The 64,970-nt window shown below is 34.5% G+C and overlaps 6 protein-coding genes and 1 long non-coding RNA gene across 8 annotated transcripts; 2 read left to right on the top strand and 5 right to left on the bottom strand.

The window, feature by feature from the left end:
• Positions 1-8,225: 8,225 nt before the first annotated feature.
• LOC113738584 (uncharacterized) lies at positions 8,226-8,549 on the bottom strand. The gene is made up of 2 exons (XR_003460173.2): positions 8,417-8,549; positions 8,226-8,306 (listed from the first exon to the last, which is right to left on the bottom strand). It is a non-coding gene; the product is annotated as an uncharacterized lncRNA (long non-coding RNA).
• Positions 8,550-8,776: 227 nt separating this feature from the next.
• On the top strand, positions 8,777-12,894 carry LOC113738583 (galactinol--sucrose galactosyltransferase-like). The gene is made up of 4 exons (XM_027265827.2): positions 8,777-10,296; positions 10,846-11,023; positions 11,495-11,862; positions 12,096-12,894. The coding sequence occupies exons 1-4, from the start codon at positions 9,076-9,078 to the stop codon at positions 12,663-12,665; spliced, it is 2,337 nt and encodes a 778-aa protein (XP_027121628.1). The 5' UTR covers positions 8,777-9,075; the 3' UTR covers positions 12,666-12,894.
• Positions 12,895-15,004: 2,110 nt separating this feature from the next.
• Positions 15,005-17,761, bottom strand: LOC113738981 (F-box/kelch-repeat protein At3g06240-like). Its single transcript, XM_027266239.2, has 2 exons — positions 16,503-17,761; positions 15,005-15,373 (listed from the first exon to the last, which is right to left on the bottom strand). The coding sequence occupies exon 1, from the start codon at positions 17,743-17,745 to the stop codon at positions 16,525-16,527; it is 1,221 nt and encodes a 406-aa protein (XP_027122040.2). The 5' UTR covers positions 17,746-17,761; the 3' UTR covers positions 15,005-15,373; positions 16,503-16,524.
• A 1,035-nt stretch (positions 17,762-18,796) lies between these two features.
• On the bottom strand, positions 18,797-21,573 carry LOC113738980 (1,4-dihydroxy-2-naphthoyl-CoA thioesterase 1-like). Its single transcript, XM_027266238.2, has 3 exons — positions 21,342-21,573; positions 20,970-21,161; positions 18,797-19,119 (listed from the first exon to the last, which is right to left on the bottom strand). The coding sequence occupies exons 1-3, from the start codon at positions 21,507-21,509 to the stop codon at positions 18,976-18,978; spliced, it is 504 nt and encodes a 167-aa protein (XP_027122039.2). The 5' UTR covers positions 21,510-21,573; the 3' UTR covers positions 18,797-18,975.
• Positions 21,574-24,608: 3,035 nt separating this feature from the next.
• Positions 24,609-34,666, bottom strand: LOC113740753 (1,4-dihydroxy-2-naphthoyl-CoA thioesterase 1-like). The gene is made up of 4 exons (XM_072044817.1): positions 34,610-34,666; positions 28,019-28,135; positions 27,660-27,851; positions 24,609-24,752 (listed from the first exon to the last, which is right to left on the bottom strand). The coding sequence occupies exons 1-4, from the start codon at positions 34,664-34,666 to the stop codon at positions 24,609-24,611; spliced, it is 510 nt and encodes a 169-aa protein (XP_071900918.1).
• Positions 34,667-41,723: 7,057 nt separating this feature from the next.
• On the top strand, positions 41,724-44,396 carry LOC113738680 (disease resistance protein RPP8-like). Its single transcript, XM_027265920.2, has one exon. It carries the CDS (start codon positions 41,724-41,726, stop codon positions 44,394-44,396), a length of 2,673 nt encoding a protein of 890 aa, XP_027121721.1.
• Positions 44,397-45,702: 1,306 nt separating this feature from the next.
• On the bottom strand, positions 45,703-48,175 carry LOC113738563 (uncharacterized). Of its 2 annotated transcripts, XM_072046030.1 has the most exons (4): positions 47,631-48,175; positions 46,791-46,919; positions 46,396-46,686; positions 45,703-46,253 (listed from the first exon to the last, which is right to left on the bottom strand). In XM_072046030.1, the coding sequence occupies exons 3-4, from the start codon at positions 46,477-46,479 to the stop codon at positions 45,975-45,977; spliced, it is 363 nt and encodes a 120-aa protein (XP_071902131.1). In that variant the 5' UTR covers positions 46,480-46,686; positions 46,791-46,919; positions 47,631-48,175; the 3' UTR covers positions 45,703-45,974. The 2 variants fall into 2 exon arrangements, with proteins under 2 accessions (XP_071902131.1, XP_027121603.1); XM_027265802.2 differs by having other exon boundaries at positions 46,396-46,919; positions 47,827-48,175.
• Between the last annotated feature and the right edge of the window lie 16,795 nt (positions 48,176-64,970).

Raw genomic sequence — 64,970 nt, 5'->3', positions numbered from 1 at the left:
ACTTACAGGTTATGGCTAAGCAATCTAGGATGGCTACAAAACTAACTCAGGTTACGGAGACAATACAGAAGAAGCCTGCACATCAGATGTTTGATAGCAGCAACAACAAAACTACTCCCCAAGGCTCTAGGAGGATTACCCCCACTGAGTTCCAGTACAGGAAGGATCACAGTTTATGTTTCAAATGTGGAGAGAAGTTCTCCCCTGGGCATGTTTGCAGGAATAAGGGAATTCATTTGCTGCTAGCAGATGAGGGCGAGGCTCAAGTAGAGGAAGGGATGAAGGGTCAGGTGGTGAGGAGGTGCAGGTCCATGCCATTACCACAGCAAAGCCATTATGGTTAGCAAGGGTCTCTAGCAGTTATAATGGGGATGAGAAGGCCAAGGAACTACTGACTGCACTAGCGGTAGACAAATCTAGTGTGCACGATTACACATACCATCAAGGGATTATCAGGTATATGGGAAGAATGTATATTGGGAGTAACTCAGAATTAAGGGCTCAGCTCATCAATTGCATGCATGATTCTGCAATTGGAGGGCACTCGGGGAACCAAGGAACATACCAGAGAATGAAGAACTATTTCTACTGGCCGGGCATGAAAAAGGATGTGGAATCTTACGTACAGGCTTGTGACATTTGCAAGAGGAGTAAAGGGGAGCATTGCTCCTACCCAGGGTTGTTGCAGCCATTGTCAATTCCTGAGCAAGCATGGCAGGAAATTTCTATGGATTTTATTGAAGGACTACCCAAATCATATGGTCATAATGTCATTTTTGTGGTGGTAGACAGATTTACAAAATATGCTCACTTCACCTCCATGACTTCTCACTACACTGCTAAGAGTGTGGCTCAGGTATTCTTCGACCAAATATTCAGGTTACATGGGCTGCCTAATGGGATTGTATCTGATAGAGACAAAGTGTTCACTAGTATATTCTGGCAAGAGCTTTTTAAGCAAGTAGGGACTGAACTTAGTTTCTCTTCTTCCTATCACCCTCAGTCTGATGGACAAACTGAGAGGGTGAATAGGTGTCTAGAGACTTACTTAAGAGCTATGTGCTTGCAGCAACCAGGCCATTGGAAAAGGTGTTTACCTGCAGCTGAATGGTGGTACAACACTAACTTCCACTCCAGTTTGCAGATGACTCCGTTCCAAGCTTTATATGGCTACAAACCATCCCAATTGAGTTTGCACTCAAGTGACACTCCAGTTGCTGCTGTGGAGGATTGGATAAAGGAAAGGGTAAACTGGAATACATTGCTCAGGGAAAATTTATTGCAGGCTCAGAACCGAATGAAGCAGTTTGCAGACAAACACAGAATAGATAGGTCCTTTGCTGAGGGTGATTGGGTGTATCTCAAGCTGCAGCCGTATAGGCAGACTACGGTAGCACTAAGGAGGAACTTGAAGCTGGCAGCCAAGTATTATGGCCCATATCAGGTGGAAAAGAAGATTGGGTCAGTTGCTTATAGGCTCAAGCTTCCACAGGGTGCTGCTATTCACCCTGTTTTCCATGTTTCACTCTTGAAACCAACGTCTAAGGGAGCTCCTATCAGCAATGAATTGCCACAAATATCGGAGGAAGGGCTCTACACTACTGCCCCCACTGCGGTTCTAGACAGAAGAATGATAGACAGGGCTGGTCAGCAGGTGGAGCAGGTCTTAATTTGTTGGAAGAACATGAATGAGGAGGATGCTACCTGGGAGGACTTGACTGTTATACAAAGCCAATTTCCATCCTTCAATCCTAGAGACTAGGATTGTTTGAAGGGAGGGCAACTGTAATGACCGAGCTGGAGTCTAGTTATTTGACGTTAGGAAGTTAGTTGTAGAAGATATTCCAAATAACAGATTGCATGTGTCGGTTAATTGATCGAGCATGTGAGTCCTTTCATATTGCATGCGTTAGTTATATTGTTAGAATACCAGAAACTAGTATAAAGCAGAGGAGGAAGAGAAGGGATGTAGTTTTTGGATGTAACAATTCTCATTTCCCGTCTATACTATCTTAGTCTTCCCCTGCTCTCTCTTCTCATTTCCCCTGTATCTGCATTTCTCTCAATTTCTGTCTTGAATCCGTCCCTTGTTGGGCAGGTCCAGTACACATAATCGAGTTGATCTTGAGTTTTTGAACAATTCTTTGAGCTCGAACTCGATTTTCATTTCTGCTGCTCGCTCGAGTTCGAACAGTGCCTCCTTATTATTGAGTTGAGTTCGAGCACCACGATACTTGATTTAGACTCGATTTGTCTCTAGTCACAAGAGTGGATGGCAGCACTTGAGGCAGGAGAATGGGGAAAATTTTGACATTAAATGTCAAATTGTCAATATCACTATTTGACTATTTCAACTTCTCTTCATACGAACCCAAGGAGATGAAATATTGCAATCAAAGAGTTCTTGAACGTGGCATCTTTCCATCAGCTGTGTGTGATTTTGTTCTTGATACGTATATAAGAAGTGGGATCCTTGAATCTAAGGGCAAATTAACTGACTAAAGGCCCCAAAGGTAGGGAAAATATATAATGGAAAGCAACTGATGGTGGGATGAGAGCCACTATTGTCTCCCCATATATGCATGTTGTCCTTCTACCAACGTTATTAATCTGAAGGAAAAAAAACGGAGAAAACCTGTTTCACGTGTAAATGGGGTCAACAATCTTTGAGACCGGCATTAGATACAAACTTTGAGAGTTGCGAGGGTGAAATTTGCCTGTGCTGACTCTTAGGGGGGTGAGTTGTAATAAAAAATTACTTTTTATGTGGTAAATTATAATTCTTGTAAGATCCAAATTTAAATTTGTATTCCTTTACATTCACTATTGTGACAGAAAGAATAGGGAAGGGACTCCTGTAATTGCAGTTGGCCCATACAATTAATAGTTTAAATATGGTGAATTTGAAATTGAATGGATGAAGTAATGATGAGGCATATTTTTGAACGAGTGAAAAGATTATTACAATTTCATATGTTGTTGCTTTAGTGTCTAAATGATAGGATATAACTGGTATCTGTAATTGCGAAAACTCGAATTCATAGAAGTGGGGCATAAGGTAAAATTTTTCTACCATGCATGTTTGAATTCCATCTTTCCATGAACCAAATTACTCCGACACCTTTTTTTGTTTTGAAGGAATTACTTCTACACTTTTGATTCACAATCTGTCCCATAATTCAAGGAGAACTTTAGTTAAACATAGACCTTTACTCAAGCCTCGAATGTGCCTCTACTTTATATCCTTTTAGGAATTAGTGAGAAGCAAGATTTTCTTGAATGTCCCAAGCTTTGTACGGTTGACCATCTCTTGGACACACTTTTTTCTTTGTTTGGATGATTCCTCATGCCAGGGCCGACAAACAAATCATGAAAGAGATTGAAAAATACAGTGCTACAAGATAAAGCGGTTGTATGTACAGAAAGATTTTGTCTGATGCCACAAAGAGGGCTCCAATAGGGATGAATTTGTAAGAATTGTTTGGGTGATTTTGGTCATGTCGACTTAAAAAAAAAATTTGTACATTGCATGTGAAGTTAAGGTTTGTGATTTGTTGTGCCATTCGAATTTTTAGAGATCAAAGTGTCTTCTATAACGCACAAAATTGAGGTATGAATTGTGAAATTGAATTGTTAAAAAAGCACGACTAAGAGGCACTTGAAATTGGTATTTTGAGAAAAGTGCAATTTTCTAATTTGAAAGAAAAGTAAAATTATGTCAGAGCCGGTACTAGATTAATTTTTCTTTCAATTTTTATTTTTTTTATTATTAATAAAATTCGGGGTTGACATCCCTCCCCCGAAAAAAAAAATGCTACTCATTATCTGCATAACCTATTAATTCTATTGATTTTTCGCTTGAAAAACGTTCCCCTATGTTCATTTCCGTGTTTGTGTACTCCTTTTATTTTATATTATACTTGTTTGTTTTTTGTTCTTTTAGCTCTTTACCATGTTGCTGTTTTAGCTCCTTTTCACCGTCTTCATAGCAGTAAACAGAGAAAAATATTCGTTGTCTGCCAACTTTGAGTCTTTAATCAGGTTGGTGAAGTAGCACGAAACGTCCAGAACAGGAATGAAAGCTCGAGAAAGAACCAAAATGTATGGCCGGAGAGAACAAACAAAAGAGTTGGAAGACGTCTCCAGAGGTCCCATTGATAATGAGTTCACTGTTCAAGATAGTCAGCAATTTGTTTTGGAGCCAATTAATTTTTGGCATGGCCAAGAAGTGATAAGACAAAAAGCATACAGCATTGTTTTTTTTTTTTTTTTCGTGTCTTCCTTCTTTGAGATGTTTCCATATTCCAAGAAAGATAAAATAAAAGTAACCCGAAGCCTCAAGATTATGGCTAAAAAGATAGTAATATAAAAGTAACCAGAAGCCTCACGAAAGTAACCAGCAACCAGTTTGGCCCTCTCAAAATAGGCTAAAGCAGGAGTAAGGAGTAAAAGCAGGAATAAGTGCAGGATAGATAAATAAAATCTATATCTATATGTATTGAGGAAGGGGTTTTTATCAGAAATCTTCTCAATGACTTCTAAACTTCTCATTCTTTTTTTTCTAATTTTTGTATTTATTTTAATACATAAAAAGTAGTGGATTATAATCAACCCTATCACCAATCAAATTTAAAATATAAAACATTCGTACTATCTACTTCATAAACTATTTATACTTTGTTATTTATACTTTAAATCCTTTTTACTCCTTAATTAAAAACAAATGCTCATTCGTATGCTATTTATGTTACATTTTTATAATTAAGAAATATTTATTCCCAAACTAACCCTATAACCACCCCTACAAATGAGATTTGCAAATTACAAATACGTTTCAAAAAATTCACAAATGTGCAACTACATGTAAAGTTGAGGGGGTAAAGTGCAACTAAATATAAAGTTAAGGGGCTTACTATATTTAACCCTAAAAAAATTCCTAAGAACGGAACAAGTACTGGGTTATAGATTTTTGTATTTATTTTAATACACAAAAAGTAGTGGGTTATAACCAACCCTATCACCAATCAAATTTAAAATTTAAAACATTTCCACTGTCTACTTCATAAACTGTTTATACTTTGTTATTTATACTTTAAATTCTTTTTACTCCTTAGTTAAAAACAAATGCTCATTCGTATGCTATTTTAATACAATGTTACATTTTTATAATTAAGAAATATTTATCCCCAAACTAACCCTATAACCACCCCTTCAAATAAGTTTTGCAAATTACAATCACGTTTCAAAAAAATCACAAATGTGCAACTAAAGGCAAAGTGCAACTAAATGTAAAGTTGATGGGGTAAAGTGCAACTAAATGTAAAGTTAAGGGGTTTACTATATTTAACCCTAGAAAAAATCTCAAGAACGGAACAAGTAGTGGGTTATATATTTTTGTATTATTTTAATACACAAAAAGTAGTGGGTTATAACCAACCCTATCACCAATCAAATTTAAAATTTAAAACATTCCCACTATCTACTTCATAAACCGTTTATACTTTGTTATTTATACTTTAAATTCTTTTCACTCATTAATTAAAGACAAATGCTCATTCGTATGCTATTTTAATACAATGTTACATTTTTATAATTAAGAAATATTTATCCCCAAACTAACCCTATAACTACCCCTACAAATGAGTTTTGCAAATTACAATCATGTTTCAAAAAAATCACAAATGTGTAACTAAATGTAAAGTTGAGGGGGTAAAGTGCAGTTAAATAAAGTTAAGGGGCTTACTATATTTAACCCTAAAAAAAATTCAAGAACGGAACAAGTAGTGAGTTATAGATTTTTGTCTAGATTTTTGTATTTATTTTAATACATAAAAAATAGTGGATTATAACCAACCCTATCACCAATCAAATTTAAAATTTAAAACATTCCCACTATCTACGTCATAAACCGTTTATACTTTGTTATTTATACTTTAAATCATTTTTGCTCCTTAATTAAAGACAAATGCTCATTTGTATGCTATTTTAATACAATGTTACATTTTTATAATTAAGAAATATCTATCCCCAAACTAACCCTATAATCACTCCTTCAAATGAGCTTTGCAAATTACAATTACGTTTCAAAAAAATCACAAATTTAGAGTTCCTGCATTTCCCCCACTTTCCCACTCCAATTAAGAGTCCTCCAATTTAAGAATTCCACTCCAATTAAAATTCCTCCAAAACATAGAATTCTCATTCAACTTTCTTGCGTGCTCACTCCAATTAAAAGAACTTTCTTGCGTTTTCCCCAATAACTTATTATCTCCTTCAATTTTTTTATGGTATCCACCTTAACCCTTAACATAATTTAACTATGGAACATGCCTGCCTACAAGTATTTTAACGACAGCTAAATTTCAAACCCGCAAGATTACAAAGGAGGAAACATTTGTTTAGAAAACGAAACGTACACCGCAACGATTCCACACAGCAGTTCGAAAAGTTTCAACAACTTTGCGTTGATAAAAGAGAAATCTCACATCAAATTCAACTTAATTTGTTTGCGACTTATTTTGGATTCTTGGATTTCGATAACTATGTATAGTATTTGATATTGTCATAATGACAGTTTCTGTACCTTTAGGCCAAAAGAGTTAATGTTTCTTATCACAAAAAGATAGTCATTTTCTGATTTTTTGTCACTTTGGTCTGCATTATAATGACATGGTCGACACTGTTGTTAGGTAATTAATTTCATGTACTTTTAATTTCAACAAATTTTTCTGTATTGTATATAACATTTTATTTGTCAAACAGGTACAATGTTGACATACAAATCAGTGATTCCAGTGGTAACATGCATCTTAATTTACAAGACATATACGCACGATTCGTATTTGGTCATGATGCTTCTTATCTCAGAGAAGGAAGGTAGAATTTCTTGATATATATTTATTTTTTATAATGCTATTTATAAACTATGTAAAAAAATACACTAATTATGAATTTCGTACGTACTTAATTCTCAGGAAAATGGTGATAGGTTGTTCAACCAACAAATCAAGTCAAGCAAAGATCGTGTATTTTCATTTGTACTACGCACTCCACAAAATTCAACAGAATTAATTAAATCACCAATTTTGGCTTTTGTACTAAAAATTGATTTGTGTAAAGAGTGTTCGCACTTTCGTGCAAGATTATCAAATCGAATGCATAATATTTGTAATTATTTCATTTTAACAACATTCAATTACATTCATTTTTGTTCATATATCATTTATTTTCTAAAATAAATTTCTATTATTTGTTTAGGATCTATCTTTCGAAAAAAAGGCAGTTCTTGAATGATGTGCAAATATTTCAAATTATTGTTAGACAGATATTACATTTTAATTGTGTTGGTACAATTTTTAAACTTTTCTTATTCATCATTTTATTTTTACTTTTTCAATAATGCCAGCATGGTGCGTAGCACGGGTATTCACATTAGTTTTTCAGTAACTACCAAGAGCGTTTTGGTCTTGTACGGTTGAGATTTATTTTCCTTTTCTAGGCCAAACTATCCTCTGAGATCAACTGTAGATGTTTTTCTAAAAAGAGGAATAGCCTAACTAGGTTTATTCAAACGTATATTAGCATATTGTAGTCACATGCTCTCCACTATTTAAATATCTTCTTCTTGTTTTGTTGGTAAAAAAGGAAAAAGAAAAATTAATATACAGTTTGAATTACTATTTTTTTAGAGTAAAAATATACTACAGTGATTTAATATATGTAAAATAAAAAGATGATTAAAATATTGTTAAAAAAATGTAAAAATGTTTTGAGGAAACATGGCAATCCAAAAATGTATTTTCTTGTATACATACTATTATACTAATTCAGTTGGTCCTACTAACTTTATTCTAACCGCCCAAATGACCATCAATCTCACAGAGAAATTTCTAAGTTTGTGATGAATTTTAAAAAAATTCTACAAAAGGGGTGATTGTGGCGAGGAATTCTGTCGGGAGTTTTCGCATTCGTGAAATGCGAGCTCAGGAGAGCTCGCATTTCACGAATGCGAGCTCTCATTTGCTCGCATTACAGAGATGCAAATTTTTTTGCTTTTTTTTTTTTGGAGGCAGAGATTTATATTTTTGTATTAAAACAAAAAAGGATTTTGACAATCAGTGATTCCGGAAATGGGCTGTACCATCCTGTCAGTAGGTTCCTTGTTTCTTATGACAAAATTCAAGCCTGAACTGGATGTCGGAGACGCCCAACGTATTAATAGTTCATTTCCTGTTGAGATGTTCCATGAAGCTTGCCACTCCTCAGGTGGTTCTTGAGGTGTTGCAGTGCCTACAACTTTCTCTGCACTAGATGACAATTGCATGTAAAATAAGCACGGAGGTTGAGAAGGAAACAGCATAACTGAAGAATCAAAACAGGTGGAAGCAGTGAGAAAGAGCTACATTAAAGCACATACCAGGGGCTTTGCCGATCGAACTAGAAACGTAGGACCAAGAACCTTCACGAATCTCTATGATCCTGTCCTCCCATTTAACAGCTGAAGGTGTTTCGCCTCCTCTCCTCCAAAATCCTCCTCCCATCCTGGATCATTCTTAATCATTTGAAACTCTGCATACTGAAGAAAGCAGACACAAATCACTGAGCTCGCATTTCCGGAATGCGAGCTCGAATTGAGCTCGCATTTTCAGAATGCGAGCTCAGTGAGCTCGCATTCTCAAAATGCCAAGACCTCCATTTACAGAAATCCCCCCAGGAAACGCCCTCGTTGTAGAATTCTTTTTTTTTTTCATCATAAACTAAGAATTCACCCCAATCTCACACGACGGTGCTGGCTTAGCTACTAGAAGGGCCTATTTCCATGAAAGCAAATCTCACTGCAGCCAACTTGTAGGTTGTTCCACAAATCACTGTACCACAACCATGCCTTCAAAAATTATTTTCTCATACTTGATCACATACCTCTAGATTAGATTTCCCCCCTTCAAATGTCTATATAAACCCCTCTCCAGTCCTGCATTGATCACAACATTTCATTTCAAAGAATTTAAATAGCGTCTTTCTTTTCTACTTTCCTACTTGTATACTCAAAACCAGTTACTTGATTTGTTCACAATTATGGCTCCTAGCTTGAGCAAAGGTGCCCCTGAAGTAATGGGGGTTGAAGATGATCAAAAACCCTTGTCAATCGCTCTTGAAGGGACACAGTTTCTAGCCAATGGTCATCCAATTCTAACTGAAGTCCCTGCCAACATTGTTGCCACACCATCTCCATTTTTCTCCAAAGACTTAACCAGAAAAATGGTCGGCAGTTTTATTGGCTTTGATGCTATAGAACCAAAAAGCCGCCATGTAGTCCCTCTTGGTAAGCTCAAGAACATAAGATTCATGAGCATATTTAGATTTAAAGTCTGGTGGACCACTCATTGGGTTGGAAATTGTGGTAAGGATGTCGAACATGAGACACAAATGATGATTCTTGATAAATCAGACAATGCCCGCCCCTATGTTCTTCTCCTTCCAATTCTTGAAGGACCCTTTAGAGCTTCATTGCAGCCTGGCACGGAGGATTACTTGGATATTTCCTTGGAGAGTGGATCAAGCAAAGTTTGCAGATCGCGTTTTTGCAGTTGTCTGTACATGCACGTTGGAGATGATCCATTTCAGCTAGTGAAGGAGGCAATGAAAGTGATAAAGGTCCATCTAGGGACCTTTAAGCTTCTTGAGGAGAAGCGTCCACCAGGTATAGTTGATAAATTTGGTTGGTGCACTTGGGATGCCTTTTATCTTAAGGTAAGCCCAAAAGGGGTTTGGGAAGGGGTAAAAACCCTAGTGGAGGGTGGGTGCCCTCCAGGAATGGTCCTGATAGATGATGGATGGCAATCTATTTGTCATGATGAAGATGATGTTAATGACCAAAAAGGCATGAATAGGACCTCAGCTGGTGAGCAAATGCCTTGTAGGTTAGTAAAATTTGAAGAAAATTACAAATTTAGAGACTATACAAGTTCTAGGGAACCCTATGATAAGGGCATGGGTGCATTTATTAGTGATCTTAAGGAGGAGTTTAAGAGTGTAGAGCATGTTTACGTTTGGCATGCATTGTGTGGATACTGGGGTGGGATTAGACCTAATGTCCCAAACATGCCTGAGTCTAGGGTCATTAGTCCTAAACTGTCACAGGGATTGCAGATGACAATGGAAGATTTGGCTGTGGACAAAATCGTCAACAATGGAGTTGGACTGGTCCCACCAGAAAAATTTCAGGAGATGTATGAAGGCTTGCATTCACATCTTGAATCTGCTGGCATTGATGGGGTCAAGGTGGATGTGATACATGTAAGTTATGAAACTTTTAAGATAATGCCTTTATTCCATTTTATCCTTTCGGATCATAGTGGTCTACATATATTTGCAAGGATGTTTACAATTGGCTGGCTCATAATCTTCTTGTATGGATTACTATCTTTAGGTCTTCTAATATGACATGTTGTTGATAATGTAGAGGGCACCGACTGTAATTGATAATAAATATTATTAGCTCACCCTGTTATGTAGAGTAAAAGATTGCTCTTTTCCAAATCAGATTTAATAGGAAAATGAAAGGAAAACTAGACTTGGACCCCATGCAAAGACAAAATGGAAGTAGTAGAAAGATCTAGTGAAAAATGGAAGGAGAATACTTCAAAGGAGAAAATTAATTTATTCAATAATGGAAAAAAAATTGAGTTTTGCTATATATAGACAAATTAAGTGCTAGAATTTTTAGGAGCTTGGGGGACATAGATCCTTTGTATATGTCAACATGGCTTGTAAAACAATGGGCTTAATAGCAAATTAAGATTAATATAGTATTAAAAGTGCAGAACCATTCTATTGGTTTTGCAGTTGCTAGAGATGCTATGTGAGGAATTTGGAGGTCGAGTTGAGCTTGCTAAAGCTTACTATAAAGCCTTAACAGCTTCAGTGAGAAAGCATTTTAAAGGCAATGGTGTGATTGCTAGCATGGAGCACTGCAATGATTTCTTTTATCTTGGAACAGAGGCCATAGCTCTTGGACGTGTTGGTAAGCTAACCTGAATAATATATTATTCTCACACATTTATTTATGTTCTTCTATTTAGACAAATTAATATATTAGAGAATGTCAATTAAGGACTTTTTTTTTTTTTACTTTATTGCCTAAGTAAGTAGATTTTAACATTTTCAAAGCTAAAGGTTGCTTTTAACTACTATTCTATTTTCTTTTTACCTTTTATTTAGACCATTTTGAAACTTAGGAACTTTTGTTTCTCAAAAATTTTTACGACAACCCTTCTAATGTACCATATTCAAAGAATTGTGGGAATGCTAAATCATACAAGGGAAAAAATACCTTTATAATATATTCTTCGTTGAAAATATTAGATGATAGAATTTTTTTGCTGTTATCCTTCTTGATGGCTAATCTTGCCTTCTATAATTGAGTCCATGACCTTGCTGTCTATTTACCACTAATGCTATATGTAGATTAATTTTGTGCCATTCCTACATTCAGGGGATGACTTCTGGTGTACTGATCCATCTGGAGATCCTAATGGTACATTTTGGCTTCAAGGGTGTCACATGGTGCACTGTGCTTACAATAGCCTATGGATGGGAAATTTCATACAACCTGATTGGGACATGTTCCAATCTACTCATCCATGTGCTGAATTTCATGCTGCCTCCAGAGCCATCTCTGGAGGACCAATCTATGTTAGTGATTCTGTCGGAAAACACAACTTTCAGCTGCTTAAAAGACTAGTTTTGCCTGATGGTTCCATCCTAAGGTGTCAACACTATGCTCTACCCACCAGAGACTGCCTCTTCGAAGACCCTCTACATGATGGAAAAACTATGCTCAAAATTTGGAATCTTAACAAGGTAAGAATTTTGGATTAATTCTTTCGTCCTCCCTTTGAATTATGAACATTTTTGTACTGTCAATGAGGGTTAACCTTGTCTTCTAAATATACAGTAACAATAATGCTTCTCAACTGTGCTCATCAATTATTAACGTTTAGACATGCAGATTCCACACATACAATATATCATTCCCTTTGATTAGGAGTTCAATTCCTATCATTTTACTGTGGCTCTTGGATGGATTTTTACAGTTTACAGGAGTTCTTGGAGCATTTAACTGTCAAGGAGGGGGATGGTGCCCTGTAACTAGGAGAAACAAAAGTGCGAGCGAATTTTCAGTTCCTGTTACCTGTTTGGCAAGTCCTGAAGATATTGAATGGAGCAATGGAAGGAATCCAATTCCTCTAAAAGGGGTGGAACTCTTTGCAATCTATATGCAACGGGAGAAAAGGTTGAAGTTATTAAAGTTATCAGATAATATGGGAATCTCTCTGAAGCCATTTGAATACGAGCTCCTGATTGTTTCTCCTGTGACTGTCTTGACCAAAAAATTGGTCCAATTTGCTCCCATTGGACTGGTAAATATGCTCAATTCTGGTGGTGCTGTGGAGTCTCTGATATATGATGATGATGATGACAAAAGTTCAGTGAGTATAGGAGTCAGGGGAAGTGGAGAAATGAGAGTTTTTGCATCAGAGAAACCTATATCTTGCATGATTGATGGAATCGATGTGGAGTTCAGCTATAATGATCAAATGGTCATCATTCAAGTTCCATGGCCTAATTCATCAAGATTATCCATAGTTAAATACATATTCTGAAAACTAGTATTTGAAGTTTCTTGACTGAGATTCTTTTCTTTATATTGTGAATTTTTTAGAAGTCAAGATCATCAGATCGTGTTTGTCGAAAAAGTTAGCCTGGTGATTTGAACTGTTTTGAGCTGATCCAGGATGTAAAAAGATTTGTGTTCATGCACAGTCAAAAACTTATCTATAATCATGTGCGCATCTAAATTTTACTATATAACTCTGGATTGGATTGACCCAAGCTCGAACTGTTGTACCCAAGAAATAATGGTTTCAACAAGCAACATAAATGGGTTGACATGGATGCAGGCCTAATATGTACGTCTGAAATTAAAATGTTGCGAACTTGTAGATAATACAAAGCCATGCCCAATAAAAGCCCAGCCCACATCTCTTCATTTAGTTTTAAAAATTGTACAGTTTTTTTTTTTTAATGGTTAGCAAAAAAAGCTAAACAAGTGACCCATAATAATCACAGTAGTTGGAGCATCATTCCTTGATAGATATTAATATCAAAAGATTCATCAATCATCCATAGATATCTTATTTGAAGTTAGATTTCTTGATTGTTATTTGAACTTCTGATAGACCTTCTGTACTCCCCCCCCCCCCCCCTTTTTTCTGCTTTGTGCAATGGAAAAATTTAAGTATCATGGTTTCTTTACATGGTTGTGATGTTACTCAATGTCGGCATGCCTTTTGACACTCGACTCAAAATTTGGAGAATCTTCAATTTTGTAAGATTAGTCCATTCAAGAAATTTGTTGCATCAAAATCATGGCTCATGAGGTGAACAAGGCAGGCTATGTACATGGATTATATGGTAGAAATGAAGCTGGAGAGGCTGTGAAAAATGGATGGTAGACTTGTACAGTGTTGTAGATATTCTGGGGATTGGGATAGGTACTATTGATTTTAGTATGATTGTGTACAATTATTGTACTTCTTCGAAAATTTGGTATACATTTACAGACAAAAAAGTTGTATTTATATATTTAAGTTAGTATTGTACGGATAGAATTTAGACGTGCAATAAAATTATGCGATGGCATACCAAATTATGTAAGAAATACAACAGTACCAAAATTCTGAAGAGTTTTTTTTTTCTCAAAATTCTATTTAAGTAATTTTTCCTTCTTTTTATTTTTCTCGTTGATTGTTATGGTTAAGATGTATAATTCTATATGTATGCATGCGCATAAAATTTGAATTATTCAACGCCAACTCAACGTTTTAAGTTTAGGTAAACGACAATAAACACTTCCACCATTAAATAAACTCTCTTAATAGAACAATTTGAAGCTATCAAATTGCATCATTTCACATCAATTATTAAAATGATTTCTCGACTCGAGTACATGTAGAAACCTCAGGAGAGGTAACTGTGAAACCTCAACATGAATTCTATACCATAATTACATTTGATGTTATTGTTGATTAAAGAGGAAATAGATACCACAATGACTCATAACTTTGCTTGCTTGAAATTTTCTCCACCATCTTTTATTGCTATTGACCCTTTCTTTTATTTCTTTTGTCAAATGTTCTCTTATCTAAAATGTTTAACCAAAATGTGTTAAACCAACAACTGAATCCATTCCATGATATGTTAAACCAAAAAGCAAATAACCAAATGGTATAGACCAAAAACATAAATGAGATGAATAAATATAAATTATATCAGCAAAGCAAGTTGATATTTTGAATTTCAAGAGCCATCAAAAAATTAAGAAATCCATCATTGTAAGCATCATCACTAATAGTTTGTAACTTTTTTATTATTCAAGAAGAGAATCGAAGACTCATAGTGGGAAAGAGGGAATAGTGAGGGCTTGAAGTCGAATCTGAAACTTCATGTTCACCTAGTCAATGCTCCTATGAAACATGTGCATCGACTAGGTGACTAGGGGGAAAGGGGAATAGGGGGAAGAGGGAACAGGAAGGCTTGAAGTCGAATCTAAAACTTCATGATCACCTAGTCAATGTCCCTACTAATTAATCTGAATCTTGTAGACTAATTATCTGTATTTGACTACTACCATAATGTGGTAGATCATACTGGCCTTGTCTGTAGTAGTAACGAATAGGTAGATCATAAACTAAGTTGGTGGTTGGTTTTGAATTAACTAATGACTTGTATTTGGTGGAGCAGAAATTTCTTCACACTAGCCTATTCGACAAGGCTCAAGTGCTATCATATGTTAGTTCTATGTAACTCCATATCTGCCATGTAAGAATACATTCAAATGCTTTGTAGCTCTATCCAATTCATTTTGTATATAATAGGTGATAGCACATCCAAGTAGAAGCCAGAAAATGCTGCATATACCACAACGTCGAGAGCTGAATCATTTAAAAATATGTCTCTCCATCTTGAAATATTTAATGTCAGAAATGTTACGACGGAGCAAAATTGTTAGGTGCACAGCCATCCTTAACTGAAATCAGAAATCTGTTGCATGCACATCAGCAGATTGATCAAATAAAATCAGTTCAAATCTCAAAAATGAAACAGAATAATGTAAAAATAGAGTTTACAGCATCAAGAGTTGAAATGCTCAGTTTAGCAAAAGAAAGTGAAATCAACCTGCCAAACTAGTGAATGACATCTTATTGGTTTGCCCTCCGTTTATTAGGTACTGATTGACTAGCCTCCAACGTAAGTACCAAAATAGTTTGAAGCATATCCTGCAACATCTTCACCTTGCAAATGCTCCAATCTGAAAAGGCAAATATTGAAATAAAGGGAAGGGAAATCACCAAAAGAACAAGAAGAAAATCGAACAAGAATAGCAAATATAAAAGATATCAACACTGATATGATCAAGTCAGTATCTCATTAAAGGCCAAAATCTATTCAACCAGATGCAAATTTGGGCCGAACTTCATCACCTAAACAAATTCATAGTTCCAAAATTAGAGTTAAAACATTTGTCTTGCATGCTGAATCGAAGGATTTTATACCTCACAGTGATTCAACTATAACATCAAGAGACACTAAGAATAATACTAAATTGTAGAAGTAAACGCAATATTGCAGCCAAAGTTTGGGAAGCTCAAGTATTTTGTGTTCTTTAGAAGTCAAAATAGAAGAAGATCATAGGACTGCATGCATGAACAGAAAATATTCAATCAATCTTGAACAGCTTGGTACTTGGTTTAAGCATGCACGCAGTTGCACGTCCTAAAAGACTTATTTAAACTAGTGGCTTAGGTCCACCAAATCCATCAGCTGATCAAGAAAGAAGATTGAAAAATATAAAACAGATCCTTTCTGTAATTATAGCAGCAAAAAAAAATGATAATGGAGACCAAAAAGAATGCAGAAATACCAAATAAAATGATTGATCCAGAAACTGGAATGGTGAAAGTTAAAATTCAAGACAGAGCTCAAATTATTCAACACTCTCTCTTTGTTTCCCAGCTTTTTTTTCCATTTGTCTGCAAAGCAGCAAGTGTGAGCATTCGGCGTTACTTTTTACTTGACACTGGCCAAAAAAAGAATCCAATAACCCCTATTTATGCACCATGCAATTGGCAATAATTGTTTCCCCATTAAGGATACATTATTTCACTTCCTCATCTTTTGACTTCAATCAGGTTATGAGGTTCTTTTGGATTTTTAATTCAATGTTCTCTTTTTCAGAATTCTTTTGTTCAATAAAACCAGAAGGTACTGCATAAGTTCCAGTACACATATATGTCAATAATTGAAATTTGCACAAAAGCCTACTCCAGCTGGAAATCCAATAACCAAATAGCCACCCGGGTAATCACTAAGTTTTATGATAATCTAAATGAAATGTAATTCACATAATTAATAAATTTGTAAGCTTTTAACTTCATTACCATCAATTTTCAACTGAAACCCTCAAAATGATGTTGCTCTCCATTTCTGACTGTAGAAAGTAGGCGAGACAAGGCTCTCGAGAAAGCAGCCAACATCTCTGAAAGCATCTCTATTAATGCCAGCAACCAACATTTCCCTTGTAGTTCCATCTCTCAAATTATGAACAACAAGGTTCTGACCATTCTTGTCCAAAACAACATCATCCTCCCCCAATAGACAAATAGGTTTATAATAATGTCCAACAAGTTTTGGTATAATAACTCCAAATTTGGTCCAAGATTCTGCAACACCATAATCCTTCATCATCCAAATATCCATCTGCTGACTAGATTGCTCCACAACCATTGCTAGACATCCACCAAGAACTAAAAGCTGCTTAGAAGACGCCAATGAACCCCAATTGCGAGTGCTACAACCAGTACTAGGCCATGGCACTTGCTTAAATTCCTCGGTACTCAAATCCAAAGCGGCTATAACCTGCGATTCATCAACTTTAGACTGAGCAAGCCAATGCACAGAACAGTTCAGACACACCCCAGAATGAGTAGTAGGAGCGTAAGGACAATTATAAAGTCTCCTGCAAGTCCCATTCCTCAAACTGAAAACAATAACAAAATTTTCAGAACGCCTAATAGTTGTACCCCCATAAGACCAGATGATTTTATAGTCATCATTAAAACTATCATAACCGAAAGCAACCCCTGCATTCCCAACCACCAAATTAAAAGGGCCCTTTGGTAATCTTAAATGCTCCATGGTTGTGGGGTTTACCAAATACATGGTATCAAGTGCTAGTAAATGTTTGCTGCTAAATTCACGCCTTCTCAATCCATCATTTGCTACCAATACCAACCCATTGCAAGAAACAATTCTCGCGCTGCTCAATGGGTTCTCTAAAAGAGGGTTGAGCTTTTCTGAAATCCTGACGTAATTGTTAGGGGTGGGAAAAGTTGCGGTGGAAAAATAGGTCGTGAAGTACTTGAAAGCGGGAGTACCGGAGGAGGAGTAAAGGATGATGAGTTTTTCCTGGTCATCGAGGTGGAAGGCAAGGTGGGCTTTGATGAATAGTGGGTCGTAGAGTAGAGAGTGCCATGGCTTCGAAACGAGCCTGAATTTGCCGATGGATTTTGTAGGGAGTCGTAACAGGATGTCAATAATGAGTTCTTGGGGCAGGGGAAATGTCGGGGCTAGGTCAGCCGTGGCCACCGGCATCTGGGTTTGATCGAACTTTTCTAGGGACATAGATTAACAGATAGGGCGGGTGGTGCTGGTGGTGGCGACGGTGGCGGTGGCGGTGGCGCTGCTGGCGGTTGTGGCGTTGTTTTGAGAATTGGCGAACGTGTGGGCTGACAGGCACTAAAATAGGTGCAAATCCGGTCGAATGTTGGTCAAATTCGGAAAAAAAAAATCCATATTACATTTCTCCAATTGCTTAAAGCATATAAAAAAATTTAAATTAAATTGATTAAATTTTACAGCTTTCATTATAGTTTTGATCAATTTTGCACTACCAAAATATTCTATGCAAGTTAAGTGACAAAACATTCTGTTATGGCCTGGAATCAGTCCAAATTGTCATGCACAATTGACTGGGATGACTCAGCAAAGGAGTAGCACCAGAAATGTGATAGCATGAAGAGTCACGAGGATAGCAACTGATATAACAGAATGAAGAGTAGTTATTTGGCGGGAAAAGTAGTTAGTACTAGCAGGCTGTGTCTTGAGCTCAAAGCTAAGAATTGTATAAGTAATTCATCTGCATTGAAGGCAGGACGTGTAATACGTTGTTCCAGATTTCTTTCCTAATCAATTCAAACCTTTCTTTTCCCTCTCTTTTCCCTCTCCCTTAATTCAGATCTCATTCTCAATTCTTCCTCTCTCTTTCCCTTCCCTATCTCAGATATCTTCAATTCAATTAGTTCGAATTATTACACATTCGTAGATGAGTCCGATTTGAAACAAAATTCTCTTCAATTAACGGGGAGGAGCCTTACAATGTGAGCAATTTTAAATGACTGTGTGATTTTCAAACCATCATGATAGTTTTATGGTCAAATTCGAGTGTGTCTTTTTATGTTGCTCATGACATAGATGAATAATTTTTGTTGGTTACAGGAATATTAATATGTCCTATCTGTCAAGAAAAAAAATAAAAAAAGAACAAGTAAGAATTTCTAATACTGTTTTTACCCTCCACTGAATTTATTTTTCATTTATATTGTATACATTGTTAGCGTTGGATAAATGATAATTATGTAAAATTTGAATTTGAAATCGAACTTTTACACATATGTCAAGAACCTAACGATAATAGTATATATACTATCCGTGTATATAAAATTTACTCTATTATTTATTACAAAGCCGAAAAGAAAAAGCTCTTAAGCTTGCAGGAAGACGAGGGATAAGCGTATGTAAAATGTTTGTGCATGAATTATTGATGAAAGGGAAATTTAACAACAAAAGATCTACTCATAACTTTGCATGTTTAAGGTTGTTTCCACCATCTACGGCATTTGCTGACATATTGCATCGAACTGTAACCTTTGATGTTGCTAATAAAGATTTGTTCGCAGAATTTGAGGAATCAATCTTCCAGAACCGCACTTCCCATACCTGCCAAGCAGTACCAGAAATGAATACATAAAAAAAAAAAAGCCTTTTAAGATTTTTCCATGATTATGATTGCTCCCCCTAAATATAATCAATGAGAATGGATGTGTGATTGTAATTAGGATGAATTTGTAGTTATTCTTAGTGGGATATAGTAAAATTCTGGTAATTTTATACTTAGGATAATAAAAGAACCACGTTCGTGTCATTGGCCGGCTCTAATACACTACTGAGAGGTATTGTTAAGTTCTTTGAGAATATAAACAAATAAATGGATAATCGCACCCAAAATAAATAAATAAATAAATAGACAATCACGAGCAGCAATTTGACTATGTGTTGGAAAAATGACAAACAAATAAATTCAAGGCACAATAATAATGAAGGCAAAATTGAGCTAAAAATGATGGCCAATGGTCTTTTTACTAGAAGATTTACTTCAGTTTTATTCCTCAAAAATCTCACACTGCAAGTAGTCTTAGCATCACATACATGTGCTTTTGTGTGTGTGTCTATATATATATATATATATAGAGAGAGAGAGAGAGAGAGAGAGAGAGGGATGGAGGAAGAAAGGCGATCTATCTCTTAAGTCACCTACGAGTCTATGCAGATTGCAAATTTTTGGAGTTTTTATAAAAGAATACACTGTAACAATATAGTGTATATGAAATAAAAAAAACGATTGAAAAATGTGTCAAGCGAAATTTTCTGAAAAAATTCAGAATCCAAAGAAGGTTAAGTACAAGAAAAAACATGCACCAACTTGCTAGCTAGCTTAATTAGTATTAAAGAAAGCTTACAACCGAGTCACTATTAATCAAGCATGAGTCGTCTCGACGTCTGATGACCAAAAAAAAACCCAACCAATTACATAATCACAACTAATAGTCAACATTTAACACTACTTGTAAATCACAATAGATACGCTATCATTTAGAAAATAAAACTTGGAACCGACTTCAATTAATCAAATGGCTTGGTTTAATATTTTGCTAACACATTAATTAATGCAAACAAGTTTTACCAAGTATTGTTGTAGTTTACCCCACAAACTCCTAATGCTAACTTGAGTTTCACGCCTCAATTTTCCGGAGTGGCCAAGTATAGATAATGCGTAAAAAAAAAGTGAAATGTTTCTTGGGAAAACATTTTCAGCTAAAAAAAAATCAAATTCTAAAAATTTTAGCTTTAAAAATTTGTCTTATTTTTTTTAATAATTTGGAATTTTATGTCATATAATATTGCTAGGATTCATGATATGAGCTGGAAGATACTGTAACACTAAATATGTACCTCGAATCATACGTAACGTTAAATTATAATTCCTCATTTTATGACATGTAACTTTTGAATATGTCACGAGACTTTTCGAGTTTTAATTTAAAAATCAAACTACAGAAATGGGAAGAAAACTGAATGAATTTTTAGCAAAAGATATCAACTTTCTCTTCATTGTGAAGTGGAGATAAAACAGAGGAAGGTTAAATACCTGGGGAAAAAGTAAAATTAAGTAAAGCCAAACTGAGCCATAGAAAAGCTAAAATCAAACAAAATTATAATCTATTTTTCTGATCTCAAAAGAAAAGAGCAAATTTTCTTTCCTCTAGTTTTCTTCTTTTTTCCTCTCATATCTTATGTTTAACTTATCTATTCTTTTTCAACAAATTTCAAATTGTAAGAGTAAATTTTTCCTATATTTAGTTAATTTATCAAATTTTAAGAGTTGACTTTTCAGCAAATAATCTATAACAGGACAAAATGATCAATTATTATCATTGTTAAAATGATTGTTGTGTTTTTAGTTTAAAAAAGAAAAGTGCATTTCAAAGGAAAAATAGTATATGTAGCACCTGAATAGTGGTGCCAGCATTGAGAGGAGTGGCCTCAGCATGCACAATATCGCCAACTTGTGCACTCTTGAGATGGTTAATGCTGAGTTGTATTCCGGCGGCTCTCCGCCTCCCGGAGGCCAAGTAGGCTCCTCTGCTCCCCAGATCCTCAGCTATCAGTGCTGAAACTCCACCATGCAACACCATGAATGGCTGTTCAATACAATTATTAAATACCATTAGTTGCACAATTTTTCTTTCGTTTTTCAAGAACCCATTTATTAAAAAAAAAACAGAGAAACTTATTGAATCAAGTGTAGATCATATACGTTAAAGATTAATGGTAATGACAATTGTTAGAGCTAATTTATCTACTCTTTAAGAATTAATTACCTGACAACACTTGGGTGTCACTTGAAACCAACCACTGACTTTTTCCGGCGAGACATGTTCATCTTTAAATCCAAATACTCCAAGTGGACCGCCTGAGTCATCATTTTCCGATGCTTCTGATGCCGACGATAGTGGTGGCGGTGGCGGCTGAGGCTTTGGCAAAACCATCGGTGTCTTCCTTCTCTTGTCAGACTAGTAAGATCAACTCTAATGATGCGGGCTTAAGTATTAATATCATACATCAAATGAAGTATTAATAGATGAAGACAAGTAGAATTAATTATTCAAAGTTGAATATTAAACTAAGGTATTATCAATGAAAGTTCAACTGATGTCGATTATTCAAATGTTAACTGCTAAAGTACTATTGTTTTGTGACAATTGCGTTTCAAGTTCAAGTTTCAACCTCTTTTGCCTTGTAGTTATCTCAAGGAAATCCCCCTACCACAAAAATATTGGAACTGAATTTTTTTTTTTTTTTTTACAAGGGAACCCACAGCCGCTATTCGAGAATGTGCATTGAATAAATCCCACTCTGTGCAATGACCAGCCAACCACACAAATGGATAAAACGCACTAGGCAAGTCCTGTGCGAAACTCAGATATCCTAAGAGAAATTCGAAATTCGAACCCGAATTAGCAGAAAGGCTTGATACTAACGCTACCATTTCGGTCAACTCAAGGGACTTGGAACGAGTTAATATCTAAAACAAACTATTATACACTCATAAATAAATTTACCCTTCAAAGAAGTTCCAATGGTACTTCATTATATTAATGTATACATACACACACATACACGCATACAGATAAAAAGACAACATGAAAAATAGCCGATGTTTCCATGTGTGCTTGTGTGTGTGCATGCTTTGCGCCACTAGACAACTAGACTTTTTTTTTTTTGTTTGGTCAAAAGTTCTCTCTTCCATTACGTTTGACCAAAATGTTTTTTAAGGAACAACTGAATTTATTTACTAATATGGACAACCAAAGGGTCTGAATTTATTTTTCATATTGTCTTCTTATCGGTATATGTGTATGTATGTATGTGTGCATCTATATATATATTTGTCTGTATGCATATATACAGACATACATACACTGATACAAATAAGAAGACAACGTGAAAAATAGTGGATGCTTTTGTGTGTGCTTGTGGATGTATGCTTTGTGCCAGTAGACAACTAGACAATTTATTTTTTGGTCAAAAGTTCTCTCTTCTATTACGCTTAACCAAAATGTATTTAAGGAACAGCTGAATTTATTTACTAATATGGACGACCAAAGGGCCTGAATCTAAAATATCAAATGGTGTTGACCAAAGCATAAATGTGATGAATATATTTCGGCCTTTAAATTGAAGCAATAAAAAAAAAGAGATTATTTTAACAAATTCATTAGTTTATTGGTGGCCCAGTTGGTTTGTCAAAGTTTTTGAAGAGGAATTCGATCATCGTAATTCGTAAGCGTCATAGCCTGTATAGATCTAACTACTATCCTAGAGTTACTTTATTTCGAAGATCAGTTGGAGAAATATTTTCCTGGATCCTAGTTCCTTGTCTATGAGAATCTCAAGAAACTTTTGCATTTTATGCAGGCATTGGGAGTGAGAATATTTGGATTGCAGTACATGTTATTGAAAATGGGTCTGCTGACGAGTACCCACTGAGTAGTACGCGTTAAGATAGTATTAAGGAGTTTATTTTTTAAATAAATTAAATTAAATTAAATTAAATGGTGAAATTGTATAAATATAAGATAGAAAAATAATTATTAGTATATATATATTCACATGATAGGTTGAGTATAATTTAAGCGTGCTAATAAATGTTGACTAGACATATCAACCAGAAAAAATTCTTGGAAAATTAGGGGCAAATTGTTGTATCATTCCCACGAACATTCAGAAAGATAATGAATGTCAATGGGAAAAAGTGCTAGGATTACCTTCTTCCAAAAAAAACAAAAGCCTTCCAGTAGTTCAGGATAAATCACCAATAATTTCCTTCTGGTTTAGGCATCGTAATTATAAATCACTTGTGGTTTTATAACTACATTTTATTCCCTTGTGCTTTGGAATTAAAACTTAAGCTCAATAGAAAAAACATAATTTTGAGTTTATGGGAGCCAAATTAATGTTGTAATGCATCTTGAAAACCAATAAAATGGTACTGAAAACATAAATGTGATTTTTCGGCGTTGTTGAATTGATTTCAAGGAGAAAAATATTTTAATCTTGATCATTAGAAATATTTTGCTTTTTAATAACATGTTTCACATTGCTGACAAGCTGTAATGACAATTTCTATATTGTGATTTCACAAAAAAATCATTTATTTTACCCTTTATCAGTAGTTAGGGAAGAGCCATTAGAGTTTTCCTACTGTCAGGTTTAGAATTTGAATCTTGTGCCTGCCAATTGGGGGTGGGAAAGATGCAGGGAAGTGGAAGGGCAAAAAGGCAAAAAAAATAAGCCCTTTGATTTACCTTTAGTTTATCTTTTAATCCATAGCGCAAGGAGGTTAGTACTAAGAAGGCATTACAACCATGGTGCAAATGGTACTCTTTTTCTATCCAAATTGAATTTCAAAATATATACTACTCCCTCGGTGTCATAAAATTTGTCATGTTTGTCACTATTTATTGTTCTAAATTAATTGTCATCTTAGAGAAACCAACATACTTTTTTCAATGAAATTTTATTTTTACCTTTTATATGGCCCACCACTTATTCCTCACAATTATCAATACATCGAACAAAATTCTTTTTCCTACTAAGATCACTATACATAAATTGCACGTTCTACCAAAAATGATAAATTTTGTAGGATGGAGGGAGTACTAAGTTGATCTATATTAATTGCTGAAAGAGCTAACTCTGTTTTCACTGCAACTTTGGCTACCAATTTGATCCATGCAACTAAGAATATGGGCTAAAATTATATCTTTTCTCTTCTATGTTATATTTGTTAAATATCGAGTGTCATATATTGGAAGGATTTTCAAGTAGTTCCTTTGTTGTTTTACCTGCAGTAAATCCGACAAGTGGAAAACTGGTCTAATTGACCAATTAATATTCGAAAATTATGTTCACAATCCAAAACAGGTAGAATGAAACAGAAAGACGTTATTAAATAGCCAAAAGAAAAAATTCTTCATAACAAAGCCAAAAAAAAAAGAAAAGAAAAGAAAGGGATAAGCATTAAAACTGAATTCTCCTGCATGGGTTGTTGATAAAAGGGAACTATAACACCAAAAAAAAAAGCCTTATAGCTTTGCCTGCTTTACATTGTTCTGACCATCTTTGGCATTTCCTGACATATTGCATAGAACTGTAACACTTGATGATGCTAATAAAGATTTGTTCCCAGAACTTGTGGAGTCAATCTTCCAGAACCGCACTTCCCATGCCTGCCAAGGAATTAACCAATTCATAAAATCTTTTCATAAGCTTGATTGACCCAAAGTATAATTGATGAGAATAGATATGTGATTGTAACTAGGATGAATTTCTGGCTATTCTTAGTGAAATAAAGTGGAATTATGCTAATTGCCTTCCTGGAAGTATAAAAGAAGCAAATTCCATGTTATTGGAGAACCATCACCCTACCAAAACTTGTATGCTTGTTAAGTTCTCTGCGCATACAAGGATTTATAGAAGTGAGTTTGCTGAAAGCATGAAATGAGTAAGGGCAAACGATCCAAACAGTCGTTCAACTTTTTTGCACTAAACTACTTTAATTAAGCATAATGTTAGGATTAATCTTTCCTACACTGACAGTGTGTACACTATCAACGTTGGATGAATGATAATTATGCAAATTTTGAATTTGAAATTCAACTTTTGTACACATGTCATGAACCCAACGATGATATTGTATACACCGTCAGTGTAAGAAAGATTTACCCATGATGTTATCCCTTGAATGTTGTCATAATGCCAATTTCGTCCGTCCACTTAAAATTGGGACAATTAATTATATCCCTTAATTTTTGTCAATTTGGTTTGTTAACTCATTGCATATAAAAAGATAGATAAAAATTTACATAAATTCACATTAAGAAGGCAAAAATGCATGCAAAAAATTTTGCCCAACTAAATTGCTTACAATACATCTGACTCCTTCGAATTCTCAAGACTAATTCGGGCCCTTAATTTCTACTGTAGGATAGTATACGATTAATGTATGAAATGTATGAAAGGTCATTAATTTCTAATGTACCATTTGAAATGTATGAAATGGGCCCTCTTCCTCGATCTGTATTTTTTGCATGTTTCTATACTCTTTTTTTTTTTTTTTTTTTTTTTTTTGCTTTTTTGCCTATTTAAAGACTTGGATTAGCCTACATGAATTAATGACCTTACTCATGTTTAAAAAGTCGGAGAACAAATTGAGTCAATAATAGAAGTTGATGGTTGACATTATGCCAACTAAAATGGAGGGATTAAATTGGCTCAATAATAAAAATGAAGCAACAACACTCTTCCAAAATAAAGTCGGAGGACCAACAACAGTGATAATGGATTGCTCATTTGTAATACTTCTAAAAGATTTTCAGCAAAAGGAATAAAATTTAAAAGAATTTGGTTTAAAAAGTCCTCGTTTGTCTTAATTTTTTTTCTTTTAAAGACTGAAATGTTACGTTATATGACATCATTGCCCTGTATCTACAAGGGAGGGTAAGTATATAAATGTAAGGAAAAATAATTATAATTGTTCGTATATGTATATACATGATAAATTAGGCAACTATTAGGTGTGTTAACCAATATGGTTAAACTCAGATCGGATAGCAACCCGTCTAATTTACTGGGTCGGGGGTCAACTGGTCAGATCGGTAGGATCGTTTTAAAAAACCTCTGACGTTAACATGATATTATAATTATTTTATATTTTTATAAGTTTCAGAAATATTAAAATAAGTTATTGGTTATATTTGGCCAATCATGAAAAATGTTCCAAAAATATTATACTTACAATCAAATATACACTTAATAATTACAGATAAAAATGTAAATTCATGGTTAAAATATATCCGTTTTCCAAAACTACTTAAGAAACTAAATTAAAATAAATTAATGCAAGTTGGAATCACCGATGCTAAATTAATGAGATCATAGAGATGAAAACATCTTGATTTAGAGATCATTTAGGAAAGCGAGTAATTTTAATATTTATACTAAATGGATGACGTTTTTTATTCCTATTAATAAATGAAAGTGTTAAAATTTAGATAATTCAAATTATATATATTTGGAGAAAAGAAAAAAGAAAAGTTTGAGAACCGGATCAACCAGACAAATCGAGTTATTGGTTCAGCTGATCTTTTATGGTTTGATTGGTTTTTTACCAAAGCTTCAAAAAAAAAAAAAAAAAATCGGTTCACGATTGGACCGATCATACCAGCTGATCCGATCTGAACCTAACAACACTAATGTTAACAAGTGTTCAACAGAGACTCGTTAGAAAAACCTTATATATAATTGGGAAACTCTTGTACACCCTCGGGCAATCTCCTCCATGTATCATCCTTGTGATTTAAATTGATTGCCTCTACTCGTCGATGTCTAAGATTCACGTATATCCACTTTGTCTCCATTGTGAAATGGAAAGAAAACAAGGGAAGGTTATAGAGAATTTGATATACGTGAGGAGAAAAAAGTAAAATTTTAAGCAGTGCCAAATTTTAGCTGACGAAAAGCAAAACAAAGAAAGTGTAATTTGAGGCTGTTCTTGCTTATCTCAAAACCGAAGTGCAATTTTATTTTCATTACTTTAAATTTTATATTATTTAACTTTCTCATTGCTTATGTTTCCTTATATATTTTTTTTTCTCACATTGACAACTAATTTCATGTCCTTTAAACCTGAATATGCTAAGACATTGGCTCCCATATTCAGTTAATTTGTCAAATCGTAAGAGCTAAACTTTTTCAACAATTGCACATATTCACTTTGGCTCCCATATTCACTTTTGACTAGTTTTTCAACAATTGAACATTAATTAATATTGGTTTGAGGCAGAATAGTGCATTTCAGACCAAAGTTTTTTTTTTATCTAGCAAAAGTTTCTAGAATAGTATTGTAGTACTCTTTTGAAATTTGATGTATATAACATAAAGGTTATGGATTTTAATACCTCTGTCCCCTCTCTACTTCGTAAATCTCACATCTTCCTTACTAGAATTTTTTTAAAAAAAAATTTGATGCATATGAATGAAAATGGTAATTATAAAAAATTAAAAAATATGTTTATCATACAACCTAAAAAGTTAATTTTTTTTAAAATTTTTACTATCCAAACAAACCGACGTACTTGAATGGTGGTGCCAGGATTGAGAGGAGTGGCCTCAGCTTGCACAATGTCACCCACTTGTGCTCTCTTGAGATGGCTAATGCAGACTTCTATTCCGGTTACCTTTCGCCTACCGGAGGCTAAGTAGACTCCCATGCTGCCTAAATCCTCAGCTATGAGTGCTGACACCCCACCATGCAATGTCCCAATTGGCTGTTCAGTCCAATGATCAACCATCATTAATTTCACAATGATTTCCTTTTTCATTTTTTTGATGAATTTATTTGGGAAAAAATGAAGAAAACTACGTCATGTACCTCGATGATTAATGGCAACGATGATTATTAGAATTAATTTATTTAGAGTTAATAACTAATTACCTGACAACACTTAGGTGTCACCTGAAATCTGCCACTAACTTTATCTGCCGAAGCATGTTCAAGCTTAAATCCAAATGGTCCAAGCGGATTACTTGAGAATGTTTGATGTTCCTGATCCTGGTGCCAGTGAGGGTGGCGGTGGCAGTCACGGTCGTGATTGTGGTTGCAGTGGTGGGGATTTTGGCATAACCATTGGTGTCTTCCTCCAACCACCAGTTTTGGGTTGGTGACCACCACCAATGCATTAAAGTTTGGTGAGGTGGAAGGTAAGGGTTCACATTAAAAAATGATTCTGCTTAAAAAATTTAGACAGTCTAGTGGTGATTCAATCCCCTTCGAGTTACCTTTGGATCTATTCAGATTCTTCTCCTCTCCTAATATAGAATAATCTATCGTATCGACCACAAAAAAATTGATGTCTTCCTCCTCTTATCAGACTGATAAAATTAACTCTAATCATTTGGGCTTAAGTAGTAATCTTTGAGATACTAAACCTAGGAACTATTAGACGAAAGTCAATTGGTATGAATTATTCAAACATTAATTGCTAATTGGACTACAAATGCTGCCTCCTTTTTAATATAGCCTAAAGAAAATGTCGTAGATGGCCAGATGGATTAAACTCTCGGGTGTTATTAATGAAAGTGAACTAGAATTAATTAATTATTCAAACGTACTTGACTGCTATTTTTCTGTTTTACCATCCAAAAAAAAAGGGTTGTATCTTGTATATGCATAGATTGATTATCATCTATTTATATGATATCTTTGAGCATGCAATCAATTGGTGCTTTTTTTGCAGAATATTCTTGATTGTTCTTTTGGCAAATGGAATCAGTAAAACAGATTCATCCTCACATAACTATAAGACATTCTGTTACCATATTATATATTGAGGGTTCCTATGTAGAGTTCAACATTTTGTCACCATATTATATTCTTGATGGTTCATCGATTTGGACTTCTTCTTTCCTAATGATTTTGTTCAGGTCCAAAGTTCCAGTCAATGGTCAAGAATCAGTTTGTAGAGTTGATAAACAAGACAGAATTAGGTTTTCTGTTGCCAATTAGATGAGTATATTAATCTAATTTGCATATGTCTCCCACGGAATCTTGCTAAACCAGCTAGTACTGTTAGATGATGTGAGTTTTTCTAACATGGATATATTCCAATGGTACTAAATTCTGGTGAAAAATGCTTTTAAGTGGTTAAATGAGGTTTTTATCATTTTTTACTTGGATTTTGTGCATTTTGACAGTTTTGATACATTTTCGTATTTTGGCTATAACTTGAGCTACAATGATCGGATTGAGATGATTCTTAAACCAATTTGAAGATAAGAGATAGATCTCAACTTTGGTAAAGACATCTGAATCCATAGTGAAGGTTTTCCAGGTCAAAAAACTGAATTACAGTAGCTAATTTCTATTGGTCGAAGCTGAAACAGGACAGTGAGCAGTCAAGCGTATTTCAGTCATTTCTCAGCCTACACAAATCCAAATGAGGTGATTCTTGATGCATTGGAAAGCTAACTCAAAGAGCTACAAGTTTTATGTTTTGGTCAAGAGCTAAATCAGCTTTTATCATCAAGAAAAGCTTAGTTGAAGTTGACGTAAAATCGGAGCAGAGCTGGAAATTGAACAAAAGTGCACCAAAATGTCACTGTAGCAATCTGGCCGGAACTTGGCCGGATTTATGGCCGGATTTCTGGCCGGATTGTGGTCAGAAAAGTCTGCTCTTTACGCGGAAAACTCAATTTCACCTCCACTAAGTCACACGTGATGCTAGACATGTGAGAAACATTCCCAGCTGTAAAATGGAGGTATAAACCTCACTTCTTGACCAACTTTCACCTTTATATAGCCAAAGTTTGCAAGATTGAAGGGAGAATAGAGAGACATACGGGAGAAACTTGGAGTGCAGAGATGTAGCTCTTGCACTTTCTGAGTAGTAGAATAGTTTAGTTTAGTTTAGAATATTGTAGCTCTTCCATTCTTGTATATTAGCTAGATTAGGATGAAAATGAAGATAAAGAAGGAGGAGTTGAAGCTCATGTGACAAGGGTTATCTCTTTTCCAACTCTTTATCTTTTGTATTGGATTCTAAGTTTAGTTGATATGCAAGTTCTGGATTTTGTGTTCAATATATGTCTCTAAAGTTTATACCTTGGGTTTGGTTGAACTTTCTATAATTGTTAGTGTTTATTATTTGGTTATTTGATTGCTATGAGTTGAGCAAGTTATTTAGCACTTTGGCTCTTTAAATCATGATTAATCTAGTACCATTGATTGTGATTATCTAAGGTATTGTTTCTGCAATGAAAATTGAGATTTAACACTAGTTCAAGAAGTGCTAAACATAGGGAGTACACTCATGAAAGTAGAGGTGCACCTATGTGGTTTTTAGTGATTCATTTCATGTAATTTCACTGAAGAAATGAACTTATAGCTAATTTCATAACCATGAGAATATGTATGGATTAGTTATAAGTATAATTGATTCACTACGAAAGTAGGATTCAAATGCATAAGGAAATTACACCATAACTAGCCCAGATGTAGGACTCAATGATCCAAATATAGTACTTGTATGAGTAGTTAGGGATACCACAACCTAAGAAGCTTTTATTTGTTATTTTGTATAATTACAGTAGGTTAAATTTGTTATAATTCATTGATAATCTAAATAATAGAGAAGCTTTAGTAATACCGGTAATTGTTCACTCTTCCCTGTGAAATCGACCCGATATATACCCTAAACTACTAGTTGACCTATATACTTGCAGTGAAACAGGTGTAATTCGGTTTTTTTAACTTGTACGTATATTAAAATCCCGTCACTTATATGCAACTCTATTGGAGGTTTTGGGAGCTAATTAAACATTATGCAAATTTATGGATCATTGGATGTTTATTTTGCATTTTCAGTTTCTTTTATAGGATGCATATCTATTATGTTGAATTATTTGTGTAGTAACAGTTTTGAAGTACCCATGATCTCTAACTCTATTACCTGACTTGATAGGTTTCATGAATTTATTATTGTTTAAATATACTTAATGCAGTACAAATTATTAAAAACAACATGTGATGAATTTAAAAAGAATTGGGAAAATAATTGAAAGAATAGTATTATGACAAATTGTTTTTAGTGAATGAAATGATAATTTTGGAATTGTAAAAAGTTATAAGTGAAAGTCATTAAGTGATAAGGGTTTTAGTTGTCATATTGGAAATTAGGACAACACAGCCATGCAGGCATCCTTTTATAATTAGGAATAATGCTGTACACTTAACAGGGTAGAAAAAAGTGAAAAACAGAACCATATAAAGCAGTAGAAAGAAGTAAAAAAAAAAAAAAAAACAGATTTAGAGTATAAATCCTTGAAGGTAATGCCCTAAAAGATAGCAACATCCAATGAACAACACCATAAAAAACAGGGCTAAAGCATTTTAATTTATATTTCTTCATCTCTTAACGTGAGAAATGCCAATATGCAACCAGGCTTATTCAGCACACAACCAGTCTATTTGTAAGTAATGCCATCACAAAGTCCAAAGTCAGAAATGCCATTATCTAAGGATTGGCAGGCTAATTCAAATCATGAGCCAGTATAGCTTGCATAGCAGCTGATCAGAACAAAAAATCAGTTCATATCTTAAAAAAGAATGTCAAGCTTCCATGGAATTGACCTGGAAATGTGCAGATTTTGTTATTTGCAAGACAAAAGCATCCCTCTTGCTCAGATCTCATTGTCAGGTCATTGGATAACATGAAGGAAAAACATCTACTCGATCCAGAGCGGTTTGGAACTTGGTTCAGACATGCACCTTCAGAGTACAATTGCATGTAAATGGCACTAAAGGACTTAATTCAAACCAGTAGATTGAAGAAGAGAAAATTCTAAACAATCAAATATACACCTGTGGATATATTCCAATGGTACTAAATTCTGAAAATACATAAGAAGACCAACAAAAAACAAAAAAAAATCCACCCGTTGGTGTGTGACTTGTATACGCGTTTTTCTTTCGTGCCGGTAGACATTTAGATAGTTTATCTTTTTTTTTTTTGGGTCAAGTGTTCTCTATTCTAGTATGTTTAGTCAAAATATGTTTTTTATTCCCCCAATCCAAAGAGGATCAATAGTTGTCCCCAAATTGTCCCTTTAATTACTCAAATTTAAAATCTATCAGCTACAAATGAAATGTTTTATCAACAAAATTGGACTCAATTCTGAGTCAAAATATGTTTAACCAACAATTAATCCAGTTCTTAACATTGTCGCGCCCCATTTTTTTTGAAAAATAATAAAATAAATCTAATGTATTTAGGTATTAGAAAAATGTATTTTTTGATTTGAAAAATGAGTTCTTTATTTTATAGAATAAATAAAAGAAAAATGGCCTAAAATGGGGCTTGAAAAAATGTGATGATTTTGGCCCAAAATAAAAGTCTAAAAAGGGTTTTTTATGAAAAAAAGGAATCGCCATTTGGTATCGAATTTAAGTGTACCAAGTCACCTAAAATTGAATTTTAAATAAAAAAATAGATAAAACCCTTTTTAGATAACTTCAGGTCTTTGGAAACAAAAGAAATGGCTCGAAAGTCATGGTTGAAGCAAGGGAAGATAAGGATAAAATCCAAAATACCTTTTCGACCTAGCTAAGACTAGTTGCGAGTTTTAGTCGAAAAGTTTTTCTAATCTAACTTATAGACTTATCACGTTAGGATGCTTTTACATGGATGCAAAACGTAAATCTAGGAGGATATCGGAGGGTCGGAATATCTTTTCGAAGTTTAATTGGTGCCAATCGCATTAATTGCGACACACAAGAATGATTCTTTGAAGAGGTAAAAACCCAGAAAACAAATAACCAAAACCCAATAAAAAATAAACAAACTCACCATCAAAACCCAATTAAGTTAAACCTGATCCAATTCTCATCTAAATTTTTTTATTAAAACCCAACAAGACAATAAAATAACTAAAAATTATTAAAACCTAATTATACCATAAAATCCAGAATTAATCTACCCAACAACTCACTGAAAATATAAAAGGAGGATTAAAACTTAAAAGGGCAAATTAGTTCAAATATTCATATTTTGGGCCATAGTGAAATTCGTTAGAAATTTGGGGGCAAAAATGTAAATTTCTTAAGATTTTTCATGCAAGCTTCGCATGCTCCGTTTCTTCTGCAACTTTTCTGCGTCTTCATGTCAAAATAGAGAGAACCAAAATCCAAACAAGCCTCGAACTTTCAAACCAAGACAATGATATCACATAATCCTATCATTAACTTCCGACCTTATTACATAAATATCATATCTTTAATCAAAATCAAAGCAAGGACCTGAGCTAAATGAAGCACAACAAGAAGAACAATATCAAAGGATGAAAAGGCAAGCAACAGTACAGGAAAGCTTTGATGGATTGGGTTAAGATTTAAGCTTATATGGAGATGAAGCAAGCAAAAAGAAGCTACCTTTTGATGAGAGGATGCAATAAACTGTTAGGATTCAGGAGGCGCGGAATAAACAACTGTTGAAATATCAAGTGCACAACAATTTAATGATAAACAAACCACAAACATAAAAGATAGACGACACATAACATTTAAAGTGGTTTGACTCCACCATTGAACCTACATCCACGGAGAGAAACTCATTCTTTATTATGAGAGGAAAACCCTATACAAGAATACAACTTGAACCCAAACCCAACCCTTGTATACCATCTCTCATCTCCCAAGAACCCTCTCTCTGCCTTTTTGTTTGCTCCTTGTGTGTCTCTTTGTAGTATGTCAACCCACCTATTTATAGAGAATATTATTTGACCAAAATACCAAATAATAATAAGAAACCAATTCTATTTTCTAGACTTGTACAGAATAGGAAATAACTTCTAATTCTAAACTAAATAGAATATTCCTTGGCACTACTTCAAGTAACTAAAATCAATTAGGAAACTAGTTACTTCTATACAAAACAAGAATTCTACCTAAAAAAATTAAGCCAATTTCCTAACAATCTCCACTTTGGCGAAAATTTCTTTTAGCAACCATTTGCCTTCAACTACAAAATAATATAGTACCGAACTATACAGCCGAATCAATATAATCCTGATACCAGATTGATTCAATTGGCAAATGAACATGTGTTTTTATCCGGAGTCCAACCTCCAGTTGAATCGTCAGAAAGTGTCTCAATTCACCATCTCCCTTTGCAGGATTTCTTCTCACAACCACTTGTAATTTGGGATCCCCTTCTATGAGATCTAACCCTAACCATTAAGGCAACCAAGTGGTAAAATCACCATACTTCTTCCTATCCTTAGGATTGTCTCGCCATGTGTGGTTTCCAAAACTCCGTCTAAAACGAAAATCTCGTAACTGTCAAAGTCTTTTGGCGTATGGAAATTAGATCTCCTTGTTTCTTTGGGACAAGTGCCACACCATCCAAAAAACATAACCGAAATCTAAAATCACCAGGGTGAAATATCAACCGTTGGAGGTGTGAGAAAGTCTCCAATGATTCACGGCCAAAATCAACATTGGACTCCACCTTTTTCTTGATCCTTGAATCACCTGCCTAAATTCACTGCCAAGCTTCTCCATGCTTTTTGACTTTCCATCCTTCACCATTAATGCTTTTTACCAAGCTATTAAAAACAAGGATATTACTCATTAAATTGTTCAATTAGTAACAACTACCAATTCACTTAATCTCAATAGTTAATCAGGATCCAACCACAAAATTTTCTCTATTGCCCAGTCTCGCAACCTGAAACTCTGATACCACTTGTTAGGATCCAAGAGCGGAATAAACAACTGTTAAGATATCAAGTGCATAATAATTTAATAATAAACAAGCCATAAATATAAAAGATAGATGATACACAATATTTAACGTGGTTCGACTCCACCATTGAGCTTATGTCCATGGAGAAAAATCCATTCTTTATTATGAGAGGAAAACCTTATATAAGAATACAACTTAAACCCAAACCCAACCCTTGTACACCATCTCTCATCTCCCAAGAACCCTCTCTCACCTCATTTATAAGGCTACATGATGCCTTTTTGTGTGCTCCTTATATGTCTTTTTATAGTATGCCAACCCACCTATTTATAGAGAATATTATTTGGCCAAAATACCAAATAATAATAGGAAACCAATTTTGTTTCCTAGACTTGTATAGAATAGGAAATAACTTCTAATTCTAAACTAAATAGAATATTTCTTGGCAACTACTTCAAATAACTAAAACCAATTAGGACACTAGTTACTTCCACACAAAACAAGAATTCTACCTAAAAGAAATTAAGCCAATTTCTTAATATATACTTCGAAGGAAGATGAACCTAAGAGCGGTAAAGTGAAGCTGCAAAACTTCCAGGAACCCACTTCAAAACTGATGATACGATGACTTTCGGCCCAGATTTGAGAGACATGCAAGCATTTTTTTTCAAATATTTTCTGAATAAAAATTGTTCCCTGATAAATGTAGATGGCACAGCTATAAAAAACACATCAAAGGAGTAAAACTGAGATAAGATTTGGATCACCAATTGAGCCAAAAAATCAGCCCTAGCTCATGTTTTTCCTCAAAATTTTTTTGCACTTTCGTTTTCTTTATTTCTCTCAATTTTTCTCTTTTTCTTTCTTGCTCTGCCATCTCTCTACTCCCTCTTGTTCTTTTTTTCAGCCTTTCTTTTGCTTTTAAATGCCAAAACCACCTCTCAAACCCTAGAAACAATGGTGGATATGAGACCTGCTTTGAGGGCCATTTTTTATCCCTTGGATCCTTTTTGTAGGTGTCTCAAGATGACATTAGGAAAGATTAGCTGTCCATGTACTTGCTCAAACGTGTCGGACAACGAAAATGGGAGCCAAAAATAAATTTGAACAGGAAATTAATTTAAGTTTTGCAAGTTTAAAATTAATTAGTGCTTGATTTGGAGGATATGAATATCCCGTATTTACCTGAAGAAATTGGTGAAGTTAATCTTCTAAGGTATCTTGGTTTAAGAGGGATAGAAATCAAAAGGCTTCAAATTGCTTTATAGGTTGCTTGCAAAATCTGCAAACTCTTGACATTCGGTAGTGGAGGTACCAATGTGTTATGGAAGCTTAAAAAGTTTGCAGTAAGTTTTATGTCCATGACACCAGTCGAGGTGTACCACAAAAGTTTGAAACATTGAAGAGTCTTTGAACTCTATGCAATGTGCATCTTGATAGATTGATAGCAAATTAATGTTGCTAACTGGTATGAGGAAATTTTCTGTGTGGAATGATAAGTGACTAATTTACGTAATAATTGTATGATATTTTATATTATTTTTAGTCACTTTGGTTATATTATTGGAAGAAAAAGAATCTTTTTGGCTATAAATGGTGAAAAATACTTATAAGTGATTAAATGAGGTTTTTATCACTTTTTACTTGGATTTTGTGTATTTTGACAGTTTTGACACATTTTCGTATTTTGGCTATAACTTGAGCTACAATGATTGGATTGAAATGATTCGTAAACCAGTTTGAAGATAAGAGATAGATCTACAACTTTGGTGAAGGCATCTGAATCTAATTTGAAGGTTTTCCAGGTCAAAAAGCCGAATTACTGTAGCTAATTTCCATTGGCCCAAGTTGAAATAGGGCAATAAGCAATCAAGGGTATTTTGGTCATTTCTCAGCCTACGCAGATCCAAATGAGGTGATTCTTCATGCATTGGAAAGCTAACTCAAAGGGCTACAAGTTTCATGTTTTGGTCAATAGCTAAATCAGCTTTTATCATCAAGAAAAGTTCGGTTGAAGTTGATGCAAAATCGGAGCAGAGCTGAAAATTGAACAAAAGTGTACCAAAGTGGCACCGTAGCAATCCGGCCAAATTAGTCAAAAAAGGCTGCTGTGTACGGGTAAAACTCAATTTCACCTCCACCAACTCACATGTGATGCTAGACATGTGAAAAACATTCCCAGCTGTAAAAGAGAGGTGTAAACCTCAAGTCTTGACCAATCTTTCATCTTTATATAGCTAAATTCATTGCAAGATGGAGGAATAGAGAAACATACGGGAGAAACTTGGAGTACAGAGATGTAGCTCTTGCATTTTCTGAGTAATAGCAGTAGGTTAGTAATTAGTAGAGTGTCATTCATTCTTGTTTATTAGCTAGATGAAGAAGAAGATGGAGGATGGAGAAGGCAAGGAGATAAACTCATGTGACAAGGGTTACATTCCTTCCAAACTCTTTATCTTTTGTATTTGATTCCAAGTTTGGTTAATATATAAGTTCTGAATTTTGTGTTCATTATGTGTCTTTAAAGTTTATACCTTGGGTTTGGTTGAATTTTCTATGATTGTTAGTGTTTATTATTTGGTTATTTGATTGCTATGATTTAAGCAAGTTATTTAGCACTTTGGCTCTTTAAATCATGATTAATCTGGTACCATTGATTGTGATTATCTAAGGTGTTGTTTCTGCAATGAAAATTGAGATTTAACACTGGTTCAAGAAGTGCTAAACATAGGGAGTAGACTCACGAAAGTAGAGGTGCACTTATGTTATTTTTAGTGATTCATTTCATGTAATTTCATTGAAGAAATAAACTTGTAGCTAATTTCATAACCATGAGAATAGGTGTGGATTAGTTATAAGTATAATTGATTTACTACGAAAGTAGGATTCAAATGCATAAGGAAATTACACCATAACTAACTTAGATGTAGTACTCAATGATCCAAATATAGCACTTGCATGAGTGGTTAGGGATACCGCAACCTAAGGAGCTTTTATTTGTTATTTTGTATAATTTTAGTAGGTTAAATTTGTTATAATTCATTGGTAGTCTAAATAATAGAGAAGCTTTAGTAATACCGGTAATTGTTCACTCTTCCCTATTCAAGAACAAAAATAATTAAGTTAATCATGATGAAAAGAAGACTTCCAAATTTTAGTCTTTAAGAAGACGGGATTTGTGAAGCGGTGACTTCTTATTAGAGATATACAATACAATTATTTAGGTAACAAAATAAAAATCGATTAAAGATGTTTATAAATTTATAATATATATTACACCGATCAATATTATAAATTTATTTTTCTTAATGTGTAAAACATAGAAGAATTGAAGGGACAAGTATGAAAATGAAAACAAATAGATAGTTCAACTGAAAGAATCACAAAAAATAATAATAAGATAATAGGATAACATGAACAATGATAAATCATAAAAGCAAGGATAACAAAACCACTTAAAAAAAAAAAAAACAATTCGCCACTGCACTTGCTAAGCTAAGATAAAAAACGAGGTAAACAGGTAAAAGGCCCAATTTGCACGTGGTGGACCAAATAAAAAATCCTTGAAGTAATGTTGCAAACCCATTCTGGGCCGAAGGATCCATAAGCCGACAGCCTGATTTTTGTGGGCTGAATAACAAAAGAGGTGTTTTTTAGCTCTTGACCAGAAAAGGGCTCGAGCGACAGGTTTTCTAGTTGGATTGCATGGGTTGGATCTGGTTTCAAAACATTCAATTCAAGAGTTAGATATGTCAATTTTTTAGCGTAAAATTATTTATTAAATGAATAGGATTTAAAACTCGAAACCCAAGTATATAAAGTTCTGTGGATAAAGTATAACAACATATTAATTGGGGTATTGTTTAAATAATTTTAAACAATAGGTGATCAAAATGTAAATAATTCAATATGTTTTTTGTTCTCTAAGAGATTGCCCCCTTATAACTTGTTTAAGAAAAATTCATCTCGCTTTAGTCTCTAAAGTGTAAAGTCTATCCCAATTACACTTTAAGTATAAAATCTATTACACTGTAACGATCAAAATATAGAAGAAGTAAAGAAGAGTTTATGCTTAAGGTTTGGGACTAAAATAGGACATGTTTTACTTAAAGTGGAATAGATTTTATACTTTAGGTACTAAAATGTTTAGGAATCAAAACGAGAATTTAGGTATATTTTAGTTTATACCTTAGTTTAGGCCTAGCACTTTCTTCGATATATTAGTATTGAAGATTTAGTCATGGACATACACAAGAAATTGAATGGATTTCAAAGTATTAATGCCAAGAAAACTTTGGAATTTGCCCAAATCCGAGCTAAGAGTTAGCTTTGCGCAACCTTGGATAATTTGATAATAAATTGGCGTAGAGAAATCAAAAATTGACTGTTATTAACAGCATTTGACGCTAGAAAATTTATGCTTCCTATCAATACTAGAAAATCGAAGTTGACTGAAGATCCAACTCTGTACAGCGGTATTGGGAATATCTTGAATGCTGACTTTTTGAGCCAATATAGGCCAACTTATGGTTCGAAATAACAACATTGTCTTCTACAGATTATTATTGTTATTATTATTTTCAGTCTAATTTCGAGCGGCACCATTTTTATAGTTTTTCGACATGTATAGCTTTAGTTTATTCAGGCGCTGCTAATGCTGGAAATCATAAACAGGCAGCCCTGTTTTTGAGTTTTTTACTCGATGAGATGGTTATATTCTGAATCGATTCTTAGTCTGCAAGCGGTATCTTAAAAATTGATTTGATTGTTATAGGTGAAGATTAAAGAAAGTTGAAGTGACTCCTTTAATATCTCTATGGTTTTAACTTTGGCGAATGAACTATATGCTCGTGAGAGAGAGAGAGTTACTTGCAGGATTCTTTGATATACAAGATTGAAGATCCCTTTCTACCAACAATTCGTCCCATTTTTTCAGCTGGGACGGTGAGCACTGACAATGTCTCCTGCTCTGGAGCATTTCCCTCACTGAAGAAGTCTGGTAGAGGAAAACACATAATCCTGTCCATCAAATCCATGATTCACACAGCGCCTAACCTCTAGCAATTAAGCACATGGAACAAGTCTCTCAACGCAGCTAGAAAATGAACTACACGACAGAGGAATGAGATATACATACCCATTCCTACATCTGAATGTCCTAAATGTAGTCCAAAGTTCTACATATGCTTGTCCCTCAGGTAGGGCTATTTTGTCATGAATGCAGGAATTGGGTTCCACACAAGCTTCAATATTTTCTTTTACAGTGCCTTTAATTTGTGATGAGAGAGAGTCAAGCCTTAAGTCGACAGGATACAAACAGGCTCTGTCTCATATCTTGCAATCAACTAGGCAGCTCTATTACACTTTTCAATTTAACATAGTTAACAGGTACATTGAGATTTAATTATCTTGCAACCCTTATGTCAATGTACTGCAAAGGAATTCTTTGAAATCTTTCAAGGCATTGTGATTAGTGACACTGCAATAGATTTCATCACCAATAATGCGGAGTGTTGATGAGGCCAGGCTTCCACTCTGACCCACAAAAGGAAAAGCAGTGGTAAATGATGAAAACTTGGCTTAAATGTTGAGGTAGGAATTCTTTGCTCATGTTCTTTTTTCCACTACAAAGATAACTTGTTCATGTTCAGTTGAAGATTCTTATCTTCACAAACTATTAGGAGAAAGCTAAAAGTTTAACAGAAAGACAAAGAAACGAATTTTATGGTATTAAAGAAGCTGGCACTCCAGGTTAAGAGAGAATTGAATTCTGGGCTGCTTTTCGATTCTTAAAAGAGAAGGGTAAAAATTTGGACTAAAGAAACTGTGTAAGCTATTGTTGTTCGGACCTGGAAACATGGCATAAAGTTGACAGTAGCCTTTTGCGTGCCAAATAATTTTTTCCTTAAACAAGCAATCTGCCCTTCTTTTTTCTGTTTTTTCTAGAATTTCCCACGTGTCACAATCTGATTAATGTAAATCCATTTAAATCAAAACCTGCTTTCTTTTGCCTGGAGTAGTTGCTCTTGTTTAAGAAGCTGAAGGACAAAACCGGAAGGAAAAATGGGACTATGGAATCGCAGGTCTCTTCTAAGATCAGTCAAAACAAAACGACAACTGGACCATTGGCAAATATTCGATTCAGTAAGCAGGAGGGTGAGGTTGGAGACTTGGAATCATCCTTTACGTACGAACTGAATGTAGACATCTTGTAAATTTATTGATTCCTTACCTATAGACAAGATATAAGAGTTGCATATTAGTTTGAGAAATTCCACTTCCACCTGTAAATTATATCATATAATATGTTCTTCATTGTTGTAATTGGGTATGTTGATTGGCTAAACATCTTAGTAAGTATAGTAGTAGTGATACCAAAATGCACATCTTTCATTTAATTTGGTTCTATTTATTTATTTATTTATTTTCGTCCGTTCTCAATGAAATCAGGAAATCAAGTTTAAGAAAGAAAAAGAAATTGACAATCAAGAAAAAGGCAGAGGTAAATGATAGAAAATCAAGTTGAAGATTGAGATAGGAATCTTACACCATCGTTTTTTCCCCCCTCTTTAAAGGTAACTTGGTTATGTTGTGTTGAAAATATGCTAAAGGTAACTTGTTATCGTGAAATCCCAGTGCTTGAAAAACAGAGTTAAAGAACATATGCTTGGAATCATCTTTTACGTACAAACTGAATATAGATTTCTTGTAAAGTCATTGATCCCTTACCTACTGACAAGATATACAGTCTTTGCATTAGCCACTTCTGCTTTATAAAAATGTGTAGAAAAACAGATGCAGATATTAATCTGGCTTTGCAACTGCACTTGAAATATAAGAGCCTCTCCTCCATTTCTGGTTCTTACTCTTTTATTGAGAAGCAAAGCTCTCTTAGATTAGATGGCTGACCCTGTTATCTCTTTTGTAATTGAGAGAACTGGCGATCTGCTTATTCAAAAAATTGTTTTCCTGAAAGGTGTTCGACGACAAGTTGAGAGACTCAAAGATGATCTGGTCCGGATGCGGTGTTTCCTGAAAGATGCTGATCAGAGGCAAGATGAAGAAGCGACGATACGCAACTGGGTTTCTGAAATCAGAGCTGCTGCCTACGATGCGGAGGATATCATTGAGATCTTTGCCAGCAAAGTTGAGCTCTTCACAAAGGACAAGGGACTCGTCACCAAATTGACATATTATCCCTTGAAAATTGTGAACCGCTACAAGATGGGCAAAGAGATTGAATCCTTGCAGATGAGGCTCAATGACATGGAGAAGAGCCGTGACAAATACGGTATCAAAAATCTTGGAGTGGGGACGATTACACATGGAGAAGAGCTTCAACGGGTCCGGCGATTGGTTGAGGACAAGGATATAGTGGGCTTCGAGGAGAAAACAAAATCCCTGGTGGCAGAACTTTTGAAAGAGGACAAAAACCGCCGTGTGGTTTCAATCGTCGGCATGGGAGGTGCTGGTAAGACAACTCTAGCCAAAAAAGTTTATAACCATGCTGAAGTCAGGACAAGATTCGATTGCCGTGCTTGGGTCTGCGTCTCTTCAAGCTACAATCACAAAGAGACGCTGAGGACAATCATAAAGCAATTAAATCCGATAACTAATGAGCTACTTGACATGTTGGAAAAGATGCAGGAGCAGGACTTGGAAGAAAGGCTCCGTCAAGATCTACAAGACAAGCGTTATCTTGTGGTGCTTGATGATGTATGGAAGGAAGTAGCGTGGGATTGTCTTGCTGGGGCCTTTCCTGATGTTAATGCATCAAGTAGACTGCTACTTACAAGTCGCAATCGGGAGGTTGCCGTACACGCTGATGCTCTTAGCAAACCAGAGGAGCTGAAAACTTTGGGGGAGAAAGACAGCTGGCAGTTGTTCCTCAGAAAGGCCTTAGTCCATGGGGATAATGCTGGGTGTCCTCGGGATTTGGAAAAAGTAGGCAGAGAGATTGTAAGGAGATGTGCTGGTCTGCCACTGGCCATCACAGTTGTAGGTGGGCTGCTACTGGGCAAGAAAGAGTTGAAGAGTGAATGGGAGAAAGTTCTCAACAATTTCAGCACACACCTATCAAGGGGCCAGAGTGGGGTATCAGCAATTCTGGAATTAAGTTATGCAGACCTCCCTGCCAATCTGAAATTTTGCTTTTTGTATTTGGGTTTGTTTCCCGAAGATTCCGTGATTTCTGTGCGCAAGTTGATCCATCTGTGGGTTGCAGAGGGAATAATGCAGAAAGGAGATGCAGAAAATCTGGAGGAAGCTGCAGCATATGACGATGTGGAGCGACTTTGTAGCAGAAATATGGTCCAGGTGGCGGAAATGACGGTTGATAAGAGGATTAAAAGCTGCAGAGTCCATGATTTGCTGCGAGAGCTTGCAGTCAGAAAGGCAAAGGATGAAAATTTTTTTCAGATCCATGACACCAGAGATGATCAAATATCAGCCAAATCCAGGTACCTTGCTGTTCATAGTCTCCCTCTGGATAAAAATTATTTTAGGTCTTCGACCCCTTCTCTCCGGTCTCTGCTTTTTTTCAACATCCGGGAAAACATTAGTCTTAGTTTCAAAAGTTTCAGAAAGCTTAGGACACTAGACCTTGAGAATGTTAAGATGGGTTATAATTTGCCAAAAGAAATAGGTGAAGTCAGGCTTCTAAGGTACCTCAATTTAAGAGGCACATACATTAGAAGGCTCCCTCTTTCCGTCGGTTGCTTGCGAAACCTACAAACTCTTGACATACGGACAATCTCTGTAGATCCAGTGAAGCTTTCAAATTTCATTTGGAAGCTTGAAAGTTTACGGCATCTATATGCATATAATATGGAATGTGATGTGCCTCTTAAGATTGAAGGATTGAGGAATCTCCAGACTCTGTCACGCATAAGCTATCATGACATTATGCAAAATAACATGATAACTCTGACGAGTCTTCAGAAGCTGATGATTTTAGTGGATGACAAGTCAGACATAGACAAACTCTGCATGCATTTATCTGAGGTTGGAAGCCTAAAGACGCTACGTCTTTATTATAGCCCTTTGCCACAATCTCTAGGTGGACTGTCTAAGCTCCATCATGTAACAGAGCTCAGGCTATCCGGGCTATTTTTGAGAAAGCTGCCTCCTGATTTCCCTCCAAATCTCTCTCGCTTGTCTTTGAAATTCACTGGTCTTCGGGATGACCCAATGCCAGTATTGGAGAAGTTGGGACAGCTGTCGATCCTCAAAATAAAGGATGATGTATATGGGGGACTATATGGGGAACCACAGCAGGTCATGATCATCTCTAGGCATGGGTTTCACCAATTGAAGTTCCTTGAGCTCAGCCGCCTATTTCATGTGCATGAAATAAAGGTGGAGGAAGGTGCATTGCCACAGCTCCAGTGCCTGAGAATCAGGGGCTGCTTTTATTTAAAGAAGTTGCCGGAAGAGCTGAAGCACATATCTACTCTTGATACGCTTGAGCTTGTGGACATGCGAGAAGATTTCATCAGTGGGCTTGATGCGGACCTGGTATCCAGTGTCCCTAACCTCAGAATATTTGACTTGCCGAAGGAAAGAATGCAATAATGATTTCAAGTTTTTGTAAAGCGGACCTGGTATTTGTAATTCATACTGAGAATGCAAGCTGTGTCGTGTAGTGATTAATGAAATTGTTTCAAGTTTTTATCAAAATACATAAATAAAAAGAATAAAATGTTTCCGTATTTGTTTTCCCCAATTCACAAGCTTTTTAAGTCCTTTGGTTTTTTTTTTTAATTATTTGAAATCTCACACTTCAATGCTTGCTTTTTTAATTGTCTCACTATTAAACAAGGAATGACTCAAGCCTTCAGTGGGCCTCAAAGATCCTGATAGTAAAAACTCTTGGGATTTGTAAATCTCGAAATCAATAAAAATATCTAGAGGTATTTATTTGGTTGATTCTAATATTTGCCAATGCTGTCCAAACTCAAAAAAAGAGAGTAAGGAAATAAAAGGCCCTATTCGTGTACTGGAAGAGAAAAAAGAATGAAGTTGGCAAACAAATCTAAAGTTGGGATTGCTATCGTTTGGAAAAAAAAAAAAAAAAATCTAAAGTTGGGATTGATTGGAATTCATCGCATATAAAGTGTTGTCCGTCTGAAAGTGAGGATTGATTTTCGGCAGGGATTGAACCGGGTTTATTAGTGAGTGGACACTCTTTTTCATGATGAACCATTATGGCTTTGGTGCGGTACGTAGTACGTTACTAAGTGGTGTAACTGACCAGAGGAGACTTTAATGTACCTTTCCTTTGAAAATTTCACCTTTTCTTTTCTTTTAAATAATCTCCTATACAATTGGACAAACAACCCGTTGAACTGATCACCCCTTTGAGTTGAGGTTCGAGTTGAGTTTTATAACTATGGTCTGCATTATCTCAAGGGTACGTTTGGTTCTACAGAATTAGAATTGAATTAGAATTGAAATTCTATAGAATTGGAATTCTATGAATTAGAATTCCAAGTCATTTCAATTCTTTCGTTTGGGAAATGCATAGAATTGATACGGAATTTATTTGAAATTCCAAATTCTTTGTTTGTATGAGAGAAGAATTCATTAGGAATTAGAATTGTTTTCATGAAACATTTGCTTACATAAAATTTTTCTTTTTTTTTCTTTTTTATATAATAATTTCTTTTTTTTCTTACATTTAGCTATTTTTTACTAAAGATTTAAAAGAAAGAACCAATTTGTGCCTTTAATAATTTATTTTTTCCCACTCTCATATCATATTGACTGCCTTCTTTTGTTCAAGTATGGTATACATATTGGCATCCAACCAAAACTGGACCTCACCCCCTTCAAAGTAAATCCCCAATGACACTAACATATTTCTTAAAACATGGTAGAATACTAGACAGTGAATTAGTCACTAATTAACTCAAATAGTACGTTTCTAAAACAATTTAATTAACATTCTCAACAAATAAATTCAGTTTACTATTCGAATTCTGAATCTAACAGTTGATGGTGGAAAAGGGTGTGGAGAAAGGTGGAAGGACCAAAAAGAAAAAAAAATCTAACATGCTTGAGTTATACTGGACACTATTACTACTTCAGAATCATGTTACAAGTCGTGGAGAAGAAACAGGTACAGACAGACGATATTGAAGCACCAAATACTCAGGTCTGACTAAGGAGAACATCTTTGTAAGGAGTTGCAGGAACAATAGCAATCTTCCCTTCCTCCGCAGGCCCTTCCCTCCTCCTAGAGGACTCCTCCAAGATGAACGGCACCTGGCCTTCTCTCAAGTCAAGCAGTCGCTCTTGTGCTCCACCTCGCAGTTTCTCCAACTGTAATCCATCACCTTGCTGCATCTTGAACACTTTTACAAGATTTGCTAGGCCCCTAGCGAAGAATAACAGGCTCCCAAATATGCCAATCCATATCCACGTCAAACCCTGCGAACCAATACGTGAAATATAGAGATCAACTTCCCGAATAGAAGCAAAGCTGGAAGATCAGTCAAAGTTTCAAGCATGGGTACTGCTCTTGTCTCTGGCTCAGGATTTTGTGCTCAGCCCCACAAAGAATTTGACTTACCAATAATTTCATACCGCGATGGATATGCCCTGTCTGCTCTCTGCTGTTAAGGATTGCTCCTACCAGAAACAACAAGCTTCCCATCAAGAATGGAATCTGGATGCTCTCTTGCAAGATCTGAACATGCCCACCAGCTCTCTCATAGATCTGAACATACCCACCAACTCGAGCATTCCATACATCCTCATTACGAACATCAATTCTACCTCTAGAGTAGTCTCATATTATCGTAGACCCAGAGTTACAGGACTGGAGCAGTGGGTATAAGATGTCATAGTGTTTCTCCCATGTCTTCAAACGAGATATAATATTAGTCTTTGTCATAGATATATTGAGTTTATCGAATAAAGCATTCATTACTGCGGTGTAGGCTACTGTTTTCCATGCACATTTACCATCCAATTTGTTTCCTTGGTTTATTTGGTCAATAAAACAAGTGCCCATTACACGATCCATTTCAGGAGTCCAAGTGAAATACCCTTTGCCTTTCCCTTTTGACTGAGATGTTGCTTCAGATGCCATATCTAAGGCAAATATATGCACCAGAAAAACATCACAATGTCATGTTCTTAAGAATAGATTCAACAGCCACTGCATTATAGAACTAAAAGCGGGAGGCAAATATGCACCAGAAAAATCATATGATGGAGAACAAGTTTCCGTAAATCATATGAGACATTAATCTTATCTAGATGATGGAGAAATAATATACATTGCAGAATATTGATAATTTACTAGAACACTGCTTGCACAAAATACAGGATATGAAGCAGACATGAACCACAACAAAGCTAAATATCTCATCTTTCAGTGTAGAATCAAAATGCAGTATCAATTTGTGGTTCCACAATGCAAAAACTTCTAATAGATCTCAAAAAACCATTTTAAGGAAGACATACGAGATTACCCCTTTCATCTTCATCACCAATATGATTTTAAACTAACATTATATATTCCAAACTAGCTATTAATTCAAAAGACCAAATTAGCTATTGGAAAAATCTCAAACAAAAACCTGGTTGCTACTGTATCAAAAACAAAAAAGATTTTGCTTGGTTACGTTAAATCTAGAAGAACAGGGCAACAGAGTGCTACCTTTTTTTCTATCCTCATCCAAATGTTGAATTAGAAGCAAAAAAACAGTAGCAAATTTATAACATTAATGGCAAACATTATCAGAGGAACAACCAAAAAAAATCAATCTTTGATTGGCAAAAATTTAAAAATGAATATACCATCATAAACCCTAAATTTGTCGAGAATTGAGAATTGAAGGAGCGGAAGGAGAGTGAGGACGATAGGACGCGACGGTGGTGGTGGTGACGGCAATGGAAGCGGCGGCAAAGGTAAAAGCAGGAGGCACAATTCAAGATTAATAGGAAACGAAAGAAAGGAAACCAAAATATAACTCAATCTGTAAATTTCACCCACTCGATGTTGCGGCAGAGGGAGGAAAAGAGGGAGGAAAGGCTTGTAGGGGTTACGGCAGAGGTGCTGGGACAAGGAGAAGGCGCGGCGGCAGCAACGACAGAGAACGCTGGAGCATATGGCGATTTGCTAATGAAGACAGAGGAAGAAGCTAGCTTTGTTTCCTTAATCTAGCTTTATAGTTGACCCGTTTTTTAGTTTTTACCCATTTAAAGTCCGCGTGTTGACCCAACGAGAATCTGGCCGTGGAATTAGAATTGGAATTCTTTGGTCCAGCCAAAGAATTGAAATCATGGAATTCGATCGATTTGGAATTGCGATTCAATTCTAATTCTATATGAAAGGTAGGATCCAAACACGAGAATTAGAATTGGGGACCCAATTCCAATTCTAAATCCCAATTCCTTGGGTAACCAAACATACCCCAAATGTTATTCTCCCAATTATTAGATTTATGAGGACTTGTATAGATTTAAATACTTGTATAGATTTATGAGGACTGCCTAGGTTGACTAGAACTGTAGATGAATATTCTTTAAACGTTTGTTCCTTCCTAAAATATATCCCTTGTAGATCCGCATTCTTTTTTACAACCGTGCCAAAATTTTAAATATTAATGTTCGAAATTGGCTCAATTTTTTAAAATTTAAAGAAAGTACACCATAATCAGTTAATAACAAGATGTGAAATGTTTTTATTGTCGAGTGAGATTCACAAAACAGTGTTCTAAAATTTTCTTATTTTACAAATCCAGACTTATCTTTCTAAATACATATCTTTGATTCGTAAGTACTAAAATTTGTATAAAGTATGAATTTAAGATACTGCCTCTTCCAAAAATTTAAGACACGGGAACACTACCGTTTCCAATACCTAATATACGTTCCACAACGCCAAACCAGGGTTCCTACCGTTATCGCAGCAATTGCACCGTGCAATTGTTGATCGATATGAATTTAACTTTCAATTGGATAAATAAGATCAATAGTAGACCACAACTTTAAATAAGTAACACAATTTGTTTTGATTTTACATATTAAACAGACATGTCTAAATCTAATGTGACATGTAACTTGATATGAAAAAAATTAATCATATATTTTCTTGCGATGAGAACACACCTTAGCGTGTGTTGTGTGCCAAAAGCACTAGTTATGTCAATATGCAATTTGGCTCAAGTATTCGGGCACGAGAAACCGTTCCTGCCTTTTCAAGTGTTTTCAGCATATGCTCCTTTCCTTCAGGCAGTCCAACTCCACCCCTTTCCACTTAGTCCCCCCTCACCAAACTGCCACCAACAACAAAGCCGCCTCCCCTCCCCTCCTTCCTCGGCGGATACCACAACGGTCACCTCATTTCCCCCACCAACCCATATCTTCCTGTCTATTTTCCTCCCCTCATTTCCTCTTCTACTTCGATTCCACCCAAGAAACCTCCAAAAATGCAGGGCACAGCGATTTCATTCTCCCCTTCAATTTCCCTCCCCAATAAACCCAATCCAATTTCCACACACCGCCACAGATTCCTTCTATCTCCTCGCACTGAACTTCCTCTCCATTTCAACCCTCCGCTGAAAGCGCCGGCGGTTTCTTCCCGCAAGCTAATTACGCCAATTAAATGCTCTTCCTCGGTGAATCCGATAAGTTCCGGATGGATTTCTGGCCCTCCTCCGAGCCCGAATCTGATGACAGTGTTAAGGTCACTTCTGTGCCCGAGAGCGCCACCGGAAAGCCCGAAGGAAAAGCTTTGGTTGATACTTTAGCGCTGGGAACTCTTTTTGGTTGATACTTTAGTGCTGGTTGATGCTTAAAATAAATTCGGAATTCAGTCAATTTAAATTTCACGAATTAATGAATATAAAATTATTATTATTTTTTATTATTATTATATAAATATTATATTACATATATATATAATATATATGAAAATGAATTTGAAATCAAAATATAAATTTCGAATTTTGATTTTGATTCCGATTTAAAAACTCCTTTTATCGAATTTGATCCGATTTTGTTTAATTCGAAATCAGATATTTCAATTTTTATTTCGAATTACCGAATTCAAAATTTCAAATTCAATTCAAATTCGGTCGATAAATCGAAATTTTTCGATTTTACACACTCATAGATACTTTGTTAAAACTCTATTAACAAACTCTATATATAGCCAGGCAACAAATACTACAATATTTAAGGAAAGTAAATGACAACAAAAAACCTAATAATAATAAGTGGCGTTGGTCGTCAGACAAACGATCCTATACCAATAATGAGGACTCAGGGGGACCATCTGACTCTATCACTTCTTAGACATTCATGCCATTTATTCATGAAACAAAAATAAATAAAAAGGAAAAAAAATGAAATACTAGTAAACTAAAAATAATATACTACGTTTGCTCTAATTCTGTGGATAACTTTTTTATACATTGTCAATATAATATTTTTTTACAATAGTAGGCTTAGATTATGCAGCATAACATGAATTTGAATTTGAAATTGAAATTGAACTCATGCACCTATGGCGTACATTAAAAACTGAATCTATTAGTATAAAAAAATCATCACACTAATAGTGTATAAAAAATTAATTCTAATTCTATTCCCACTTAGAACTGTAAAAAGAAATATGGACATATGTATTGATAGTATGCAGTTAGAAGCAAAATTGGGAGTTGGATGCTCCACATCATATACCTTCGAAAAATGTAAGATAAAAATGATCATTTTTTGTTGGGTTAAAATAAAATGCAAGAAACCTGCAATAAACTATTAATCTAGTTATACTTTACACCATAAAATATTTTAATTATCACTTTACACACTTGGTCAACTAAAAAATAACACCGAAATTAATTTCATCCAAGTAATTCATGAAATGACCAATTCATCCTTCATGGCAAAAATACCATTTTGGAGGGAAAGATTGCTAATTTAAATAGACTAATTTTCATTTTATAACAAAAATTATAATTATTAACACATAAAAATATACTGCTTTGCTTTGAATGAGAATTAAGAGTATTGGGATAAAAATGAGTGGAAAGTATGAAAATATTGAGCAACTACTGTTGCAATTTTTCAAATCTCATAATTTTCTTCAATGCATTATAGTGCCATAACTTCACATAATCAATAAAATTTCACTTGAAATCTTCACAAGAATAAAATTGGAGTAGAACCCAAAAATTTCTGTATGAATTTTGCATAATAATTGCAACAAAGATTCAATATTGAGCCAAAGTTAAAACCCACATATTATTTAACACAATATTGGACTTAGAAGTTTCAATAAAAGACCTAAAATATTTACTTTTCCTTGATAACAGTATTTTCTTACCTAGGCTAACTTGAAATATATAGTAAAATAGGGTTGCTAAGATTCTTGAATTGAATTTATTCCCTTTCTTCCTTTTTTTTCCTACTTCTTTTGTTTAATTGTCATTCAAAGTGATCATATATTTTAGTGTTCTCTATTTTCAATAAGAATTTAATCTAAAGTGACAATTTTTCCTACTGAAAGGTATTTTTGTCACTTACAAGCTTTTAATAGAGGATAAATTGGTCATTTTTATCAATTATTTAGATAAATTTAATTTTCTTATTATTTTTTAGTTGACTAAGGGTGTAAAGTGCCTATTAAGATAGTTTGAGGTGCAAAGTACAACTAGTATAATAGTTGGTGGGGGTTCTCTGCATTTAACCCCCTTTTTTTTGACTTTCCCGTAAATTTCTGCATAAGCTGCAGAACAATTGAATATGGACAATGCTTTAGCAACGATAATTATGGTAACGAAACAGTTCTTTACCTGATATAATAGGTTGTTGTACTTTTGGCAACCACTTGATTACTTGATGGATCTATCTCCTAAATAGGGTAACACTTAAAAATCGGAAAGTAAGTTTCTCATCTAAAATAGTAAGCTAACTGTAATAAATTAGTAACTTTTATACTTCAAAAGGTAAATTGGAATAAATATTAAACTTATTTTTTAAGTAAATAAATTACTACTTTATATCCCAAACTTACTTTTTAGAGAGTAAGTTTAATTCAAGTAACAGTAAGTTTTTATACATAAATAGTAATTCTTACTGATAACATGATAAATTTGATTAATAATCAAAACTTACTGATTTATGGGACACATGTACTATTTTACTTTAAAACATATTTCAAACTAGTATTAGGAAATTTATTTGCAATAACGATAAGATATTTTATTAGTGATTAATGCTTAGTACCTTAGTTAGTAAGTACTCGTAATATACCTGTATAATACATGATTATAGGTATAATTTTAAAAAAAATTGTATTTATATATTTTAAAATACTATGAAAAATAGTTTGATTTTTCACATAATCTCATAAAATATGTAATGAAATTTTGTCGTATTATAAGTTTTTGATCATTTTCCATTTTTGAAAAATTTGAAAGTTTGGATAACAATAATAACAAATCTTCCTAGTTATATATAGAATATCACTTGTTTATATATCACAATTTTTATAATTTAACACCTATGAATATAATAAGATTATAAATTTTTAATAAATTTACATCTAGACACAAAAAATATTAAGAGTTAAAGCCCAAACAAAAAGAGAAATAATATAACAATAAAAATAACAAAATTAGTAAAACAATTAATATAAGAAAATCAGCATGATCTGGACTTTTTTTCTTGGGAGATTGTTCATTAAAAAGGGATCCAACAATTATAAATTAAAATCACATGCATATATAATCTATTGTATAATTTAAATTAAATTTAGTTCACGTATAAAATGGTCCTAAAATAATTAGTACTCTATGATACAATATTATTTTAACAACAAAAATTGTTTTACTAAAAGTCTCAAATATCCATGACATACGTATAAGGGATATTTTACCATATTTGTATCTCACATCTAATCTGTGACGACCCCACCCCCCCTAGGACGTACCCCAGGGTTTAGCGGATCGCCTGTCCAACTCTCGCTAGGACTCATTCACTCTATTCAAATAAAATAAGGTACAACCTCAAGAATAAGTAAAATAACAATTCTCAAACTTGGAACGTGTACTTACATTCATTTCTATCTCAAACATTCATACAATTCCAAATATAACAAAAGTTATGAATTGCAGATACATTCAACCCTAACCGAGTACTAGCGCGAGTACAATGGCAAAAATTCAAAAAATAACTAGACTATGCTAGCTTGTACCAGTTTCACACCCTCGCTTGTATCCCCTGTAAGGAAAACAAAACTAAAGGAATGAACTAAAAGTCTAATGAGATTCCCAAACACAAAATCAAGCAATTGAAACAAGGACATTAGTCATTTAATAACAATCAATCGAGAAAACATTCACAATATAAAAACAATGAGAATACACTTATTAAAAGGATACATACTCACGTGGAGTCATTCGTTCAATCGTTCATTCATTCAGCCCATCATTCTTCTTCATTCAATTATTCATTTCTTCTCTTATAACTTCAATATTTCAATTCATTCATTTTATTTCTCACCACTAGCCAATTCACTGGCTAGTTCTCCACCAACCTTTGTGATCATACTCGAGTATACCAAAACATTGTTCCCGGGTCACTAGCCGCTCGACCAAATCCATTTCTAACTCGAGCCGACTGGCAACGAAGAGCAAGGGCCCAATTCAACCAAAAGACTTACATTCATGCACAAGTAGTATTTAATCATTGAAAATTCACTTTTGGCTTGGGTCGAGTGTGATAAAGTACACACTTGCCCATCAAAAATTTATTTAACAATCATTAGAAAGCAATTAACATTCAAACAATCACTCACAGATATTCACATAATTACTTATTGTACAAATATAAAAGGAACACTCATCCTAAACAAGTCAAGTTTTATCAAAATTCAGTTCAGGGCCAGCACCTTGGCCACTCTCGAAATCTGCAGTCAAATATTGTCCGCAAAGAGCCAATCATACATAAGTATAAGCTGCATAACTTATATTTCTATATCAAAGGAAAAAGGCATGAAAAGTATAGTAAGTCATATGTGCAACTAAAAATCATGTCTTGAATACTTGTTTAGAATGTTAGAAATCAGGTTTAGAACACTTAAGAAGTACATGGTAAATCGGACCAAGGAAACGGAAAACAAAAGGAAGGCAACGAGAAACAATGAAGATGGCAGTTTTGCCATCTTTTGGTGTTTTGATCACAACTGAAGCTACATTTATCAGATTGAAACAAATTTTATGGCGTTCTGAAGTTAAGACATAGATCTACATTTATTATGAAGACCTCTAAAGCCAAATCATGCATTTTCAGGTCAAAATTTGAAATCTCAGAGAAAATAGAAAGCTGTCGGTTAAACAGGGCATTTGGACAGTCAGGGGTATTTTAGTCATTTTGCAAGCTACAGTGCTCTGATTGAGTTGAAATTTTTTCGATAGAAAGCTAACTCAACTTTCTATAACTGTCATGTTTTGTCCAAAAGTTGATTCAGTCTAAAATATGAAGAAATTCGCAGCTCAAATTGCTATTCCATCTAATAAAAGACAGAACAGGTATGCAATTTTAGTCAACTTTGAAAAATCATAAATATTCATAGGAATTGAGAAAAAGGCTGAAATTTTCACGGATGATAGTACTCTGACTTCAATTTCAAACACAGTAAACAGAACTCAATTCTGACTTTTCTACAACAAGATATAGTAGATTTCCTAAGGCTGCCCAAGGGTTCCTGCGGACAAAATTTTCAGCAGCACCTCCTTTGTGTTTACTATTTTTTCCAGCCAATTCAAGGCTTCATTCTTACCACAAAACAACCTCAATTAAAGCATATACATACCAAACCAATAACTCACTAAATCAAGCATGTAATCATCACCTACTCAAGCTAGAAAATGAAACCCCAAACTGAAATTCCTAATCACAAGTTGAAATTTTCTTTAGGCAAGTTAAACTAACACATAAAAGCTAGCTATTTCACATACCAAAGCTACCAAACCATGGCCAACACTTAAACATCATATGTGGGCAGAAAATTACCATAAAACTGAAAATTTCACATCACAACTTCAAACCATGAAACTTTCTCTTGAAACTACCGAAATTGAACTCCTGATCCACTAGTTTGTATATATTTGAAGTAGAGGAAAGTTTAATGCCAGAGTTACCTTGTACCTTCAAGAAAGATGGAAGTTTAGTGCTTTTCCTCCAAAAATCTTTCCACTCAAGTCTTTAATCTTCCCTAGTGAACAACTTTTATGGAGTATTTTGCAAAATCTATGGTTGGAACTCAAGATTCAAGCATGAAGTTGGAGTTGAAGATAAACTTTGCTCTCTTGTTTTTCCTCTCCATGAATTTAGACCAACAAGGTAAAGAAATGAAGAAAATGGAGCTAAGAGGAAGATAAGAAGGAAAGAAAATTGCTTGGTCAAACCTTCCTAGGCTTCCAACAAGTGTCACCACAATAATAGTTCTTATTTTTCTTTTTTTTCTCCCTCTTTTTTAGTCACGAATTTCAGCTACCATGAGAGGTATTTTGGGGCTGATTTTGCTAAATTAATAACAAGGAGATTAAGGTAATAAATAATATTCAAGTGGTATATTCAACCGGTAGCAAACGGTGCGCGTCGGCTCAAGCCTATTTTTCTCAACTACTGCGTACTTGTGTTTTTACTTATGGTTCACTAGTTTATTATTAGCACTTCTAATCACACACTTTCTCTTATCTAGAACACACTTTTAACCATCAAATTTAGTACACACACTTCAATAATTAATTATACTACCAAAATACGCGAAAACCCTAATTTACTCTAACTATAAAACTAAGGGCAAAATTTTTAATTCTATTATTTATTACAACTATTGAGGAAGTAAATAAATAGTAAAGGAACTATAAAATAATTTAATCAAAATAAGAGGGAATTTTAAGAAAATATGAGCGAATTTGTGAAGTCGTCACACTCTCTCCCGCTTACACAAAACTCCGGGGTGTCACATACTTCACTCCTTCAAAGAATTTCATTCTCGAAATTCTAACCTTAGTTCGAAAATTTCAGATATCTCTTTTGTATCCCGCTCATAATAATTGAAAAACCTATTCCACACTAGATATCACATAAGTCACATATTCTTAATCTTTTCACATGTTTTACAAATTTCAATACCTCATTAACGAGTCAATCATTAGTAATAAAGATCACCTCAAAAAAAATTTGTCAATCTATGTATTCCAATTCAAGAATAAATCATGTAATCCTTACTTCAATATCCCAATAGTCTTTAAGTACTCTCATTATTATCTCTTAGTTGTCTTTCTCTTTAGTCAATGTAGTGATGGAACTACTAGAACTATACATGAAATCATTAGTACACCCTTACTCCTCAAACACACTAACTTCAGGCTCCCTCCTTAAACCAAGAATTTCACATTCAAATCTAGGATAAGTTCTTGGAAGACGCAAGAAGAGCAAACAAAATAAAACAAATCAAATGAAATCCAGAATTTACGTTATCTGAGCCCAAGTCTGCAATCCTTCCAAAATTCTAAGGGTTTCTTATTCAAAGCATGGACAAATCCAGGTGCGAAAATATATCAGTGTACAATCAAGGATTGGAAAACTTGGTTAGAAAACTGCAACCTTTTCTTGGGTCTAGCAAATTTAAAAATTCAATAAACTCATTACTTGCTCACAAATTTCTATTTTTAAATTCAAGTGAAATTCACATACTTATCAAAATTGGTAAGTTATAAAGTACTGAGAGCATATATATGTTATTTTCAACCATCATTTGAAAATAAAACTAGTACATCTTAATTCTTTATTTTTTTATTCCAAAGCAGGAATTTTTCAGTAAGTAAATAGGTGGAAAAATACATTTTATTCCTTTGAAAATTCGTTTGTTCGTTCAGTTTCTTAGCTCCTATAGCTAATACCAACAGTTACACCGATTCCTTCCATTCCTACAAGTACAAAACCAATTCAAATCTTATTCAATCTTTCACTACTAATCTCTCTCACATAATGTTTTCTTTCCATATAACACCACAAAATTTCTCAGTTTTATTTCCACCAATCTCACATAAGAAACTCTCAAGTAACAATTCTCTTTAACCACTAGGATACAGTAGGTTCTCTAGTCCATGTAATATTTAAGTTAATCCCACAGTCCAGCATCCTAAACTTTAAACATAGGATACACTACAAAAATCTGAAACCTAAAGCTCTGATACCACCTGTGACGACCCCATCTCCCCCTAGGGCATATCTTAGGGTTTGGTGGACTGCCTGCCCAACTATCACCAGGACTTGTTCACTCTTTTCAAATAAAATAAGGTACAACCTCAAGAATAAATGAAATAACAGTTCCCAAAATTGAAACGTGTACTTACATTCATTTCTATCTCAAACATTCATATAATTCTAAATATAACAAAAGTTACAAATTCCAGATACATTCAAGCCTAATCGAGCACTAGCACGAGTACAATCGCAAAAATTTAAAAAACAACTAGACTATGCTAGCCTATAACAGTCTCACGCCCTCGCTCATATCCCCTGTAAGGAAAACAAAACTAAAGGAATGAGTCAAAAGCACAGTGAGGTTTCCAAACACATAATCAAGCAATTAACATTAGTCATTTAATAACAATCAATCAAGAAAACATTCACAATATAAAAGTAATGAGAATACACTCATTAAAAGGATACATGTTTACGTGGAGCCATTCATTCAATCATTCATTCGTTCAGCCCATCATTCTTCTTCCTTCAATCATTCATTTCCTCCCTTATAACTTCAACATTTCAATTCATTTATTTCATTTCCTGCCACTAGCCAATTCACTGGCCATTTCTCTACCAACTTTCGTGGTCATATTCGAGCATACCAAAATACTGTTTCAGGGTCACCAGTCACCCGATCTAGTTCATTTCTACCTCGAACCGACTGGCAACGAAGGGCAAAGACCCAATTCAGCCAAAAGTCTTACATTCATTAACAAGTAGTATTCAATCATTGAAAATTCACTTTTGGCTTGGGTCGAGTGCGATAAAATACACACTCGCCTAGGGGTGCAAACGAATCGAGCCGCTCGCGAGCGGCTCGATTCGAGCTCGACTCGAGCTCGATCAATATCGAGCTCGAGCTGGTCGAGCCAGAGTCGAGCTCGAGCTCGAGCTCAAAACATTAAACTCATTAGCTCGCGAGCCGGCTCGCGAGCTTGAGCATATATATATATATATATATATTTTTTATTTTTAATAATAAAATTACATAAATATCCTTAATATTTTATTATTTATTAAGAAAAAATATTATTTTATTTATTTTTTTAAAAATAAAATAATTATTTTTTTATTTTTTTCGAGCTTGAATTCGAGCTCGAGCTCGGCTCGAATCGAGTTCGAGCTCGAGCTCGAGCTTGAAAATTACTGGCTCGTCGAGCTCGAGTTCGAGTTCGATGAAATTAAGTCAAGACTCGACTCGATAAGGCCAAAGCTCGACTCGACTCGGTTCGTTTGCAGCCCTACACTCACCCATAAAAAATCCATTTAACAATCATTATAAAGCATTTAACATACAAACAATCACTCACAGATATTCACATAGTCACTTATTGCATAAATATACAAGGAACACTCACTCTAAACAAGTCACGTTTTATCAAAATTCAGTTCAGAGCCGGCACCTTGGCCACTCTTGAAATCTGCAGTTAAATATTGTCCACAAAGAGCCAATCATACACATGTGCAAGCTGCATAACTTATATTTCTATATCAAAAGAAAAAGGCATGAAAAGTATAGTAAGTCATACAGGCAAGATGCACGCATAATTTGTAAAAGAAAATGATCAAAAATAATGAAGTTCAAATCAATATGTGCAACTAAAAACCATGTCTTGAATACTTGTTTAGAATATTAGAAATCAGATTTAGAACACTTAAGAAGTACATGGTAAGTCGGACCAAGGAAACGGAAAACAAAAGGAAGGCAACTAGAAATAATGAAGATGGCAGCTTTGCCATCTTTTGGTGTTTTGATCACAACTGAAACTACACTTATCGGATTGAGGCAAATTTTATGGCGTTTCAAAGTTAAGATATAGACCTACATTTATTATGAAAACCTTCAAAGCCAAATCATGCATTTTTAGGTTCAAAAATTGAAATTTCAGAGAAATAGAAAGTTGTCGGTTGAACTGGGCATTTGGACAGTTAGGGGTATTTTAGTCATTTCACAAGCTATAGTGTTCTGATTGAACTGAAATTTTTTAGGTAGAAAGCTAACTCAACTCCCGATAACTGTCATATTTTGTCCAAAAGTTGATTCAGTCTAAAACATGGAGAAATTCGTAGTTCAAATTGTAACTTCATCCAGTAAAAGACAGAATAGGTATGCAATTTCAGTCAATTTTGAAAAATCATAGATATTCATAGAAATTGGAAAAAGGCTGAAATTTTCACAGTTGATAGTACTATGACTCTAGTTTCAAACGCAACAAACAGAATTCAATTCTCTCTTTTCTACAACAAGATATAGCAGATTTTCTAAACCTGCCCAAGGGTTCCTGCGGACAAAATTTTCAGCAGCACCTCCTTTGTGTTTACTACTTTTTCCAGCCAATTCAAGGCTTTATTCTTACCACAAAATAGCCTCAATTCAAACATATACATACCAAGCCAATAACTCACTAAATCAAGCATATAACCATCACCTACTCAAGGTAGAAAATGAAACCCCAAGCTGAATTTCCTAATCACAAGTTGGAATTTTTTTTAGGCAAGTTAAACTAACACATAAAAGCTAACTATTTCACATAGCAAAGTTATCAAACCATGGCTAACACTTAAACATCATACGTGGGCAGAAAATTACCATAAAAACTGAAAATTTCACATCACAACTCTAAACCATGAAACTTTCTCATGAAACTACTGAAATTGAACCCCTAATCCATTAGTTTGCATATATTTGAAGTAGAGGAAAGTTTAATGCCATAGTTACCTTGTACCTTCAAAAAAGTTGGAAACTTAGTGCTTTTCCTTCAAAAATATTTCCACTCAAGCCCTTAATCTTCCCTAGTGAACAACTTTTATGGAGTATTTTGTAAAATCTATGGTTAGAACTCAAGATTCAAGCATGAAGTTGGAGTTGGAGATGAACTTTGCTCTCTTGTTTTTCCTCTCCATGAATTTCGGCCAGCAAGGTAAAGAAATGAAGAAAATGGAGCCAAGACGAAGATAAGGAGGAAAGAAAATTGCTTGGTCAAACCTTCCTAGGCTTCTAACAAGTGTCACCACAAGAATAGTTCTTATTTTTCTTTCTTTTCTCCCTCTTTTTTAGTCACGAATTTCGGCTACCTTGAGGGGTATTTTGGGACTGATTTTGCTCAATTAATAACAAGGAGATTAAGGTACTAAAGAGTGTTCAAATGGTGTATTCATTCGGTAGCAAACCGTGCGCGTCGGTCCAAGCCAATGTTTCTTAACTCGTGCGTACTTGTGTTTTTACTTATAGTTTACTAGCTTATTATTAGTACTTTTAATCACACATTTCCTCTTATTTAGAACTCACTCTTAACCATCAAATTTAGTACACATACTTTCACAATTAATCACACTATCAAAATACGCGAAAATCCTAATTTACTCTAACTATAAAACTAAGGGCAAAACTCTTAATTCTATTATTTATTACAACTATTGAGGGAGTAAATGAGTAGTAAAGGAATTATAAAATAATTTCATCAAAATAAGAGGAAATTTTAAGAAAATATGAGTGAATTTGTGAAGTCGTCACACTCTCTCCCTCTTACACAAAAATCCGGGGTGTCACATACTCCCCTCCTTAAAAGAATTTCATTCTCGAAATTCCAACCTTAGTTCGAAAATTTCAGATATCTCTTTTGTATCCCGCTCATAATAATTGAAAAACCTATTCCACACTAGATATCACATAAGTCACATATTCTTAATCTTTTCACACGTTTCACAAATTTCAATACCTCATTAACGAGTCAATCATTAGTAATAAAGATCACCTCAAAAAAAATTTATCAATCTATGTATTCCAATTCAAGAATAAATCATGTAATCCTTACTTCAATATCCCAATAGTCTTTAAGTACTCTCATTATTATCTCTTAGTTGTCTTTCTCTTTAGTCAATGTAGTGATGGAACTACTAGAACTATTCACGAAATCATTAGTACACCTTTACTCCTCAAACACACTAACTTCAGACTCTCTCCTTAAACTAAGAATTTCACATTCAAATCTCGGATAAGTTCTTAGAAGACGTAAGAAGAGCAAACAAAATAAAACAAATCTAATGAAATCCAGAATTTACATTATCGGAGCCCAAGTCCGCAATTCTTCCAAAATTCCAAGGGTTTCTTATTCAAAGCATGGCCAAATCCAGGTGCGAAAATATATTAGTGTACAATCAAGAATTGGAAAACTTGGTTAGAAAACTGCAACCTTTTCTTGGGTCTAGCATATTTAAAAATTCAATAAACTCATTACTTGCTCACAAATTTCTAGTTTTAAATTCAAATGAAATTCACATACTTATCAAAATTGGTAAGTTATAAAGTACTGAGAGCATATATATGTTATTTTTAACCATCGTTTGAAAATAAAACTGGTACATCTTAATTCTTTGTTTTTTTTATTCCAAAGCAGGAATTTTTCAATAAGTAAATAGGTGGAAAAATACATTTTATTCCTTTGAAAATTTGTTTGTTTTGGTTCAAAACCATCATATGTGAAATTAACTAGCACATCTCAGTTTCTTAGCTCCTATAGCTAATACCAATAGTTACACTGATTCCTTCCATTTCTACAAGTACAAAACCAATTCAAATCTTATTCAATCTTTCACTACTAATCTCTCTCACATAATGTTTTCTTTCCATATAACACCACAAAATTCCTCAGTTTTATTTTCACCAATCTCATATAAGAAACTCTCAAGTAACAATTCTCTGTAACCACTAGAATATAGTAGGTTCTCTAGTCCATGTAATATTCAAGTTAATCCCACAGTCCGGCATCCTAAACTTTAAGCGTAGGATACACTACAAAGATCTGAAACCTAAAACTCTGATACCACCTGTGACGACCCCATCTCTCCCTAGAATGTACCCTAGGGTTTGACGGCCCGTCTGCCCAACTCTCGTCAGGACTCGTTCATTCTTTTCAAATAAAATAAGGTACAACCTCAAGATTACCTCAAGAATAAGTGAAATAACAGTTCCCAAATTTTGAACGTGTACTTACATTCATTTCTATCTCAAATATTCATACAATTCTAAATATAACAAAAGTTACGAATTCCAAATACATTCAACCCTAACCGAGCACTAGCGTGAGTATAATCGCAAAAATTCAAAAAATAACTAGACTATTGTCGTGCCCCATTTAAAAAATAAAAAATAACGTGTTTATAAAAATGAGTTTTTGATTAATTTTGAGAAAAAAATGAGTTTTGATTTTTAGAAAATAATTGAAGAAGATGAGCTTAAATGGGACTTTAAATGCGACGATTTTGGCCCAAAATAATAGTTTAAAAAGGATTTTTTAATAAAAAAAATAGAAATCGCCACTTGGTATTGAGTTGAGGTGTACCAAATCATTTAAAATGAATTTTTCTAATAAAAAATAAAGAAAACCATTTTTAAACGACTTCAAGTTTTCAAAAATCAGAGAAAAGTGTTCGAGAATCACATTTGAAGAAAGGGAAGGTAAGGATAAAATCCAAGGCACCTTTCAGCCTAACCAAAACAAGTTGCATGATTTAGTCAAAGATTTTTTTATTTTTAATCTAAAAATTTATCACATTTGGATGTCATTATAAGGATGGAAAACCTAAATCTCGGAGAATATTGGGGAGTCAAAATATCTCTTCCAAACTTAATTGGTGCCAATTACATTAATTATGATGCCCAAGAGTGACTCTTTGAAGAGGTCACGAATATGCAAAAATATGATATTCTAAGAAAAGAAAAGAAAATAATAATATACAAATATATATGACCTAAGGGTGTTAATCTTAGTCCGTAGCTTTTGATGATTACAAAACAAATGGATGTTATTAATATTCTCTCAATAGACCTTTTCAGAAATAGAGAAAAATAGGTTCAAAAATTAAGCACAAAGGATGTTGAAGCTGCTGTCGGACGGACAATAAGACTGGATCGGACGTCTGACAACCATTGCGCAATTTCAGACGCATGAAGAACTTCACCTTCGGACGTCCGAAGATGTTAAGTAATTTCTCCTAAAAACATTGATTTCGATCGGACGCACAACATCAGATCACCGGACGTCCGACAAACATTGCGACACTTTGGACGCAAAGTTTTGGAGGCACCGGACGTCCGAAAAGAATTGAAGAAGAATTCTCAATTTCATTTCTTACCCTCGAACGCATACATTGAAGGTACCGGACATTCGAAATAATTCAAGAAAAATTCTTGAACTCACTACTTACGTTTGGACACAAGAAATTGGTCTACTAGACGTCCGACACTACCAACGGCTAGTTGACTCTTCAACTGCCTTCTATCCGTTGGAAGCATTAAGTGAGGAATTTTTTGATCTCATATAAATAGAACAAAGTCAACCACTTCAAATAACTTTTGCACACTGAAGATACAAAAGATCTAGAGTAATTTTAGTGAGAAAACACTCTCCAAGAAAAATTTGTAGTCTTGGTGGTGTGAAGTTTTTTGTAAACTTTTCATTTGTGAGTGAATACTTCAATAGTGTAGTTCTGTGAGAGTTGTCCTGAGGGATAGTAAAACTTTCTAACTTGACCGAATGGAGTTTGGAGCAAGGAGGAAGTGAACCTTCCTTTGTACACAAGATTGGTTGTATTTCATTAACTTGAAGAAGTTTGTTTGAATTGATCTACAAGTTCAAGAGGAGTTTGGTAGTCAATTTGTTTGCAATTTCTTTCTTCCCATTTACTTATTGTTATGTTGTGATTTTTAAATTGCTTATCTCTTCTATTTCTCTCAAGTGATATTGTTCATTCATTGATTAATATATATTGTGTGATCACTTAGTAAAGAGGATAAATTTCATTTTGAACAAAAAAGTGCTTATAACTTGATTAGCTTTTTAATCAACTTAATTCACCCCCTCTTAGATTGTCTTCAATCCTTACAATTGGTATCAGAGTTTGGTCTCCTAGAGATTAAGGTCAATCGGTTTTGGAGTAAAAATGACAATCAATGATGCCATGTTTTTCGAAGGACAATCCGTCACAAGACCCCCAATGTTCAATGGATCAAATTATGTGAGTTGGAAGGAAAAGATGATTATTTTTTTACAATCTATTGATATCAAACTGTGGTTTATTGTCAACGAAGGCCCATATGATACCTCTATAGTTGATGAAGTCACTCATAGACCAAGATAAAAAACTAGAAATGAGTTGACTGGTGATGATAGAACCCACCTCACTTTGAATGCCAAGGTTATGAATATGTTATGCAGTACTCTAGATTCAAATGAGTCTATTAGAGCCAAAGACTGTAGATCTGCAAAAGAGATTTGGGATAAATTTAGAGAAATCCATGAAGGGAGTGAAAATGTGAGAGAACAAAAGAAATCTATTTTGGTTACTAAGTATAAATCATTTAAGATAGAATTTCATGAAAATATTGATAAAATGTATTATAAATTCAATGATCTCATTAAGAACTTAGAAGTGCTGGAAAAGGAATACTCTCTAGGTGAGAAAAACAGAAAAATTCTGAATGCTTTATCGAAAGATTGGGAGAGTAAGGTGACTGCTATTGAAGAGGTTAAAGATTTGAATTCTATACATATTAAATCTCTTATTAATTCTCTAACCTCTTATGAGTTGAAACTCAAGTTTAAGATGTAAGAGGAAGAAAATGCAAAGGTGAGAAAGAGTATTGCTTTAAAAGTCTCGCAAGATGAAGATGACTCAACTTCCTTGGATGGAGAAGATATGGAAGCTGATGACAGTGATATTGCACTCATCACAAGAAGTTTCAAAAGAATTCTCAACAAAAGAAGATTCAGAAAAGAAGGACCTAACAATCCATTCCCAAATCAGTTCAACAACTCAAGAAACAAAGCGAAGCAAGAGTTCAATAAAAGGCAAACTAATAAATGC

This window comes from Coffea arabica, chromosome 4c (assembly GCF_036785885.1).
Source record: "Coffea arabica cultivar ET-39 chromosome 4c, Coffea Arabica ET-39 HiFi, whole genome shotgun sequence".
Lineage (NCBI taxonomy): Eukaryota > Viridiplantae > Streptophyta > Magnoliopsida > Gentianales > Rubiaceae > Coffea > Coffea arabica.
This window is presented reverse-complemented; position numbering and strand designations above follow the sequence as displayed.

Excerpts from the sequence above, each read along its gene's own strand:
- LOC113738583 (XM_027265827.2), top strand. The coding sequence starts at position 9,076 with ATGGCTCCTAGCTTGAGCAAAGGTGCCCCTGAAGTAATGGGGGTTGAA. Across the intron at positions 10,297-10,845 it reads TCAAGGTGGATGTGATACAT|TTGCTAGAGATGCTATGTGA; the intron begins GTAAGTTATGAA and ends TTGGTTTTGCAG. Across the intron at positions 11,863-12,095 it reads AAATTTGGAATCTTAACAAG|TTTACAGGAGTTCTTGGAGC; the intron begins GTAAGAATTTTG and ends GGATTTTTACAG.
- LOC113738981 (XM_027266239.2), bottom strand. The coding sequence starts at position 17,745 with ATGTCCCTAGAAAAGTTCGATCAAACCCAGATGCCGGTGGCCACGGCT.
- LOC113738980 (XM_027266238.2), bottom strand. The coding sequence starts at position 21,509 with ATGGTTTTGCCAAAGCCTCAGCCGCCACCGCCACCACTATCGTCGGCA. Across the intron at positions 21,162-21,341 it reads TGACACCCAAGTGTTGTCAG|CCATTCATGGTGTTGCATGG; the intron begins GTAATTAATTCT and ends TGTATTGAACAG. Across the intron at positions 19,120-20,969 it reads ATGCTGGCACCACTATTCAG|GTATGGGAAGTGCGGTTCTG; the intron begins GTGCTACATATA and ends ACTGCTTGGCAG.
- LOC113740753 (XM_072044817.1), bottom strand. The coding sequence starts at position 34,666 with ATGGTGAAGGATGGAAAGTCAAAAAGCATGGAGAAGCTTGGCAGTGAA. Across the intron at positions 27,852-28,018 it reads TGACACCTAAGTGTTGTCAG|CCAATTGGGACATTGCATGG; the intron begins GTAATTAGTTAT and ends TGGACTGAACAG. Across the intron at positions 24,753-27,659 it reads ATCCTGGCACCACCATTCAA|GCATGGGAAGTGCGGTTCTG; the intron begins GTACGTCGGTTT and ends ATTCCTTGGCAG.
- LOC113738680 (XM_027265920.2), top strand. The coding sequence starts at position 41,724 with ATGGCTGACCCTGTTATCTCTTTTGTAATTGAGAGAACTGGCGATCTG.
- LOC113738563 (XM_072046030.1), bottom strand. The coding sequence starts at position 46,479 with ATGGGAAGCTTGTTGTTTCTGGTAGGAGCAATCCTTAACAGCAGAGAG. Across the intron at positions 46,254-46,395 it reads ATCGCGGTATGAAATTATTG|GGTTTGACGTGGATATGGAT; the intron begins GTAAGTCAAATT and ends ATTGGTTCGCAG.